This window comes from Manduca sexta, chromosome 24 (genome assembly GCF_014839805.1).
Source record: "Manduca sexta isolate Smith_Timp_Sample1 chromosome 24, JHU_Msex_v1.0, whole genome shotgun sequence".
Lineage (NCBI taxonomy): Eukaryota > Metazoa > Arthropoda > Insecta > Lepidoptera > Sphingidae > Manduca > Manduca sexta.
In genome coordinates, this window is record NC_051138.1 from 11428097 (window position 1) to 11500185 (window position 72089).

The 72089-nt window shown below is 34.7% G+C and overlaps 1 protein-coding gene across 1 annotated transcript; it reads right to left on the bottom strand.

Annotated features, from left to right (window-relative positions):
* Positions 1-28656: 28656 nt before the first annotated feature.
* Positions 28657-55417, bottom strand: LOC115443063. The gene is made up of 7 exons (XM_030168327.2): positions 55220-55417; positions 38212-38423; positions 36454-36589; positions 34394-34527; positions 33920-34153; positions 32611-32782; positions 28657-32058 (listed from the first exon to the last, which is right to left on the bottom strand). The coding sequence occupies exons 1-7, from the start codon at positions 55284-55286 to the stop codon at positions 31913-31915; spliced, it is 1101 nt and encodes a 366-aa protein (XP_030024187.2). The 5' UTR covers positions 55287-55417; the 3' UTR covers positions 28657-31912.
* Positions 55418-72089: the final 16672 nt, after the last annotated feature.

Consider the following 72089-nt stretch of genomic DNA (forward strand, 5'->3'; position numbering starts at 1 on the left):
GCTAGTCCAGTTGGACTGGGAGCTGTTCTGGTTCAGACTGATAGTAATGGACCACGAATAATAGCGTTTGGCAATAAGACACTCAGTGAGTGTGAACGCCGTTATTGCCAAACTGAAAAGGAGGCATTAGCGTTGGTTTGGGCAGTTGAACATTTCAATATGTTCCTTTTTGGAAAAGAGTTTGATTTGATCACTGATCACAAACCACTAGAAACTATATTTGGCCCAAAATCCAAACCTTGTGCACGTATTGAAAGATGGGTTTTGAGACTACAATGCTACAAATTCAATGTTAAATATAGTCCAGGCAAAACAAATATAGCAGACCCTTTATCAAGACTTTGTTCGTTAGTGCCACATCACTATGAAAGTAAAGATTATATTCAAAACGTTATTGAACATGTCCTACCAACGGCTATCTCCTTACAAGAAATTATTGAACATTCACAACAAGACCCTGACATACAAAAAGTCAGAGATGGTCTTTACAATAGCCGTTGGTGTGAAACAATCAAAACGTACAAAATTTTTGAAAATGAATTGAGCTTTTATGATAATATTTTGCTACGAGGAACTAGAATAGTAGTGCCATTAAAACTACGAGAACGGGTATTAAATGCAGCACATGAAGGTCACCCAGGTATCGTAGCAATGAAATCCAGATTGCGCACCAAAGTTTGGTGGCCAAAATGTGACAAAGACGCAGTAAATGTGTGTAAAGCATGCAAAAGCTGTATATTGGTTTCTATGCCTAATCCACCACATCCTTTAAAAAGACGAGAACTACCCACCGAACCTTGGGTTGATATAGCTATTGACTTGATGGGTCCTTTACCTAATGGCACTCATATCCTAGTAGTCATTGACTATTTTTCTCGCTATAAGGAAATCAAAATTTGTAACTCCATAACAAGTGCAGTAATAATAGAAGTATTAAAAGACATATTTTCACGTCTAGGTAATCCAGACTCTTTAACAGCTGACAATGGCAAAAAATTTACAAGCGGAGAATTTAAACGATTTTGCAATGATAGAAATATCAAAATATTTAACACTATACCCTACTGGCCTCAACAAAATGGAGAAGTAGAAAGGCAAAACAGGGATATCCTAAAGCGATTAAAAATTAGTCAAGCTGAGAAAATGGACTGTAAAGAGGCGCTATATGACTATTTAACAATGTACAATAGTACACCTCACACTGTCACAGGAAAGACACCTGCAGAATTGTTTTTTAAGAGACAATTTCGTGACAAATTACCGATGATACAGGATTTGACATACAACTCGGGTGATGCAGAGATGAGAGACAGAGATAAAGAACAAAAAGAAAAAGGCAAGGAATATGCAGACAAAAGAAGACGGGCCGCGAGTTGCGAACTAGAAGTGGGGGATACGGTATATATAAAAAATATGAATAGAGCGAACAAATTAAGCTTAAATTACGACCCCACATCGTACTCGGTAGAGGCAAAGCAAGGTGGAGACATACAACTCAGGAATGATGAAACAGGGCAAAAAGTTAGGCGAAACGTGGTACATTTAAAGAAGGCAAACGGGGAATGGCAAGTGATAAGAGAAAAAGACCAGGAAATAACCAAAGATCAAATAAGTGACATGAGTGAGCAATCTAAGCAATAATTAAATATTTGTATAATCCTGAAAAGAAAATTTAATTAATTAAAATTAAGCATTTGTAACAATTAATTTGTATTAACGTGAAACCATATGAGCAGTTAATAAACACTATTACTAAAACTTTATAATGTGGTTTTATATTGAATATCTTCTTAAAAGAAGAATAAGGGAGGGAGGGATGTCGTCTCGAACTATACACAACGCAAAACCGCGGGTAGATAGAACATTGTCTTGTTGAGTGGCGCGGAGTGAAGACGTTGTGCGTAGCAAACGAGCCGATAAATTATAATATAATACGATATAATAGTGGCCATTACAGGTGCCTAATTAAAATTGCAAAATGAACGCAATATAATTCTATCGTAATCTATGGAAGAAGCCACAAAACATAAATGGAGCAACAAAATAATAATGCAATATGAAATACCGTATGAAATAAAAGTGTACACTGAAATAAATATAATAAATTAAAGAAGTAAGTAGTTTGCTTTAATAAAAGCTTTACTAGCAAAAAAGAAATGAAATATACCAAAACCTAACATTATCACCTGCTCAGACTGCTCAGTATCCAATTATGTTATAAATAGAATTTATTTCAGCCTATAAAGTTACTTCAATAAGGTAGCGTGACTGGAAACTATAAAATATACAGAGTGGCGTAAAAAGGCTAAATTAATCGAGAATCTACGCGAGACCTCATTGAATGTCGAGTGGAGAGCTTAATATAGTTATTTTTGCAGCCTAGGCTGATTTTATTATGTATTTTCATGAGATTTGTGAGTTAAGTCGCTTAAAGTTAAAAAAAAACTACTTCTAACTTGTTCTGTGAATTTTATTTAGTTAATGTTCGTATCAATTTATTCTTGCTAATAACATCATATTTTTTAAGATGTTGGAACGTTATGTAAATAAATTTTGCCCTAATGAAACAAAATTTATCACTTAAATTTCTAAGAAACCAACAATACACAATATATAGAAAGAGTTTTAATTGTTTCATATCCGAAGTGCCATGGAATACGTCAATTCATTGTTCAAACAACGAATATTTTCATTCTAACTGCAAACGGGTGAGTGACAAACCTGTAGATTTATACCAATAGAACAGTACAATCAACGCAGGTGCATACCCCGCAAACAAAATGGCGTAAACAACAATTCAATTACGTTAACACAATTTACGTTTCGTATTGTTATCTCTATGTTGGGACACTTGTTTACTCAAATACCTCCCAGATACGATTATGCTGCTTATCGAAGGCTACAAATTGAATTAGGGACGAGCTGGCTGGGTCGTGCCTCTAGGCCTAATGCTCGGATTACCACCATAAATCAACCCCTCACTTCTAACTTTGAAAGCCGAAATCCTTTCAGTTTAAAGTTATCGGGAATTCATTAACCCTTTATCTGTTTCGGCTAATTGTTTTGATGATTTTGCTTTTTTTAATATTATTTATGAAGGATTTTATGATTTCAGGTCAATGTTTATAAAGCTTTAGGATAAACGATGGAAATAGGTATTTTATATATTTCGGATGGAAGCCACATTTTATTATGACTGATATTATTTTTATTGTTTTAGTGATTGTAACATTCTTATTGATCATTACTATCTTTGTAATATTTTAAGGTCCAATTTAGGTCCTGCCGCCAGTAGTGATGGCAATTAATGCTATTTTAAATTAGTTTCATTAGCATGCTAAATAATCATGCTAATGCTAATTGCTAATATGACGTATGAATTAAATTAAAATTATATTTCGCAAATTTAAATTCACAACGAAGAATTATCCATTCGCGCGCAATTAACGGACTAAGTTTTAGGCTCTTTTTTATTTAATACCAATATCCTTGCTATACATTATATTAAAATTATATGATATTAATTTGTAAATTATAGAATGAGTATTATAAGTACCTTGTAGAATGTGCAAGTTTATTTATAAAATTACTTTTAATTCTCTGTGTTCATGCATAATATACAGTATTGCGTGCAATATTATCCGGCCTAATATTCGGTAATTTCCAAAAATATGTATAAACTATTCAATGATCCACTCCGCGCGATGCAGTTCTAGCGCCTTTTTTCACGCTCACTACTCCGTTCAAAACAGGCCGCGTTAGCATTAACATTTAGCACGGAATGTATCATCATAACTACGGGCGCTAAGGAGAGCGCACACGCTTGCGCTGTTATTGCAAAGAGCGCTAAGGCACAAATTAATTGACACTTTAAGAAATTTAGCAACTCTATTTAATTTGTGAAATGCTAAATGACATTTAGCATGCTAACAATTAATGCTAATGCTAATTAATCCAACACCACGCCAGAGTCGTATTTATGAAATTGCTTCAAAATCGATACTTTTAGAGAAGCTGCTTCGAATTTTTAGTTAAAACTGCTGGAGTGTGAGAAAATATTACTTGAGACAAGCTCGCGAAAGATATTGGTAGGAACGACTGTCGTGTTGGCTAATGACCAACGTCGACGTTTTCTATAATAAAAAAGAAATACAGAGTGAATAAAACTATTGCACAACGTACTAATACGAAATAGTGGTCGTCTAGAGGTCGAAATTCTACCATCGAATTAAATATATTTGTAATACACATTATACAAAATGTTATTCTTCTGATTTCCTTTAATTATGGTTATCCCTGTCTCCTCCGTTGGCTTAATATGCTTATAAAGAAGATGACGATGATTATGGTGCATATATGTAAGATGTACAAAGTTTTTATCTTCACTTACTAATTTATCGCATTGATTGTTTGTAACAAATTACGTTCCAAATAGTAAAATTTTGTCTTCAAGTCAGGAAATGTGAAAATGGAAAAAAAGTAGGTACACTAGTTACGCCTCGGAATAAATTGAAATTATATATCGACAACGTGGGTTTTATTGATTATAGACGTACGAATGTAGGATGCAATTTGAAGTTCAAAGAATATTCCCCTGTGATATCAGTGGTAACACGAGCTGTTGAACGGTTCGCTTATCGCGTTGTCTTTGACTGGAGATACAAAGCATGGGGAATAACTGTCGCCCCAGGGCTGGGTTCTCAAAGCATGCAATATCAAAGGGAGTTGCGTTTCACGCAGAACCTAAAGGTCGAAGTTGTGAAGCATCTGATTTCTTGGTGTGCATAACTAGACCGCTTTGAAACACTTCTTTTAATAGATGCGTGTTTGTAAAGTGTTATCATATTTCCCAGTTGTCAATCATATACGTCTGAATAAATTTTAATGAAATTGCCATACGGCTATTTCTTTCTTAAAATAGCACATACACTATTTTTATTGCAAAAAAATAATGGGAGTGTAATATTATGTAGGAAAAGTCATTTATATGCGTGGAACCATTAAGCAAAAGCTAGTATCATTGTTGAGCAAGTAGAAACCAAAAAGATTAACCGTATTATACTTCCAAAATATTTTTTTTTAAAAATACCAATGCGCTAATTACATACCTCGTGCACTACTTGAATCGTGTCGTGAATTGAAAATTATAAGCAGCCGAGTTGGAACGGACTATCGAGGAGCATGTCCGCACGTTTAAATCTCAAGGGCATACATACACTGACTTTTCTAAAATTATGTATGTATTCTTTGGGAATTATCGCTTACGTTAACGGCGGAGGAAAACATCATGAGGAAACCTGCATACCTGAAAAGTTCTCTATAGGAATTTTGAGGGTATGTAAAATCTACCAATCCGCACGGCCAGCGTGGTGGATAGTCCCAGCAGAGAATTTCCCGCCCTCACACCCACCACTACAACTCTTATAAGCCAGGGTCACCAGTGGCACGCATTTTATATCACCAAGCAGCGAAGCTCGACGAGTCTCAGGGAAGACTAATTTTTCTTTATCCCAACGAAATAAATCGAAAGGAAGATAGGGAGGAGTTGGAAATATTAATTGTCCACTTCCCTCCATAGTGAAGCGGGAGACAAAATAATGAACTAAGGAGGCGTTATAACCTCATTTACAACAAGATAAGCTAGTTATAAGGCACCACGGATAAAATTAAAAGAATGGGTCCTATCACATGAGCTGTTAGATTTGACAACAATAGACATGGCAAAAACGCCGGAAAGCACGGAAATTCCGTCTAGTCTCTACAAGGTCCATGTAGTATACAACCCTAGATGTTATTTGCATACTGTTTAACATGATTAGGATAGGCCCAGCAGTGAGACAATATTCAATAGAGGGCTGATATTATTATTATTATATTAATTTCCTATTGCGTATAGTTTTAATCCGACTATGACACGAACTTCTACCTGAAGAGCATTCACCGGTAACCTTAATGGACGAAACTTGAAATTCTATAATAGGCGGACAAAGTTGTAACACTAAAATTATTGTTCGCGCAGCATCTTCAAGACTTGCACGGCGAAGTTTAGAGAATTATTACTCTATGAGAGTGAAACTTTTATTGAAAAATCAAACTTGTGCAGACGGGGTTATCATTTTTACTCTTAAATATAAGTCTCGAATTGTGACATTCGATTTTTCGGTCATATTGAATGTAATACCAGCTCAAACTTTGTTTCTAGTTGAATTTGTACCATATATATTATCCCTTTTCATGTGGATTTTATGCTCCACTGCCCAATTCATTGTGGTTAGACCACGTGTCACCTATTTTATTACTATTTCACCGCAATAAAATATTATGTGTATCAATTATAAACAACAGCAGTTCTGTGAAGTTTTTCTAACACTATTTGCCTAGGATTAGATATGCCTCATAGGGGATTTAACTAAGCACGCGGACAATCGTAAAAATTACGGTTTTAGTTTGGGGCGTAATAAAATATTTCTGCGCCGAACCCATATTGGAGTTGAATGGCAGCTATAGTATGGCAAAAATACTTAGCACTAGTGTTCACAAAAAATAACCTAACTTCAACATTATGTGCATTATCACGTAGCACATGAAAAACAGTCTCTATAACAACGTTCGGAGCAGATACATCCGGGAGAGATTCGACCGTGATGAATGAAATGACTGTCTTATTTAAAGAAAACCATTGAAGTGAGAAGGAAACAAATCCGTATATTATAAATACTAATGTAATGTCTGTTACACACGCACACGCACACGCACACGCACACGCACACGCACACGCACACGCACTCACTTCTTGTATGATTTTTATTACTTGACAAAACGTTGGTAGCTCATACATTGATTTTGCAAGGACTCGTTGAAGGCTCATACATTGGTTTAGAAGGACTCGTTGATGGCTTATATGTGCATTGATTTTAGGAGGGCTATATTCAAACCGTTATCACCATACTAAATATATTTTTGTTGCCGCGTCGCAACATCTGGGTCACAGCAGAATGCCGGTACAATGCATCGGAAAATGTGCGTCGCTTGATTCTGCAGCGTGTCTTTGAACAATGTAAATCACTCGCATTTCCTATGTCAACGTTCATTCGTGCCAGTTGAGTACTCAGCATATTGGATTATACAGTGCAATAGATACTATACCTTAGCAATAAACATATACAATTTATATTCGAATATCATAAATGTGAAAACTTACGACGACGTTTGGAACTTTATTGGAAGTAAACGCTAATCGGTGCATAGATTTTAATTAATGGTGCATTCAGATAGATCAATTACTGAATTGTTATTATATTGTAGGCTACCTTTTAGGCCAAAAATATGCGTAGTGAGACTTCTAAGCAGTTGAAGCCGAAGACAAAACCTAGTATTAACTTTTGTATAATATTATATACTCTACACTAACGACCGGTAGGGATTTAGTATTGCATCTTAGAACCATAATTCTTACCCATAAAATAAATTGATTAGTTTCTGTACGTACCTATTTATGTATAGATTTTCAGCAAATTAAGACGGCAATATAAAGCAGCAACGAAACTCAACAACTGTTTGATTGCTCTTCTAAAATAACAATGCAGTCTGATCCTAGTTAAGCATTCAAAAGTTTATGAAGTACTAGCTATTGCTCGTGGCTACGCTGTTGTGTTTTATAGAGTATTAACTCACTCCGACCTAAATTTCGTAAAAAACGTTTATAGTTTAGCCAAGAAAGGGTAATGAACAGATAAATACGTTCACTAGATAGTATTGTTCCATAAGTAAATATTCTTAAACCGGTTTTCTGGCCAACAAGTATAATATGTTCTTTATTCTTTTGGAATAGTGGTTATAGAAGTTTAGCAAATTAGTAAGTGGGTCCTCTAATACAAGTTTTCCATGAACCATGAAAATTTAACACCGAACTTTCAGAAAAAAATATTCTGAATGAGATACCGACGAACCTATCGAGCTGGATGTATTGAAATGACTACGCCTGCCAAATAGTCCAAACTATTCAATCTATCTATCTATACTTATAATAAATCTGTAGAGAGGTCAATTCTGTACATGAAATATATTTCCAAAATAACTATCAGGGGGTGATTAGGGATCGATACTGATGCCAAAAAATTAGCAAAATTTTTGTCTGTCTGTCTGTCTGTATAACCGTTATAGAAACAAAAACTACTCGATGGATTTTAACGAAACTGGGTACAATTATTTTTCATACTCCTGAGCTGGTTATAGTATACTTTTCATCACGCTAAAATTAATAGGAGCAGAGCAGTGAAGGGAAGTGTTGGGAGAACGGGAGAAGTTACTCCATTTTTTAAGCTTCCGTCGCGTGTGCATCCTTAATGGTTAAAGCTACGCAGAAATCATGTATGACGGAAATGTTCTCCTTAAAATTATGTAAAAAATATCCCACGACAGCATATGTCTATCTTTTATGGTTGACGCACAATAACACGTGTAACCCCCGATAGCTTAGCAGTTCGAAGCTTTCTCATTATATTTGTCTACTCTTACGTTTATAACACTCTCAGTCACCCCTAATTAAAAATGTTAACATTATTAAATATTCCATAAAAAAGAATCATAGAAATCGGTAAAGAAACACCAAAGTTATACATGAAATACGCTAATAATAAGCCATCACGCGTGAATACTGAATGCTATATGCTTCCTTCAATTTCACCAGGATCCCATCATCAGACCCTGACCGGACAATCGGACCACCTGCATACCACCATACATTAAAAAAACATCCCGACAAATTGAGCACCTCCTCCATTATTGAAGTCCGAAATCCACACGGGCGAAGCTGCGGGCGGAAGCTAGTTTAAAAATAAAACAAGCCGATTTGATTTAAACAACTTCGACTAATTCAGAATAGAAAAGCATTTATTCAAATAAATTAAGTAGACTCTGATTTTTTCCAAACAATGGGATTCCAAACAAAGAGACAAATAAATTGAGACTGCTTGCAATCGCCGTTTGGCTTATTCCGATGAGCTGGGACGGGACTGAGTCGATATGATTCGCAGCGAAGTCTCGGAAGCCATCTAAACAAGATCGTATAATATCCTGGACTTTTTTGTTCTGCAGTCATTTGTTTGCAACCCATATAACGTCTATAGGAAGTAGGCTAAATATATTTCAATTGTTATTTAAATAATTGCTTCGCTTTGTATTGCGTCAACATACATCATTAGAGTAGTTTAATAAGAGTTTTATTTCGGTTCTTACACTTTTCTACTATTAAGAGCTTTGAATGATGTACTTAATTGTCATTATATCTTATCAAGATAACAATAGATACATTCTAACTCTAAATATAAAATCTTACTTTCATGTTTCCATTTTGTAAACACAGTTGTATAAGTCTACCTCACAACTGCTATAATGTTGTTTACGTTAATTTTTAGATGCATCACAGCAAGGCATCCGACTTTTTGTCCTACAAGGAAAACAATACGGAAGTTTTTATTACGTAAAGTGTCTATGTAAACTTCCCTAATTTCACTTTGATGTTCTCCAACGGACCCGAGTAAAGTTGAAATATTGTTACAGTTGTTTAAATGTTATTACCCTGTGTACACGTGTAACAATTTATTTGTCATATTCGCAGTTTTATTCTCTGTACCAATTAGTTAAGCTCTTGTATTATGTTTTTGAAGAGTCTTTTTCATTCTATTTAAATGTTTTATAATAAATCTAAATTCTGTCTCAATTAAACATATTGTTTTAGTATTATATTCTATAATAATAAACTATTCGCTCCTACTTTATGTGTTAAGTGTTAACGTTGTCAGTCCTGTAAATAATAAATTAGAAATGTCAGCAACATCACATTCGATTTTAAACATAAACTCAAATTCTAATTAAACTAGCATTTTTGTTTCACATTTAAATTAAAAATTATAAGCATCAGCGATCAAACACAGGCGTCTACAATCCGTCCCTGGAGATTTTACTAAACATAACCCGCGTTTGCATTCGTGTTTCGGGCGTTGACACACCATCGCCACTCTAGTGATCTTTCAGCTGGTATATTATATCTGAGATTTAGGAACCAGATGTTATTCCTTATTATTATACCAATGCTGTTACTTGAATACAAGTACAGTAGTATACAAGTCGCCGTAAAAGGATATCATAGGCAGTATAATTTGGTATACTTTACGGTGCTGGTAGATCTTCTGCTTATTCTTTAATTATGTTCCTATTGCTTGTTGAAAATGCCATCCAAATACAAATTATCTAATAAAAAAAATATATATAAAGCCTTTGTTATTTAGACACATCATTATACCTTTTAGATCGGAATATTTTATAATGGTATTTGCAGAGATGGCCTCCCACAGTCCACACATAATTACAAACTTTTACTCTTTATAATGTTAGAAGGCCTTGATGGTTAGTTTCGCGGTAACCACCCTGCTTTGAAGTCCCAGATTCGAATGTCTGGTTGGGCAAAGTGGTGTTTTCTGCTCAGTATCAGCCTGGAGTTTGGAATTTGTGGGTGATAAAACATACTAAATCATGATACGGAAAACACATGGCCAAAAGTGGATGCCCTGGTTGCGCCTCTGCCTATCCCTACGGGGATAACAGCGTGATTAGTATTTATTTTTAAATGTTACCGAACATGCGTCACGCATGTAGAAACCCCTTTATTCGTGATATAACAAGACGTCGTAAAATACTACGCAGTCGGAACGAGCGCGCTATCTCCCATTTTCCTTACAAATGAAAAAAAATGAAAAATATTTATGTTTCATTTACTTCGTTTTGTTTTCTACGTTCCAGTTTTTGTTCTATTTATTCCTTTCCTCAGTGCGACATAAATTATTGCAATATTACAAATTGTCTTTGCAATTAAACAAGCAAGGCTTATAGCGTAAAATGTTAACTGGTACTTGTTTAAAGAGTACGTTACCTTGTATTTCATTTTGTATTAACTTTATTTGTTATCGAATGAGAACCTTATTTTACTAAAAAATCTGTTTTACTTACATGTAAGGCCCCCTCGTAACGCCAAGGCCAGCCAAAGTATATACATATATACTTTGGCTCGTATTTTGGAGACGTTAAAGTCATAATATAGAAATTGTGCGTCAACTAGCATTGTAAACAAGACTATTTTTTTTAGCCTTTACACGGTTATGTTATATAGATTATCTATGGTTGTACCTCTATAATTATCAATCTGCTATGTAAAATGTATGATAAACGTTTTTCTTGTAAAATGTGATCTATTTGCATAAATCAAACCCAAAAAAACAGAATTATACTGTTATAATTCGCTAAATCCGAAGCCATCAAAGGCTAAAAGAAAGGTTCCATTAAAAGGCACAGAAGGCTAGTGCAAGCAAAAATGACGATTATTTTATCCACGGTACACCACTTGACGGTTTTTAAATCTGAGCACTAGTAGAACAACCGGAATTTATATAAGAAAATATCGGTGAGGAAGTAAACAGTTTTGAGCATAAAGTTTTTGTAATTGACATGCCAACATAAAATATATTTTACAATCGTGACATCGTTTGTATTTGAACAGTTAATTAGATTTTATTCTGTATGTTTGATTCAGATATTTTTAAAATCTATGAGATCTATTTTGATAAGAACTTCACTGACAGGTAGATAACTTTACGCTTGTTTGCTCCAAATATATTTATTAGAGTTCCACACAAACAAAACTTCAAAATAAAAAAATAATTTTAACAAAAAATTAAACCGCCTTCAAAAACCACTCAAAACCAAAAAATAATTTCACATAACAAGTATATATTGGATACCAATTTTGGAGTCGGTGCCTAATTAAAATTGCTAGTTAGCTATATTTGTTGCATAGTCCATCTATGAGCTAAATTTCTTTCAAATCAATTAAAAGGAGTAGGTTTGCGTGTACTACAACATACACAGTGGAAGGTGTAATACCAAGCACATGTATGGTGTTTCATCTTTTTATTTCCTCTTTTTTCGAGGCAGGGAATGAAATACACCCACATTTGACCAGCTATATGTAACAGGGGAAGAATTTGGGTAGTGTACAGTTCACAAATTTAAATATTTCCTTAATAGCTTCCATTTGCTGTGCTGCGGCGATGTGTTTATCTCCGGTGACGATCTCACTTGCTGACTTTGTACGCTGGCAGCACATTGTTTTCGCATATTCGTTAATGTATTTATTTAGCTTAACTAGCAATTTTAATTAGGCACCGACTCCAAAATTGGTATCCAATATATACTTGTTATGTGAAATTATTTTTTGGTTTTGAGTGGTTTTTGAAGGCGGTTTAATTTTTTGTTAAAATTATTTTAATTTTTTGCTTTTTTGTGTTAGTAAAAAATAGACCGTCTCAATGGCATAGTTGTGTTTCGCTCACGATACGACTATCGCGCTGAGGAGTTACACCTCTGAGTACCACTGAAATGGGGAAAAGGTGTGATGCTATATATATGTATGTAAGAAGTAGATTCAAGCAAACCTAACGCAAAAACACTACTGATATATTTGGCTTACAGTACAACTATCGCGCTGTGGTGTAACACCTCTGTCTACCCCTGACACGGGGAAAAGGTGTGATGCTATATATATTTATGTAAGAAGTAGATTCGAGGAAACCTAACGCAAAAACACAATTGATGTATTTGGCTCACAGTACAACTATCGCGCTGTGGTGTAACACCTCTACCTACCCCTGAAAAGGGGAAAAGGTGTGATACTATATGTATGTATGTATGTAAGAAGTAGAGTCCACTAAACCCAACACAAAACACAACTAATGTGTTTCGCACGCAGTACGACTATCGCGCTCAAATGTTACACGTCTGCCTACCCCTGAAAAGGGGAAAAGGTGTGATGCTATATATAATATGTATGTAAGAAGTAGATTCAAGCAAACCTAACGCAAAAACACAACTGATATATTTCGATCATACTATAACTATTGCGCTGTGGTGTTACATCTCTGCCTACCCCTAAAAAGGGGAAAAGGTGTGATGCTATATATAATATGTATGTAAGAAGTAGATTCAAGCAAACCTAACGCAAAAACACAACTGATATATTTCGATCATACTATAACTATTGCGCTGTGGTGTTACATCTCTGCCTACCCCTAAAAAGGGGAAAAGGTGTGATGCTATATACATATATGTATGTATGTAAGAAGTAGAGTCAATTAAACCCAACCCAAAAACACAACTGATATGTTTCACACATAGTACGACTATCGCGATGAAATGTTACGCCTCTGCCTACACCTGACACGGGGAAAAGATGTTATGCTATATGTATAAGTATGTGAGAAGTACAGTCAACCAAACTCAATGCAAAAACATAACTAAATACGTCACAGGAAAGCTAAATTCGCGATTTCGTTTTCTTGGACGACATAATTATTCTAGTTTTTTTAATTTTCAAACCAAACTACCGAAGCGATCTTGAAAAAAATTTTATGGGACCAATCTGGAGAGAAATTCTTTCGAATAAAAAAAGAATTTTCCAAATCGGTTTATAAATGAGCGAGTTCTGAGGTAACAAACATACAAAAAAAAAAAAATCCACGTCGAATTGATAACCTCCTCCTTTTTTTTGAAGTCGGTTAAAGAATTGATCCGTCTGTTACGGTTACAGATAACAGAATTTCGCTGGAACTGAAGTGATCAGACTTAAATTTATATCCGTGAAAAATTCACGGTTCCGTTTTATTCCGGTATAACTTTCATACTAATGAAACGGCAAGCGAAGCTAGAAGCTAGTATTATAATCACATGATACGAATGCTTCGGTGAGTGCTCTGATGTCCTGGGTTCAAATCCCGGGTCGTGTAGTGATATTTGGGTCATTCTGCTAACTATCAGCTTGAAGTCTGAAATTTGTGCCCAATATGGCGATAGGCTCGCCTCTTAAAAAACTAAATGCCCTGGTTGCACCTCTGCCTACCCCTTCAGGGTCAAAAGTGTGATGCATGTTTGTTTTTTATTATTTATTTGTACAGAATGTTACAATGTTTTTATTTCGAAACGCGTACGGTCAGTGGAAAATCTCGTACCAAGTGCACTCTAGTACGAAGGTATGACGTCACGGCCGCGGCCTGCCAGCGACTGCAGCGTGCTTTTGCATAACAAACCCGGTTGTTTGCGCACTGGATTATTCGTTTCGTGGCCACATTGATTTAACGTGGGACTTATTTGGACTTTAGTATTGTTAGTCAGTCCGGTCTGCCAGCTCGTGTTTACCGTTATAAAACGCCTTTTTTAAAGCCGACTTGAGCACGTGTGACGTTCACGCCTACGAATATAGAACAAAGGAATTAAGTGCTGGCGAAGTGGTAGAAGGATAGGAGGTTTGGATTTATGGAGCTTAAGCCGTTGCTGTTGCTTCTGGTAGGTTGTCTGTGAGGTAGTAGTAGCATTCGTGTTGAAAAGGCCTTTAATTCTGCAACTAAACTAGACGTCACAGCCATATCATAAGTGTTAGGTTATTAACTATGACGTGCTGAACTGTGACCTTGCTGTTTTCTCTTAACGATATCCTCAGCCTCGTTTATATTTGTAAAAAAATATATCAGTATTAAATAGTCCCACTGCTGGCCATAGGATAAAGGCTACTCTTTCCAATACACTGCCATATTGTGGTTAAAAAGTTCCAAAACTTTCTTCAAAATTATAGCGACCATCACACAGAAGATGTAAAACCTGCCATAGCGGGCCACATAAGTGTGTAGCATTCCGGGATCAGCCTGTGTATATCAGGTTCCAACAGGCCGGCATGATCGTGTTGACTGGGGAAGGATAAACATTTCTTGTCAATTGAAACCTTATCTGGACACCACCCCACTTACTATCAGGTGTGGTGGAATGACATGATCATGGCCATATAAAAAAAAATCTACTACTGTACTGGTGTCCATACGAAGTTTGCCACAGCATATGCATTCACGATAGATTAGGGCGTAAATTCACGATGAATGAAATAAAAAACAATCAAATCAGCCTTTTCTGACATTGAACCTAAGTACTCTATTTGGGCAGTCTTCCACTTGTGTGTGAGCATGCTACGTACAACATACTTCAAGTCTGTTATAAATGTTATATTTGATTTAACATAATCAAACTTTCCCAGTATACAAAGCGCAGACTCCCATAAGGGAGCGCATATAGGTAAGAAAAATTCAATTTCAGATTGAAGAACGTTTCAGACAGGGTCGTAACAAATACTCATATAACTTGTAAACAGATTTCAATACACGTGAACCGTTCTAGTTTTGTTTACTATTGGGATATTGCTGTCTAACTGCAAAAGTTATCAGACATGATGTATTTTTAAGCTCTTACTACTGAAAAATCATTTCAAAAATATTTTTTTTTCTATTGCTTTGAATGACGAGACGAGTTCGCCTTTCGCCTGATAGTAAGCGATCCGACCACCCATAAATAGTAGAACACCATCAAACGCCTTGAATTACAAAGTATTGTTTGGTATTCTATTGCGCTCGCCATTTTGAGACATGAAATTATTAGTCTTATTATGTTCAATAGTTACAACAGTGACTACACACTGCTGCTTGGCGGCAGAAATATACATCGCGGTGGTACCTATCCAGGCGACAGGTGAAATCTCACATATAAGAGACTTACCACCAGATGGAATGTGTACTAAAAATTAAATAGGTACCTATGCATGATTTATAGTTAACATCCACGCACACGTTCTCAATTTTCATTCTTAAAGTGATTGTTGCGCATCTAGTGCGCCAACTTTTCGCCATGTGTATCCATCCTGTGATATAAAAGGGGACGAGTCTATAGCCACATTTAACACTAATTCTAGAAAAATATTGAACAGAAAATCCCAATATCACACCATCAGATCTAGAATTGTAATTAGGCACGTTTGTATTAATATAATATCAAGTAAAACTATTAAAGCATGGCATTAAGTCCGCCTTTTTACATTGATGTATATGAAGTGTAAAAATAAATAAATAGAGAAAAAATACTATTAATTTAAATTCTTCCAATTGTAGTCTACCTTAAAGCTCACAAGTGTTTACGTTAATATCGTTAACAGAATTCATATCTCAAAACGCAGGCGTCTGGGCTGTAGCCCCATTTCTCAAATAAGAATTATTTTACACAAGAAGACATTTTGTTTAACTTAACGGCTTTTCCAAGCCGACCCCGGACATGGCTTGGAGGACATTCCTTTGTTTTTATTAAACAGTTTCCATCACTTCGAGCCACCTGTATCTTGGGCACAATTACCTGGATTATTAATCATAGGTATATGAAGTAGAATTGCATAATATTTCGAAGGTTCTCGAAGTAGCAACTCCACTGAATTTAGAATCACACAGCACTATAGAATTTCGCCGTGTTTGTCACCTTAAAACAGATGTTAAGTGTCACAATAGCCAGTAATTAACCCGTCTTGATTATCAAAATAGGAACACTCACGGAACACTGCTTGCACAATGGTGCACGGCGCCAAAAGTGGCCATTGCGATCATTGCCATAAGTGGATCACATTTTCCTACATTTAGCGGATACAAATTTAGAGCCCTGATGTAAATATTTACTTAATAATTTAACTAACAGTTAATTTCCTAAACTGGCAATTGAAGTCCGTATCTAAATTCACTATTAATGTACTCCGCATGTCCATTATAAGTTATAATAATATAATAATAATATCAGCCCTGTATTATATACTGTCCCACTGCTAGGCACGGGCCTCCTCTACTACTAAGAGGGATTAATCATGTCCATGTCCATGAGGGCTTTATTTTTGTTTTGTTATGGGAAGCTAGACACTTACTATATAAGCTAATTCGATTTTTTTTATTATAAACAGTTATCTACATGTATATGAATACGAAATGATATATTAATCTGGATGAGGAAAGCAGAGGACCGAGCAACGTGGCATGCTCTAGGGGAGGCCTATGTTCAGCAGTGGACAGTTATAGGCTGATGAGATGAGATATTAATACGTAAAGTAACACACGGAGGAGTGAAATATTTGGCATAATTAAAGTTCATATAGAGGAGTGCAAAAATATTAATATACAATATGTGTTATAAATATATTAAATTCAAAGCCAAATACCACTGGACGCTGTCTAGTATTTGTTAATACATGAATCATTTGAAGAGTATGCATATGTGTTAAAGATAAAACCGGATACAATTTAGTCCCTCCGTCCATTACATTGTACATTCCAATCCCATAAATCACTAAATTATTTATAAGCAAATATATTATATGAAATAGCCTGACCAGCAACATAAGCACAATATCAGTTTATATCAGAAGCAAAGGCAGCATTCTTGGCGCCGTGCCATGCGCTGACTTTGACATTTAATTTAATATGTAATATTGATGACTTGTTAGAACGTCTCATATAAATTTTATGAGAAAATTTGTTGCATATTACAATAGATTATCGTGGTTATGAATATTGTTACGATTATAATGTGGTGCTTGAATTTTTTCAAGTATATATATACTAGAAGCGGCGATAGCCTAGTTGGGTGTGGAACGGACTGCCGAGACGAATGTCCGCAGGTTCAAATCCCAAGCGCACACACCTCTGACTTTTCTAAAAAATCATGTGTGTATTCTTTGTGAATTTATCGTTCGCTTTAACGGTGAAGGAAAACATCGTGAGGAAACCTGCACATCTGAGAAGTTCTCTATAGGAATTTCGAAGATGTGTGAAGTCTACCAATCCGCACTAGGCCAGCGTGGTGGACTAAGGCCTAATCCCTCTCAGTAGTAGAGGAGGCCCGTGCCCAGCAGTGGGCAAGTATATAATACAGGGCTGATATTATTATTATTATATATATAATGGTACGGTAATCTGACTGGCATTGCTTATCATACGATTATTGTGATCAAAATATAAATCATATCAATAATACCAAAAGAATTGGGTTCGTTTGATCGCTAGAATTATGCCGGTGTGTTATCGGCAACAGAATGGTTGTACTCTAAACACAACTTGCTGGAGATACTATCGCAAATTTGCTCCATACATTGCTAGGAACCATCAAAAAAATAATGGACGTCAGTAACAATGGCCCTGCTATCAACGTATCGGCTATCATCGTTAGAACAGTGGTTCAGTATGATAATATTGTATTGTTTTGTCACTTTCTCCTTCAGGTGAGAAAAGGTTAAACCGCGGAATAATTATGTTAAGACAATCTCGATCTTCTTCTTTATATATTTCTTTAAACTTCAACCATAGTATGTTGAAATCGAGAATATCACATATACAGTCATGCATTTAAGGGGGCGAGCCTATCCCGATATCAGGCACAAATTCCAGACTTCGAGTTGATACTAAGTAGAAAAACCCAACATCACTTTGCCCGACCCTAGGATCGAACCCGGGACCTCGACACTGCAGTCGTACCGTAATACAAATATGCCACCAAGGCACTGAGAATTGTTTTCGAAATAACATTACGTTTGTTTTCATTAGTATCTTGTTACATTGTAGTACTTTGTTCCCAGAGTTTTTGTATTTCAAAATCAAAGAACATGATATTCCAAAGGCTGATTACTATTTACATAAAAAGAAGCAAAGTATTTGAATTAACTTTTTAGTTTTATTAGATTTCGTCTCTCGTCAAGTTTTGAAAATTCTCGCTGAGTCTGGCATAATAACATTTTGTGAAGAGGATCCAAATTATAAAAACGAAGCGCTGGGAAGTCGTTGACTCCTGTGTAAGATTTGAAACAGGGCGTTTTGGTGTAACAGCACAAAGTGCTTTGACTGCGCCGCGCTCGCCCCCAGGGATTACCGAGGGAGGCGGATGGGAAAATTTTCAATGAAAAATAACCCTCCCGTCTAAAACTTTGGCCTTTATTTACACATTTAGAACGCAACGACAATAGTTTGAAGCGATTGTTTGTTGTAACTAGTTGTTTTTTATTGGGAAAAAGTTTTTGTTAAAATATAATATGACAAGCCTTTGTTCTGCTTCGCCTGCGTGAAGGAGTTTTCCGGTATAAAACTCCTGGTATATATTTTCCTGGGATAGAAAATAGCCCATAACTTTCCCAGGGTCTTAAACTATCTCCATACCAAATTTTCAAATTTCATAAAAATCCGTTCAGTATATTTTGAGAAAATCAATAATATACAGACAGACAGAAGAGGGACTTTGTTTTATAATATGTATAGATGTAGTACGAAAAGCAGAAGAATATAAAGACTATAGTAAGAAATGTATTTTTTTATATGATATTCTTGTATAGTCATGATAATAAAACTATGCCACAAAATAAAATATCCTTTCCCATTTTGTAATAGCAAGAAAAGGATTAATAATAATTTATAATATTAATTATAAACTACCAATGCTGTACGTAGTATTAAATCTATTAGATAAATATTTTATGTAATGATCTACTTATTCCTAATTAGAGTCTATAGTGATAGGTGAATAAAAATTTCTATCCTTTCTTAAGGACACGAAAGTGTGTTAGATTTGGCATAATTAAAGTTCCTACAGAGATGTGTTAAAAATAAAATATACATATAAAATGTGTTACAAATATATTAATTCGACGGTCTAATATCAACCGCTGGTTAAACACTAATAATTATTAATTAATATAAAATATAAAGCTATTTAAACATAATATGTTATTTACAAAAGAAGTCACACAAACGGCATTGTGAAAGAATTTAGTTTAGCCATTAGCCACAAAAGAATACTAAAGTAGGTTGTAAGGTTTGAATTCATAAAATGGTTTACATAAAGTAAACACAATTAAGTAAAAGAGAAAATCATTACTCCTTATGACAAGTGGATAATAGCATGTCGAGAATCCATAATAATGAGATGCTTGTCAACAGAACCAAATGATTAATGTTCGTATAACACAGAATTATTTCACTCTCACCTTAATAAACAGGCTGAGATAGATTTATACATTTTTCATATTGTTCGGATGGATTTCTAAACGAGACTCTATGTCATAAATGATCTTACTTACCGTGTACAGATAAGTGTTCTATAGCCGTATATCATACTAATATTATAAATGCAAAAGTTTGTGAGGATGTGTGTATGTTTGTTCCTCTTTCAGGAAAAACTACTGAGCGGATTTGTATGAAACTTTACAGTAATATTGGTTATACATCAGAATAACACATAGGCTACAATTTATAAGAATATTGTGTAATTTGGTCATAATATAGGTATAATAAATACATATCAAGTAAGTCGGAAAAAAATGCTATCTTGGCGGACGCTGCCTAAACCGTTTGAGTTAGACATAGATGATGTACCGTATGATTGTTTGTCTTAAATTGATCTAAATAAAAGTCCGCAACTGTGTTTTATGTGGAAGCCACTATGACTAAAATAGTGATTTTCTCAAAATCTATTGAACGGATTTTTATGAAGTTTCGTATGGTCGTAATTGGCCCTAGGAAGATTATAGGTTACTTTTCATCCCGGGAAAATATATAGCGGGACTTTTATCCTTGAAACCTCCTTTACGCGGGCGAAGTCGCGAGCAAAAGGTAGCATTGTGTAAATTAGCTACAAGATATATGGAGCAGTACGACTAAGGTAGTAATACTGTCCTAGAAAAAATCTGTATGAAGATCCTGAAAAAATTGCAGCGATGCCTTTTCTTCTACTTCCTTACATTCGCACCGGAAACATATTGATGATACCTAACCATCTGGCTAAAACCGAATTCACTGATTTGGATGAAAACTTGAAATCGGATGTAAAAATTATACATCATATCATAAATATCAAAACATTACGATCATAAATGTTAACAATAAAACGAAATACATTTAAACAGCGCAGCGTTTAACTCTTATAAAACGCATTTGTATCGTCAGGGGCATTATTCTCTATCCCGCACGTTATTTTAACAGTCCGCAACAAGCACGTAACACAACGCATCATGTTTAGGACTATAGAAATTTGGTTTACAGAATACCATTCCACGCACATTTCTCGAAGATAACATGACACGGCCGCGTTACGCGTTTACACTATCATACAGAATAAGGGCCCTGGTTTATCTGAGCAAAGTTCGTATCTAGTTCGTATGTTCTTACATTTTTATGAAGTCAGATATCGGGAGTGTTGCGTTTAACAACGTCATTTAGGCCGCTATCACGGAGGGCCCGACTTCGTGGAATAGGGTTGCCAATATCAAAATTATTATATTATTTTATTTTTTTATTTTAAGATATGTTTCAAGATCAGTTTGGGTAAAGTCAAATATGAGTTTAGGTAGACATATCATTGAATATTTTTAAAATATATTATTGGAGACTAATTTCCCATTGCAATGTAAAGGAATAAGAAATATAGGGTAATTTAAATTAGTAGCGAAAGGTGAAGTTTTCCGAAAGAGAACCCGATACAAAATATAGGTATTAATACGCATTAGTGCTGTCGGCAAATCGTTCTAATGATAATTAGAATCTACATAAATGTGAAAGGGAAGCCTGCAGGTTTCGTTTTTTTTTTTGTTTTTTTTTATTTTATTTAAAAAATCCACAGCTCTTAATACTAGAGTAACACAATCTAATACACTTATCTTAAGGCTAATAACGGATTTACATTTTGTTTACACGTTTAAATAACAGGCAGTCAAAAGTGGGATAGTGTCTCTAGAGGAGCATATATGTGTGTGTGTGTGTTATATTATATATTATTATATTATGGATCATTCGCCACTGCTATTTACTATTTCGTTGATATCATAGTTTATCTTTGTGTAATCATTATTAGTAGTTCTCTCGTATATAATATATGTCTTCTATCTAGGTGACGAGCTGATTTAATTTTGTGTAGAGTTTGATTCTACATAACGGGAAGCCACAGGAATTTGGTTATACAGACCTTTTCCATTACAAACCACCCATTGACTGAAATTAAAACAAACGTTTAAACATTCAAGTCACGGAATAAAATTCAACAAAAGCAACAACCTTATCCACAACAAGTACGATTACATCTCTGTCGGCTACACCTCAGTCGAAATAGTGGAGTTCATCTCCTGCCTTTTATTATTCTGTTAGAATAGCTTTGACATTTTCATTTATTCGCGCGGTGCACTGCTGCAACGTGCCAAGTAAATGAAGTAAAGAAGTTACCAAGCGCTTGCGCTAACGTTTTGTTTACGTGTTTAAATAAAATTCTTCAAACAATAATATTGTTATAATTCTTACAGTGAAACTATTTTTAAGCCAGTGTTATGGCATAAGGTCTTATCTTTTAGTACTTTACGTTGGCCCGTTGACTAATAGGATATATTTTTATTATTATACTATGAAAGGTAAGACGATAGCCGTATATATCAGCGAAATGTTTCATTTTCCCACTAATGGCATATTGTGGGTAGTTTAGATAGTTTTGGTATACCGAACGATCCGGATGTCGCCACAAGACACAGGAATGAAGGTCATGCCAGTCATTTTTGATATAAGGGTAAATGCACACGTGTCATCAAATTAAACCAATAAGAAATACCAACTGCAATTTTTATTTTGTATTTCAAATACCTCTGCGCATGTCAAATAATTTATAAATATATATTTGTTAAACAAAACAAATTAGAACACTATTTTTTCTACTATGGGGCTGACACAGTTTCCTAAGAGACTCAGAGCCTCTAAAAACATAAATAAAAAAAATAGTCACTGCGGTGGTACTACCTAACCAGGCGGACTGTCACATATAAAAGACTTACCACCAGTAAAACAACTAATTTGTTGTAATGCTGTTTAAAGAATGACATGAGGGTATTGTCTTAATAGTATTTATATATTAATGCGTGAAGTAAATATTCCTTTTAAGAATATTACGCGAGTTAAAGATTAAGAACAGTTAATGTTTATGTGAGGAAGTGTTGAAAGCTTACATTTTTATAATATTACTAGCTTTTTCCCGCGGCTCCGCCCGCGTTATAAAGTTTTTCAGGCTAAAGTTTTCCGTTATAAAAGTAGTAATTTCTCGGGAGCCTATGTTCTTCCCAGGGTCTCAAACTGTCTCCATACCAAATTTCATCTTAATACGTTGGGTAGTTTTTGAGTTTAACACGTTCAGGCAGACAGATGCAGCGGGGGACTTTGTTTTATTATATACTAGCTTCCGCTCGCAGATTCGCCCGCGTGGATTTCGGACTTCAAAAATGGAGTCGGTCGCGAACGTTCGAGAATGTTCGTTTTACGAAGCTACTCGCTAGGTGATTCGCTAGCCTCTAGGTGCCAAGCAAGCCGCCTGTCTGTGCGTTCGCGACCTTATATATATATACAAAAATAATCCTTATAGCATGATTCAGTATTCACGCATGATGGCTTATTATTAGCGTATTTCATGTATAACTTTGGTGTTTCTATACCGATTTCTATGATTCTTTTTTATGGAATATTTAATGATGTTAACTTTTTTAATTAGGGATGACTGAGAGTGTTATAAACGTAAGAGTAGACAAATATAATGAGAAAGCTTCGAACTGCTAAGCTATCGGGAGTTACACGTGTTATTGTGAGTCAACCATAAAAGATAGACATATGCTGTCGTGGGATATTTTTTTACATAATTTTAAGGAGAACATTTCCGTCATACATGATTTCTGTGTAGCTTTAACCATTAAGGTTGCACACGCGACGGAAGCTTAAAAAATGGAGTAACTTCTCCCGTTTTCCCAACATTTCCCTTCACTGCTCTGCTCCTATTAATTGTAGCGTTATGAAAAGTATACTATAACCAGCACAGGAGTATGACAAATAATTGTACCAATTTTCGTTAAAATCCGTCGAGTAGTTTTTGTTTCTATAACGGTTATACAGACAGACAGACAGACAGACAAAAATTTTACTAATTGCATTTTTGGCATCAGTATCGATCCCTAATCACCCCCTGATAGTTATTTTGGAAATATATTTCATGTATAGAATTGACCTCCCTACAGATTTATTATAAGTATAGATATAGATTAAGAGGAACAATCCCGTCATACATCATTGTTGCATAACTTTAACCGTTTACGCAGCGCACGCAACGGAAGCTCTCAAAACAAATATTTTTTCCCCGTTTTTGCAACATGTTTCATTACTGCTCCGCTCCTATTGGTCATAGCGTGATGATATATAACCTATAGTACTCCGGGATCAAAGGGCTATCCAACTCAAAAATATTTTTTCAGTTCAAACCGGTAGTTCCTTAGATTAGCCATTACTGCTCCGCTCCTATTGGTCATAGCGTGATGATATATAACTTTGAGCACTCAACAAACAAAGGACTATTCAACACAAAAAGAATTTTTCAGTTTGGACCGGTAGTTCCTGAGATTAGCCATTACTGCTCCGCTCCTATTGGGTATAGCGTAATAATATATAGCCTATAGCACTCCACGAACAAAGGGCTATCCAACGCAAAAATATTTTTTCAGTTTGGACCAGTAGTTCCTGAGATTAGCCATTACTGCTCCTCTCCTATTAGGTATAGCGTGATGATATATAGCCTATAGCACTCCAAGAACAAAGGGCTATCCAACGCAAAAAGAATTTTTCAGTTTGGACCGGTAGTTCATGAGATTAGCCATTACTGCTCCGCTCCTATTGGGTATAGCGTGATGATATATAGCCTATAGCACTCCACGAACAAAGAGCTATCCAACGCAAAAAGAATTTTTCAGTTTGGACCGGTAGTTCATGAGATTAGCCATTACTGCTCCGCTCCTATTGGGTATAGCGTGATGATATATAGCCTATAGTACTCCACAAATAAAGGGTTATCCAACGCAAAAAGAATTTTTCAGTTTGGACTGGTAGTTCCTGAGATTAGCGCGTTCAAACAAACAAACAAACAAACTCTTCAGCTTTATATAATAGTATAGAGTATATATATAGATGTATTATAAATAATATGTTTCATTGTTTATATTTATACTACCATTGTTAAATATTATTCTATTAATATAACGTCTGTTGACGTAAAACTCAAAATTAAAATTAATGTTATAATTGTAATGAATTACAGTCGAATATTGATTACCTATGACGACTAGTCTTAATATATAAAGATACAAATCAACCTCCATAGCTTAACTTTACAACCACCTGTGTTTGATTTTTAAATGACTTGATACAAAAAGTTACTGTGGAATGTACCGGCTTGATTTATTCCAACTTAATAGTTAAGTTGTTCAAAAGTTTGGAGAGTTTAGAAAAACTTTAATATACGAGTATATTAGTCGCTCAAAGCTTTTAAAGAAATGTAATACTTTTCTACATTACACGAAAGCTTCAGACAGCTGCGAAAACTAAATTAACATAAAATAAATGTTTGTTTTTAACTTCAGTACTTTAAGGACTTTTACTGCGATGTTGACGAAAATTCTAGGTGGAAACGAATGATGAGAGTGCGTCCATAGAAATTGGACTCTCTGTCATCGCGCCAATTAAATTCACCGCTACTGCGACTTCGTATAGCGCATTTAAATTTAATTATAAATATGCTTGAAGCTCGTGCCTCACTTCGTTTATAATCTGCTAGCGATGGGCCTTTGAAATTAGTTTAAGACGCATCGCTTTATTTGCATATGAGTAATTACGGAATATTTTCACTTTAATTTTATTCATAACTTAAACTGTATTTTTTTCCATTTCTGAACTTTTTGCTGCAAGCTTGTTACTATTGCAGTTGTAATAACTATGAGAAGCCTTGATTTAATAGCCAATATAAGCGCTCAATATGAATGAATGAAGTCCTTTTAGTCGAATTTTGGCCACGGCGGCTAGTCTTAGCGAAGAACAAACAGGTTCGGAGGTACAACATACCTTACAGAGCACAAATGTATGCGCAATACATAGGTGCACTCTGTGTTCCTTCTTTTTCATAGTCCGGTGGGATGGCAATCCGATATGATCGGAACGAGATCAAGCGCAGAAACAACGGGTTTACGTGGTTTTCGAGACATCGGTATCACACCGCCAACTTCCTGACTCTGTCTTCGACTGAGAACCATCCAATACTGACCTTTCCGTATAAATATATCATTCATATTATAATACTAAGTCCCCGCGTCTGTCTGTTTGAGCGCGATAAAGTCAAAAACTACCGAACGGATTTTCATACGGTTTTCACAAATGGATGCAGTAATTTAAGAACATTTATATGATTCATGAATGTTTTGCATGACGGAGGAAATATTAGGTATATATGCTCTGCTACCAGAGTGCCAAGGCTGGTCGCTAGTATAAATTATCTCGAAATCAAGCAAAGGTGTTCGATAAGATAATTACAATGATCGTTGTTATTAAAATTGAGCTGATGAAAGCTGTTCACCTTGTAATGGATCTATGGATGTACTCAGCCGAGTGTATTGTGTCCAAAACAATACACGTTAATTTGCCACAAATCCGGTTGAATGTGTAATGTAATTTCCATAGATTTACTGATTGCAGCCGTGCATTTTACGGCATGTTTTAACTGACTTCGTGGGGTCAATGTTTCGTTATTTTATATGTTAATATATAACAGTGACAATTGTGTTACTAATGGTTTATCCGAATAACTATAATATTAAAGAGATATAGATTGTACATTAGAAATATTTCAACTGTTTTTACTTGAAATATATTTTCTCTTTACTAAAAACTAGATGAAATCATTCGGTTTTTATACATAAGGCGACGTGTATCCAATGTACGAAAATAAAACTACATTATTTAACAAAAGACTCTATTAACATAATAACATCTTCGAAATCTAGTAAAATATATGGATCGTTGAGCAACCCCAATAGGGATATCACCGTGTACAAATTTCCACACGAGATGACTTCATGGCATATTCATAACAAAACAATCTGTTCGCAGTCATATCTGATTGATGTTTGAATTAAACAAATCAGTGAAGCATGTAATCGAATTTAGAATAGGTGTTAACAATACCTTTGCTTATATACAAGTTATATTAAGTGTTTGGATGTTGAAATGACTTAGTCTTTATTAAAATTTATTACATTATATACGCCTTACCATGCCTGCCTGAATACACATTTCAGTTTACATACCTTTGTTACTTACTCTTAAACTCCTCCAGAAAAACCAGCTGTCAACGTTTATGATTCGCCAGATGGTAAAAATATCAACACTCATAAACCTGTGAGTCCAACTATATTGTACAACATCTATGTTAAACAAAACATTCGATATTTCATGTAAGCAAGCAACTGCGTCCCAAGATCCTCGTAAAATCGTCCAAATAGCTCAACCGAACGCCCTAAGTTTACAAAATCTATAAATCTTCCTAAAGAATATCTCGTTCGAAGATAAATTTGAAATATATTATGTACATACTAAATGTTTTATTTTATTACATTCCTGTTCTTTATATTTGGAAAAGATTTACCCATTAGACTAATAGTGGGGCACTTAAGCTATGTTATCATTTACCTCCACATTCTATTTACTTATCGGCATAAGATTTTGAAGCGTTAACTTGGGTTAGGTTATGCTATGATACTAGTATTAGTAACAATTCTGAAGAAATGAAACGTTTATTATCATCTAACGAATGTGCCGATAGAATAACCTAATATGAAATAAAATTCATATTAAGCTCGATATTGCGGTTTGAGGTGAACACCTAGAAAGGAGTATAATTAAATGAGATGCGCCGAAGAGTGGCTTTATTAGCCAAACACCAGAACAGAGTGCAGATAATAATGAAGATAAGGCTAAAAAACTTGACGAACAAAGTAAATAATCACAAGTTGAAATTTTACTGAAACCTATTCCCCATCACGGGGTAGCTCCGAGATAGAATTTTTATTTTCGAGTAATATGATTTAGCGCGAATGAGGAGGCTGTTATTTCGAGCTCCCACATCGAATTATGAACGATAACAAGTGAGTGCGAAGCGTTTGAATTATTCATATATCGATCAATGCGATGGGAGATGTCGAAATATATCCTGCGAAGGGACAATTACTGTCGGTACTTGAATAACCAGCGTCAATTTAACTATAATTCGTGAATATCCAATCTCACAAAATAAAAAAAAAGGCTGAGTAATTATTTTATGACAGAATATGAATATAGTGTCTATTTTCACAATTATGTTTCCTTACACAAAATATACCCACAACCTTATACGGGCCTAATAAATTTTAGGCTGTGTTGATGAACATAAAAACATTACCTATAGCTTGAAAATGTATTTTTCTTTTTAAATATTGAAAATTGTGACACAAATAAAACAAATATTTGGCTTATTAATTAAGCTTTTTATTTTTCATTCACATTGTAGAACCATGTACATATTTGACTTTACATTTAGTATGGCCAGAAGACTAACAAAAAATATTAAATGCCGACAATCGTTTCCACCTTTCCAAAATAATCAAAATTAAATGAAAACATTTCATATTAAATATCAACTCATTTTACAAAGCTAGTAGTATTAATGTGTTCGATTATGTAACTCGTTGTTACTATTTTCATGACGTAAATATTTCATAATCGCTAACAGTCATAGACTCACAAGTAGAAAGTTCCTTTTTTATATAACTTATGGTCATGTTAATTTATAATGAGTACCTGGCACATTTTTGAGGTTAGAAATATGAAATATTCACACGTAATATTTCATCTTTGCCGTTCATCATCAGCCTTCAGCAGCCAACTGCTGGATAAAGGTGCCCTCCAATATTCGTCTTTTCCCCCAGGCTTTAGCTTATCGAGCCCAGTTTCTGCCAGCGACCTTAAGACAGCGACAGCAAATCGTCAATTTACCCAGTTGCCTAAGGTAAGTTATAGTAGTATCGTTGTAAGGTATGTTCAGAGGAAAATCAGAGGATACGGTCATTGACAACGACAGAGTTTGTGCCAAGGGGATTGTTTATTATGAATTTGGTTTAATTTAGATTAATTTTAAAACTTATACGCTGTGAGGCTGATGCCAGGTCATTCAGCCTCTGATACAGGTCTTCCAGAGATTCCGCTATTAAGGCTATATTGTCCGCGAAACGTAAGTTTAAGGTTTAATCGCCATCTATGTTAATGCCCATACTTCTTCAGTTCAACGTCATTAACAAATCCACCAGCGCGGTTATGAACTGTTTTGGACTTGTGACATCCACTTATTTCAAGCTTCTGTGTATCTGTGCGTGGTGTTTAGCGGAGAATATAGCACCTTAGACCATATCCATGCAGTGAAAAAGTTCATACAAAAATTCAAAGAGTATAATCGTTCTCTGTGTCTGGGATTGTTTGCATAAGGCATTTGACTCCGTCGAAATCTGAGATATTCTGGAATCATTACAGCTTTACCAAGTGCAATATCTCTCCATCGAAGTCTGTCATGAGTTTCTACTGAGATGTAAACACTCATAACAGACGAATCTGTCACTATTTGTGTCCAAGTACAGAACCAGCAGTACTAGCTGTAATAACAATCCTACTTTTCTAAAACACCATTTCCAATAATTATAATCAGTAACTACTTATAACAAAAATATCATAACATCATCATCATTGGCCAGTTACATAATATATTTAGATAATTTAAACAGCGTCCCCTATTGGAAGTTGTTTTGGGACATTTTCTTTGATGGCTGTAAAGACACGAGAAGGGGAAATCCGGCCACACGAAACTGTTAACTGAGCCCTAAACTGTGGTATATGGATATTAAACATGATATTATCATCTTTGCTATTAACTGGATGAGCTAAGAAAGCCTAGCTGAGGAGCCGTCTGGCGGAACACTGTCTTTGATAGCCTAACTACACACCATAACGCCTTGTTAATAGACCAGGCCCAGAAACGCGCAGAACGACACGAACGCGCAGAAAACCCCTTATCATCCAGGGTGGACTCTAATAAGATAACAAGTAAGAATATAAATGGTTATGTCATAAGAACAAACAAATGTTTATCATCATAAATCTATTCTGAGTACCAATTATCATAAGTACAGCTTGTTGGCCCAACCAAGTCAAATTTCAACACAAAAGTGTAACTTGCGGTTGACGAAGTTATTTCATTATGCTGTTTACCCTGTCCTTGTATATATTGTTTATTCTATTATTTGGAATGCATTTTCTGTCTCAAATTTATTTTAGTGCTGGTAAATGTTATATTGTGGGTGATATCTGCCCTTTGTGAAATTGTTCTTCAAGGGGTAGTAAAATTAGATTAGGATGAAAGTTGTGTCGCTGTTTGGTTTTTAAGATTTGTTTAAAATAAATGATATTATTTCTCTGTATTGTGATATATACGACAAAAAGGTTACTCGTTACAAGTAGAGATGTAAATTTATATACGGTTTCATTAAAATGAAATCAAACAAAATATTCATGAGATAACGATCCTTAAGATATAAGTTAATGTTTAAAAATATAACTAGTTTCACATGTTTATCTCATAATAAATGATTTACATATTAATATAGCGTAAGTAAAACTAAAACTATATTAAAAATAATCAGAAACGATTGTCAGTTATATTTCATATTTCATCTATTATTTCTACAATACGTTATTTTTATAATTTCTTCTATACAATAGCACATAAATAATTAATCTATTTTAAAATATATTTCGCTTCAATATACACATTTTCTTAACTTATCACATCATTTAGCCTAACAAACAAACAGCTACAATAGTCAGTGTAAAGAGCTGCAGGAAGACTTTCACACCAAATGAATGAATTCGACTTACTTGACACACTCTGCACAAATCACGATCCAAGAATATTTTAACTGATAACTGATAAAGTAAATTTGAAACTCTGAAAAAGCGATATGTAACTTCGCCATTATGCAAGTGAATCGAATTCTTCTTGGTAATTACGATTAAATACCATAATCTGCTTTCACAGCGTTAACACTAATTTATCATAGAAAATATTCTGCTGAAATATCATAGACAATAATTCACAAAATACATTCTCACTTTGAAATCACCTACCAACATGAAATATTCTGTGAACGTAATAAAGTAACTAATATAGTACCGAGCAAGAATATTTGAGACTACATTATAGTTTCAATATTTTACTATTTTGAATATTCCATGATGATTTTAAATCTATATAGACAACATTTAAAGCGATAGCAAGAAAAGACATGAATTTATATTAAATTTTCGGTACATATTTGAAATGTTAATATTGTACATAATTTATAGATCATAAAGCAAAGGGCGGTTTCTCATTAACCAAAACATGTTCAATAACATAATGCTCTTACCATATCCATTAACATTGTTTATGAAATGAATGTTTAATACACATCTATTTGAATTTAACCGCTATACAAGTTGTATTGTTAGAACCAGAAGAGATTACACAATAATTATACTTGCATGTCGGATAGCTATGCAGTGGCAATAGTTTGATAGTGGGAAATGGATGTATCGTGTATAGAAATAGATAATTGGAAATAAATACAAACAATACCCTGTAGGTGCAATCAGATTAGACAAGATATTATAATTGACTTAGATTCAGAAGCTCAGGAAGATAAGTGGTAACGCGTGTCCGACAATCTGTAACATCTTATAAATTATATAATTTCTGTAACAATATAAACTTATTTCCACAATTGAACATTATTGTATGAACACAGTAAAAATATATTCTAATATTATTTTATATTTCTATAAGCAAAAGGTTTTACGTTAAACAGGAATATAACTATAAGTATATCTAAATGGATATCCGTAAAATTTCTAGCAAAACAAATTCAGTTAGGGACAACCATTTTACCTTGAAAGTGAGACGAAAGCGTTGATATAGGATAAAACAATATTGTATAAACAAAAGACATGTAAGCAATATATTAATTAACTATACATATAAATCCGAGGCGTGGCGTCCGTTGGCTAGTATGCTTTGTTTAAAGTAATTGTAGTTGGAGCTCGTGGAGCAAGATTCCGTAGCCGAGAAGCCAAAGTGGGTGGTAATTTTGGATGGAAACGGCTGTCGCGTTAGCTTGGCTCGTTTCTGAACGTGGCCTTTTCAGATTCAACTCGTTCATTGCCACTGCGGGTAAAGTATTAGGAACTTGGTTATTTTCACTTTTAAACTTCAGAAGTTAGCGAATCGAGATTCTCAAACGCATTAATGCAAATAAATGGTATTCATATTGCCCGTTGTTTGGCAAACTTTTAGAATTGAATCACCAAAGGCAATTAGGTTTTGTTGTTGAGAATTTGAAATCGTTTTAACATCTGATATATACCGTTTGCATGTTTTTCTATTTTGATCTGGAATTCTTTCTAGAAATTAGGTTTGTGCCCGACAACAATATAGTTTTTTTTTACTCTTAAAAAAACAATAAAATATGACAGATGTACTTAATGAAATTGCTTGAATACTATTAATTCCTCATTAATAATTAAAGTATGATTATAAATGTTATTGAGTTTATAGGAATAAATTGTTTTTCTAAATTTACCTTGACACTTTATTAATTACATAGACAAGAATTTAATAAGAATGTGTAAAAACAGTACCAACAAAATCTACCAGAATATTGTGGCAAAACCAAATTTAGCCGTGTGTAGAATGTAAACAATAATTCTAATCACTCACCAGCCACGGTCTGTTTCTTGATATCAGCATATTTTTCACCAGGACCCACTTCGTCAGGTATAGTCGCCGTGCATGTTAACTGAAGCCTGCCGTGCGCTGGAGCTCGGAGTTCTGCTATAGACACCCACAAGGATATTGGAGTTACTGGCGGGGGCCGAGGCTTTTCTTGCATCTGTCGTGAAGTGCAAATTGTTACGTAAAATGAAGTAAAAATCTCAAAGCCTTTGTTTACCTGAACTTTTTATTTTGTTACATTTTTTCTAGTTCCCAAAACGCAAGAGAAATTACTATTTACGATTAAAACAACACTAGTCACATCATTGTATAACATTTAAAATATCACTATTATAAACATGATATAATGGTTTGGTAATAAAGAACATAAACAAATGAAACTATAATCATTAAATCAGCATCAAATTTAGTCACATAGCAGACCGTCAAATTCCAATAAAAAAAAACAAACATTAAATGCACAAAATGTTCACATTTACAAACAAACGAGCTCCTGTTGATTTCATTATGGATCATGTTCCCAAATAGAGTAAATAAAGACACGGCTCGCACAGAACCGATGGGATTAATTCACTGTCGAAGCAGGTCGACTTTTGAATAAAATTGTCTTTTTTATTGACGAGATCGTGTATTTTGTTTTCCGCATGCTCGAGCATTTATCCACTTCAATCTATTGTTATGGTTCATTGAATTTGGAATTCATGTTCTTAAAAGTGTTTTGCATTCAATATTTGTTTAGTTATCTTTTATACGAACATTTCAAAGACCGATGTGTTTTGTTCCGTAAAATTTAGGTTTATGTGTTGAATTTATAATATAGATAGATTAGTAATTGATAACAATTCTATCATTCAACTCAAAGACAATGATTCCACGTGTCAATGTCGTATTGATAGCTTCAGTTTACTCTACATGTAGGTAAATACAATGAGCAACGAGGTATATATTATATAATACAATGCATTATACAATGTTATACATCTTATAATGGTGCCATTATTAGCGAAAGTTGTGTGCGTCACAAGAAATAATTTAGTAATAACTGTACTATAGTTTGAGCTGTTACTTCAAAAATATAACAACCATATCGTAATTCTTTGGAACAAGTTAAATCAACCTTGGGTCGACCGGTGCTCTTTACATATTCAGAAAGTTTATGCTATAGTAATATTTTGAACCTGATTTGGATTTAAATCTTAAACTATCTGTTTCTTTTCTAAATTATGTATAGTAAAATCTTTAATTCATCATATAACAATATACTTTATAATAAAATATCTGGAAAGAATATCACCTTCGCCATTTCTTCCGTTTGGGACTCCTTCAATGTACACTTATGATGTTTGGTTAAGTTGACTGGTGGAGAGTAAGTGGTCTCGCTGATCAATGCCCAATATTTGGCAGTGTAGTTGAACTCGGGGGCAATGTATCGGTGCTGGTGTTTCCTATGACGGTAACCTCCTCCACCTTTGGTCCTTGTGGAGCTGGAGACGCGATAGGAGAAGTATTTTACTGAGTCCTCGGGAACCTGAGAGAAATTAATACAGTAAAGATCGAGGAATCTCTGGGACTGCTTTATCAATATCTGTCGCCGGTCAGCATTGAACTATAAATAAAATTACACTAAATACCTAATGTAATACAGTACAGTGCTAAACAACAGTTTATTTGTTTTAGGTATTATTGTTCCTGTATTTGTAAAACTTGCTATCAAAAGAGCGACGTTATTGTTTTATTATTGTGTTGTGCATAAACCTTAAAACATTACCTTTTCATTGTCAATGTACCAAGTGAGCCGAGGAGCAGGAGCGGCCGGCGCACTTGTGCAGTTGGCTCGCAGCAGGCCGCCAACCACTACGTCTGGCTTGCCAAATGTTATGATCGGGGGGTGTTTCTGTGCGTCTGCGAGAACATAATTTATTGTACAAGTGTTTGTTATTTGAGGTAAATGAACATATCGAGTCTTACTAACATTCATCCACTGTAAAATTATTGAACAAGATTATGGTATAACTTACTTTTGCTCGCGACTCCGTGTATATAAAAAAGTTTTTCAACGACAGGGAAATGTCTCTGTATATATTTTTTAGGGATAAACAGCCTTTCCAGACTATAGTCTATCATTCTATCTCATTAAAATTTGTTCAGGCGTTCTGGTGCGATTGAGTAACAAACATCTATCCAAACTTACGCATTTATGATAGTAATAAGATAATTTAAATAAGTTTGAGCGTGCAAAATACTATATCTTTATGAATTCATTTACATAAAATATAAGTACACGCCGTTATCCGCAAAGGGATAGGTGGTATAGTTTTTTTTTTACAATTTCATTAGGTTGCTCCGTGTCCGAATTGAACCATTGTTTGGATTTAACCAAGTATGGGTAAAAGTAACATATTAATGATGCTATTATATTATAGATTATGGGAATATAAGGTTATTTTTTAACCACCGTCCTAAGTTTAGTTATAATAACAAAACATTTAAATTGAGCCACAAAACGTCCATATCTATTTATTTATGATAATAGTAGGTCTCTCATATGTGAGAGTCGGCCCGGGTAGGTATCATCGCAATGTCTATTTCTGCCACCAAGCAGCAGTGTGTAGTCACTGTTGTGTTCCGCTTTAAAGGACATTGTAGCCGCTGTAACTATTGAACATAATAAGCCTTAATATCTCATGTCTCAGGATGGCAAGCGCAGTGGAATACAAAACAATACTTTATAATTTAAAGTATTGGATGATATTTAACTTTTTATGTGCGCTCGTATCACTTACCATCAGGTGAACGGCAAGCTCGTCTCGTCATCCAAAGGAATGAATAAAAAGTATATATTTTTAAGGAACAAACACAGATACCCATATAGAATTGTCGACAAATGACTAAGTTGTTTATAAAAAAATACAAATGCGCCACTCACAACGTTGTCCAGAGATTATATATTATTAGTTTTAGAAATTAGCAATTCAGCTTACTATTTAAGTTTTATAAACATCATCAAAATCTTTAAAAACACTTCGAATCTCTAAAATAACGTACATTTTCTCTAAAACCTTATGAAATAACTCCTACATTCGTAACAGAGCCATTTTGATGCCACAAAATGCCAAGCCTTATCTCTCTCAGTGCTTGTTACTAAATGGCTATCATTTCTGAAACGGTGGAAAATTGAACGATTTATATTCATGACTACTGCGGGTTTGTAGACGCCAAGATTCGGTTTAGTTTTTTTTTTTTTTGTGTTAATCGAGCTATTATATTAGGAATGCGAATTTAATTATTTAAATTCTGCTACCGGATTACTTTAATTGGGATATGTCACAATGATTTATTCATGCGGATCAGATTAAGAACGTAAATTATTATGTTTGCCTAAAATGAATTCAAAGTTTATAAATGAGTATCATTTGCACGCGGTTGCAGTCGTGTGAGAATCGTTTTCAGCAATAAAAGTAGTTTTATAGAAATAGACTGCGTTACTTAAAAATGATGTAGTTTTCATTGTTAAAACAACTTTTAGATTCGAATCCGTCTTTTTCACTACTATTTTATATATTTTAGGTATCTAACTTAAGGTTATAACAGCTTCCCGAAGTTCCCGGTCTTAACGAAAATATAAAAAATGACTAAACAATAATAAAATTCTATCGATAACCCGACCAACAAATCAAGGAACGTGACAACATCTCCAATTCTGAATTCACCTTTGCACGCAGTCCATAATCAGAAATTATGAGTTATCTTGTGAAATCTGACTTATTCATTGTAATATATCATTTTGTATTCAACTCGCGGAAATTTTGCTGTACGTAAATTACTTACAGACGACAGTCAGCCTATGAGGAAGGGAGGCTGCGGTGAAGATGGGAGTCTCCAGGGACACCTCACACCAATACAGTCCGGACGCTGATGGCTCCAGATTTTCTATGGTTATAGAGTTTTCCGTCGCTAGGGACATCTGATAGGAAATAAGTTAAGTGAATTAGTTGGTTTGTAGTTAGCATTATAGATACTGAATAAATATTTTAATGGTGTAAAGAATTGTGGTCACAGTAATTGTTAAGTGCAATGTAGTGCAGAATTTGAAAGTTACTGTTTATGGACTGTCGGTGGTACAACAAGCGAGCGACTTGCCTGTATCATTAGTGTCACTCAACTTAAAATCTAAAAGTAAGTATATAGTTGGCGAAGTGTATATAATCGGTATACTTAATTTAGATGATGAGATCACAACTTTAAGATCTTTTTGAAACAGCCAAATACGAAAATCAAATAAAAACTAAAATACTTAAGTTTCCAAATCTCATTATGAAGAATAAAACCAGTTTTAAATAAAAAATGTGAATTTAACCAAAGGAAAATTAAGAAAGTTTTTGACATGTTAAATTAATATAACTCGGTGGAATTTATAACACGCGATGCAAAAAGATTTGTTTGTAAAAATCTGATTTCTCAGTAAGAAAGGTCGTCTCGGTTGGTAATAGTCGGTTAATCTTAACATATCTTCTGATTTTCGCCAAAATAACTAGTCATGCCAATTCCGCTTTCAATATTTTCAGACTAGAAAGACCGACTTATAGCAGAACTGATTCTTTTAATGACGAATGCGACAACTGTAGTGGCATTTACGATTCCTTTTCCTTGAAGTTCGCAAATTGTGCCAAAAGAAGAAAAAACTTAAGAACTCTTTACACGAGGAAATTTCGGCAAAGAGTCTCATCAAGACAAGTTAGGCGCTTCAGTTTTCCCCTATTGATCCTCAACTATGTGTTGTTATTGAAATTCGTAAGAAATAATATCTTGCTATAAAGTTGTGTCTCCGAAAATCTGCATAAATCTAGAAGTTTCTTTGCAGGATGCTAGTTACAAAATCGCTTACTATTTAATGTTCGTTTTTACGTCAGTACTAAAAAAATTATGATATATTTTCTTGTGTTGGAAATGTATTTTCTTTTAACATGCATACACAATTACAGACATTGGGTAAGAGTAACGTATGAGAATAATTCGGTAATAGCCAATTACCATTGCTGTAGTAATATTATCAGTGAAAAACTCAGATAATTATGTCATTAAATACATTATATTTATGTATAACCATCCCACAGTTTTGATAGAACATATTTTAATTTTAATTCACATGAATAATATTTCTAAAACCAATTTCAAGAGAAAGGATGTTCACGGTTTTGCTTCATATAATATTAATACGTTTTAGGAGGAAATAACGAAAAAATATTTCTTCGTTGAGGTAACATGTTAAGTAGTTGTATGGGTTTACTGTTGTTTAGGAAGATAACATTCCCCTTGCTCGATTTCTAACGGATTAGATTAATAATTACTGCAACTCACGAAAACAATTCTTTAATGAACGTTGTGGCTGTTTTATAGTACAGTACGAACAGTATGTACATCTAAAGAAAAACTATGAAGGCTGATATGATAGATAATTTGGCAGTTTATAGATAATATTTTAAAATTACGAAGTTTTTCGTAACATATCTTATCGATACTTATAATTAATGCTTTCCAACGTAAAACAGTAATTCGTAATCATTGAAACATTTTTTCCGTACTTACATTAATCCTCCCTCCTGGAATAGTATAGTTCGTGAACGGGGGTACTCTCTCCCTCACATACTGCAGTAGTTTGGCCTCGGATCTCAGGAACTCGACTTTGTACAGGAGCTGCGGCGGCACCTGGTGCAGGCACCGGAGGGTGGCCGACCCTCCGCGCGCCACCCAGCTCGGCGCTGCGAGTCTCACGTCGACGTCTGTCGCTTGAGCGCTTCCTACATCGCGGGTAATGAGAGAAAATTAAAATTTTAAAGCTTGTATTATTTTTATCTACCTTACTTATGTTAAGAATTATAATTTGCCGTCTGGCTTATTAGTTATAAGATTTTGCATTAACTCAAAATTTTATAGAGTGCACTGAAATAAAACTCATTTGCGGAGTAGTCGAAAGTTTTATTCAATAATTTTGTGGATCATTTAATTAAAATATCCAAATTTCGTTTTGTATTTAAGGGACCAATAAAATGATACATAATAAACCTCGAAGATTTAAATAATGGTATAAAACTAGATAGGTAGAATCATCAAAGCAGATTATTCTATCACCACATTAGATTACAATTTATACTATCAAGATATTTACAAAATATTTTCTATATATTCAGGATTACATTTTCTGTAAACGTACTTTTTTACTTCGCTAGATAATATTAATGTGGTCAGCCGACATCAGAGATTGGCTCGGCTCCAAAAAGTTTCCCGCAAGAACCCTTGAAACGAGCTGATGATGTAGCAAATATTCACAAATTATTTTGCTTGTATGTTAAATCTTATGTGTTAGAGGACAAAGAACAAAATAAGTAACACTAACACTTAAGTTTATTATGGTCAAGTATTTCGTGTGCAAGGGATGTAATATTACTTCGTATAACAATGGGAGTACCCCTAAGAAGCTGCGAGAACAAAGGTCCACATCTGAACTGAAGAAGTCTGAGGTTGGTACTGCTGGAAGTTTTGAGGTTGGGATGGGAATTGAAAGTTGGACTGAGGTTGGTAGTCCTAGAAACTAGTTTGAGACTCAAACTAGTACCACACTCAAACTTTGAGTTTGGTACTTGGCCCTTTGCGGCTGAGATCTAGCCTGGAAACTACCAGTACTATAGTGTACTATAGTGTTAAAGTTTCAAGTAAATTTTATTCCACAATTACTATATTAAACAGCTAATGTAGATAGTACTCATTTTATTATCATTTATTTGTGATAGTAGATTATAGTCTGATTTTTGTATTAAGTCATCTTATAAATTTATATAGCGAATAAGCATTTACACAAAATTATGAAATAGGACCCAATTGTAATGAAATAAATAATTAGAATTGGCGTATTAACAACCGTTTTCAATAAGCGGTCCAAATCTCAATATTTCAATCTGATTCCGAGAATGAACCAATCATAATAACTCGTTTGTAACCATGACCACAAAGCTTTGTTCTGATTGGTCCAATTTTAGGAAGGACCGAAAAAAGCTATCGTTAATGACGAATAAAACAGATTTTTTGAAGATTGTTTGATTGCCTCTAAACCATCTAATAAGTATTTCAGTAATTATTTATCTATTGGTTTGAACGCGATCATCTGTTGTAATACTTTTCACATTTTCGAAATTCTTTGATTAATTAATAGTAAAACTACATTATCCCAGAGTGCAATACTTTTTATCCTGAAGTTAACCTTTTACTAAAACTACGCAAAATATTTATTTAAGCATGAATCCATAACATTCATACGGTTATAAAAGCATAAACATAAAAAGTTCGCAATTCAGTGTGGAAGATATCGAACACTCCTTGGATTCCACAAAACAATAAAAGAATTAAAAGGAGAAATGTCGCATTTAAATATTCCTAAACAAAGTTTGCCTCGTCTAAATGGAAACGTTAAAACAAAGGAAATCAAAAGTCCGATAATCCCGAGGTAAGTGGATTGCTATTTGCCTGATTCCAGTCCTTTGGGGCTTTCTTTATTCTTTGTAGATTTAGGTGGCGTTTGTGTGAGGCGCCGCGTATACTCTGAACCCACACCTAATGCTGCGAACTGATGGCTCAAACGTGTCTGAGAATGTTTGCATGCTCCAGATATCTTCCCGTAAAGCATTGAATCGATTTTTCTACCAGAATATGCTACGGGCTTACAAAGAACTTCAATTTGTGTTTTATCTTTGAAATTTAACGAAGTGAAGTTTTATTTATTCGTAATACTATCAGTGCAATTGCCTCTTTGCTTATTGATTTATCTACTTGCTTGGGATAGGATATATTTTATATCCGCCTGGATAGCGACCACCGTACACAACGTGATAAAACCCGCCATAGTAGTTCACTTGAGTTTGTTGCATTCCGACATCAGCCTGTGTATATCCGGTTTCAACAGGCCGGCATAATTGTGATGACTGCCGAGGGGTAATCATCTTTCGTCAGTCGACGTTCTATTAGACCCCACACCACTCACCATTAGATGCAGTGGAGTCACGTAGCCGTGTACTTATATAATAAAATCTATTATTTAACAGTTTACTTTTCTTTGCGAGGTATAAAAAAAATTGCGTTGCAAGGATTTTGCCATGTATTGTGAACGTAGCAATGAGTGTTAAATATATCATTAATAATAATGCTTTACATATCAAATATATGTATAACTTTGTAAATATAGCTATGTAGCTATTATAATCAGATGTAATTGAATCCTTAGAGCAATGCAAAACATGATAAAATACTCTGATCTAAAGTATTTAGTTTAATTGAAAGTTTTTAATACTTCGCTCTTTCAGGCGGCCGCCGCGCTTCGGCACTGTAACCGGTCTAGCTCCTAAACGACTTCTCAGCCCATTATGACACATCGCAGGGATTATCTATGCAATAGTAGCTATTTTTATAAAAAAAAAATAAAAATATATAAATATGCCAACTTTGTGAAATTCAAGTTTGAAACTTTAAAATATAATTTTTTCAAAGAAAAAAAATATTTTTTCAATTTCCAAAAATACGATAAAAAAATACGATTAAATTAAGTATTTATTTCATTGATTTATTTATTTTATTGTAACATTTAAAAACTTGATAATTGGAATCGAAGTGGCGTATACCAGCCGGCCAGTCAAAACTTTAAAGTCCTTAACTCGCTAACCAGACTTTATACTTTAAAAATATTTTGTATCTGGATCGAGGACATATACAGGTATAACATAATCAAATATTACGAAAATCTGAGACATCGAATTTTTTTTCGTGCCCGCTTCACGTGGAATGCCCCTATAGTTAAATTACATAGGAGCCGTCTTCAAAATTGATGTATAAACCTGTATAGTTCCTAAGACTTTGCAAAAAAGTATGTTCCAGTTCCTTCGCATAATTTTAGCCTGAAAGGTTAATCACCCAGTGTTTCTATATGGGAGAAAATGTTCGCAGCTAATAAGACTTTCCTTAAACACCCTCAGACTTGCACCATACCTTTTCGTATAAGCGCACTCGAGCGATTCTTCTCCTAATGAGAAGAAATTATAACCATTGTTCTGTATTTTGGAGACAAACACAAATGTTGTACTCGGTAAGTGTCGCTTAACCTTTGCAACGTAAAACCGAAACAAATTAAAACCTCACATGCTATGTTTAAAGTTGAAAATCCAGCGCCAAATTGCAGCAACATTTTGAACTTACATTAATTTTCACTAAGACGGTCGGTACGTAGGTAAACGTCTTCGGGGATATGAGGATGTAAGGGGTGGGGTAAGGATGGGGGGTTTACATCCGGCTACATACATCCGGCGTTCGCATCACCGGAGTCGGACAATGAACGTGTCTCCTCGCCGGAAGGACGGTCGGGTGACGTGTCGCGCGACGTTAAATTAAATAAGGGAAGCTGGCAAACGTGTCGGAGATAAACTGCACATTTAATGCATAAAACCTAACGGCTTTTGATGTCACAGTATTTTACCTAAAGTTTGCATTTTTTGTCTTACAGAAAAACGACTTTTTAGTGTATAACGTGAGTAAAAATGGTAAAAATTTATATTTATACCTTTTTATAGTACTCAAGTATTGCTCACGGCGACAGCGCGAAAACCTCTAGCGTGTACTTTGTCTAATTTCACACTGAAATCTTGATCATTGTATCTGGCAAATTATATCCTACTTCTTTCACCAGTTTTTGCGTTTACCTTTAACAAACATCAAACATCTTCACATTTATAAGATTAGTAAGATTATGTATTTTACTAACGTTAATATATTAATTCTAATACCTATACATACGAAGATACATCGCTCGTAAAGTATTATTATAGGTGACTTGGCGAACCATCAATAACAAGATTATTATAGGTAACACAATCGGTTGGTCTCAGCGGCCTGCGCTGTGTAACTCAGATAATCTGCCCAATGTCTAGAGACGTGTTACCTAAAGCTTGATTAATAATAAGATAGCTGTTACATGTGCCTTTAATTCATGTAGGTCCCACTGCAGTCCATTAACAGGCCTCAAGTTAATTACAAAGATTTAACAGGGTGGCGCTGATATAGCTTTAATTATTAATTATTATTTTTATGATTACTGGTTTCAAAGCCTGTCGATCTGTAATATTAATGCCGTGATGTCAGCATCACAGGTATATCGAAATAGTTTCTAGCTAATTGTAACGATACGAAAATACAAATTGGGTCAATATTTGTTTGCGTGGGTTTCAAGTAGCTCGATGAAATTCTATTATTAAATTGAATTATTTTAGGAAATTCATTTGAATAATCAATTCCATTGAATATACGCCTTTATTGTCTTTTAGTTCGAATAGGAAACGACGCCCAATACTTATGTTTTATTGTGTTTTATAAACTACCTGCTTTATAAAACAATTTCTCCGTCTCAAGTGGGAAATAAAGTACATCTCTACTACTTCCAGTTTCCTATTTTATTGTGCTGTTATCATACAACAAGAAGGTTTAGAATAATATATAGCGGCTATGTGTCTACGATAACGGCTAGAAGAAATCTAGTTCTAACTCTTCTTACAAGCGCTGCTAACGCTATGAATAAATGCTTGCTTCATCCTAACTATTAATTTAGAATGAGACATATTTCTATGTCATTTCTATTATTGTAGCAAACAGTGACGTAGCTAGGTAACCCAGGCCCCCGGTGCGAAATACAAGGGTCTCCCAACCTAGTTTGGCCCCGGTCGGGAGCAAATAAACTAGGTCCCCGCTCAAACTATTTGGTAGGTGAGATGCGTTGTTATTTTCACAGGTTGACATAAAATTTTTACCCGGTATCACATAAGCTTGCCTTCTACGTATCATGAGACGGAATACACACAGCCGAAAACGGTTACATTAGTTGCGGCTCTGCCTTTCCCTTCAGAGATAAAAAGGCAAGAGTTCGTGTCCACTTAAGAATAATCCAAACAAAAGTCTTGTATCCAGAAAATACGTTAACGACATTACGAAGTAATCTAATTTAAAGACAATAAAGAACAAATTTAGTAAAGTAAAAACAAAACTTTCGCCATAAATAACAATGGTGTGCGTGGGATTAATAAAATCCAGCTTTATGGTACCATGTATTTTATGATTTTATTAATTACTCCCTGAACTGGAACCAAGTTAAAATAATGCTAAGTTCGGCATTGTAACATATTCATGTTATTACAGATGCTATTATTCTCATCGGAGCGTTAACAACGAGCTTATCAACGAAATATTAGTGATTATTTGCCTATTTGCGTAGTTTAGATAATAACCTATTTCCAGCTTCTGTGAATACCTATATGAATTTAAATCGTTTGAAGTTAGTCAGTCAACAAAATTTATTAGACATGGTTGTAAACAGTACCGTCAATGTTTGTTTTTTAATTCAATGATCACTTCAATTGCATTGGTACCTCGTGCGCAATAACACTTGCTACCTGGTCCAAATCAAGACATTATAGTAAATTTAAAGTAAGAAAAGATATTTTCATTTTATTCACAACCATCGTCATGTCCCATGGAATATTTTTAAACCATTTCCAACAACTTGACCCGAATACCATCCAATTTGTTTGAAAGCAAAGCCGTGTAGTCAATCGTAGTTGATTCGAATAATTCATTATTCACCACTATCAAACAGTAAACTTTTTTTGAACATAATTGAAGTATACTTATTTTAGTTTAACGAAAAATAAAACAACGTAGACTGAACCGGATTGAAAGGAGTGACGACACAAGGCGACGGGAGAATTTCTTATTCTTAGCAAGTTTCAAAAATCGAATCGTTTTTTTTTTTTTTATCTTAGAACGGAAAAGAGGTTACAGTAAACTTAATCTTTATTTATGTAACTATAGGTTTGTGCAGAACCCTCCATGCCCTCCATGAGTCCGACTCGCACTTTACCGTTTTTTCTTTTGAGGTAAGGTGTTATTGATTTGTGTGTCATCTTGTTTTTACCTTGTTATATCATAGCAAGCAATTTGACATCCAAATGTAGTATTATTCTTAAAGAATCAGAGAAGTCAGTAAATAAGGACCACCTAAATTGTAAACAAAGTCTTAGTATTTTTTATTCTTTATTATGAATTCATGGAGAGTTTTTATATTGAAATCCTTATTATGATAATATTTACATTATGCTCAGCAAAACAAAAAATAATATTTTGTATTCCAAGTGCGAAATTATTTACATTCTTTCACACCGTGTGTTTATTACATAGATAATCTTGTTATATTCGACATTTACAGATAAAAATTATTTATTAAGGGCTGTCGACATAGATTACAATAAAATATTAACAATAATGTTTTTGGGGAATTTGCGAAAATCTAATAATTTTCATTAACATTTTCAACTCTAGCAACAATCGTTTCGAGGCAGCCACTACAACTTCCACGTTTGCTAGTAACGTGACGTATAGGCAGACTACTTCATACGTCAGATCACGTCAGATTCTGCGTCAGATCTTGAGTTGGTCCACTACAAACAAACATAAAAATATTATCTTTTCTCTTTATAATATTAGATTCGACAGCCTAATTATATATCTTACTACCATTACACATAAACTGTACACCGAAGCGCTCTGAAATGTACCCTAAGATAAACGCCTGTGGTCGCCGTGATTTCGTCCTATAACCGTTCATTATAATCTTACCGCATAATGGACCTTCGGTAGCCCTATTACATACGTACGAGTGGTCACATGTTATCTTGATGTTTGGACAATTCAATACGCTCATATTGTTCGGAGATAAATAGATATCTAACCTATTACTTATTTAAGCCGAAGTTAAATGCGCCTAAGAGGGCCACCACGGAGTTTTAGTTGGTAGGTCGTACGTAGGGCGCATATAGTGTTAGGGACTCGGGACGGCGGTCGCGCGAAGGCCAACATGCAATCCGGACGGCTAAACGCCGGGCCTTAAGGCACTTTTAGATGATAAAATTTCCAAATAGCAAATTGCAATTAAATATGATAAACTTTTAATAGTTTCTAGGCAAGGGCTTTCCCTATTTATGTCACCAAACAACAGAGTATACTGTATCAGATGTTACTAGATTGAAACTAAATTAATGGAATTTCATACAGTACTTGGCAAATTTAAAATTCAGAGATCAGGTTTAACAGTTTAATGAAAATTTGCTTTTCTTATTATACATTAAAACTGACCATATCGTTTATGCTATTAATATTATTTGTGAGGATGTATGTATGTATGTTTGTTCCTCTTTCAAGACAAAACTCCTGAACGGATTTGGATAAAACTTTACAGTAATATTGGTTATACATCAGAATAACACATGGGCTACAATTTACTACTTATTGAGTAAGTCGGAAAAGAATGCTACCTAACCGTTGGAGTTAGACAAACATGATATACCTTAGGATTGTTTCTCTTAAAATTCAAAAGAAAAGTCTGCTACAGCATATATCAACCTTTTATGTGGAAGCCATTGCGACCAACGTGAGCCATTTCTGTCTGCCTATATGTTATCGATTTTCTCAAAATCTACTGAACGGATTTTTATGAAGTTTCCTATGGAAATAATTGATCCTGGAAAGGTTATAGGTACTTTCTAAATTCTATCCTAGAAAAATATACAGCGGGCCTTTATCCCGGAAAACTCCTTCACGCGAGTGAAGCCGCGAGCAAACGCAAAGTCAAATAAATGAAAAAAAATAGCGTTTAAAGTTGGATATAATAAACTAAAGCTTCCTGCAAACAAAACCTGACGTCAACTGACTACAGTAAAAAAACTAAAAAGAGATAACCTCCACATTAAGTAGGGCATAGTAAACGCAACAAAGGCAATAGAGACAGCTGATAAGCGTAAAACAGACATTAAAAAGTTTAAAAGAAATATTAGCGTGCGGCCGACCCGATCGTAGGAGTAAACGGTAGTGTAATATATTTTTTTCCGTTCAAAGCGTCCGATTGGGGTCGACCGATATGCTTCGCGGTCCGGTGGATACGCTGCATCTGACACGAAACTATTATATTGCCTATGTTTTGTCGGTTCGCGTACCACAAGCCGGACAACGACAGCAATCCAGCTCGATTATGGTTTCGAATTTTTAATATTATACATGATGTTTTTTATAAATTTTAATAAGCAGTAGCGATATTCAAGAGAATTGTAAAAGTTCCTTGACAGATTAAATAAAAGATTAAATTGTTAAACAAAATTACTTTTATGGTTTATTATCATAATACTTATTGAAACAATTTTAATTTAATATTACAGCTAAATATATTATTAATCTTATAAAAGATACACACTCACTTATTTACGACTGATTTTTAAACAATCTTATATTTTCCAAAAATAATCAGATTATATTCGCTTAATCAAATGTCACATTTAAGCCTTCATATAAATTCAAGTTAAGAGTTGACCTGCTCTTAGTAATTTACTTTCGGCTTAGCTCTTAAAGCGCCAATTAGAGTTAATTAAAAGGAGATTGTCGTATTCGCGCGGGGACTTGTCTTGTTATGTACCCGAGATCTCAGATGTTTGCTTAATAGAACATTTCTGAATACAATTTCTGGGCGCGTTCACAAATGTGCTGATTTTATTAAAAGATTTTAGAGAACGTGTTGTGTACGAATTATCATTTTCTGCGAAATATATATGTTATATTGAACAGGAGTATTCATTAATATTATGTTAGATGTGTGTCCGTTACCTGAATAATATGTTGTTATATAAACATACATTGGCATAATCTCTATTAAGATATTTTACATCGTCGGACACAATAAACCTAATTCTATTTATAACATCAATAAATTACTTCATTAATTGTATATTTATGTAAATGTAAAAAAAAATAAGATTGCAGTGAGCCAATTACACTAGATAGTCTTAACTGTCATCGCCTCTCTGTAATCTGTGAAGTGTTGAGACCGTAGATTATTAAATTCATAGAGCAGTGGTGCAGATGGAAATTTAATATTAATAATAAATGCATATAGTGGCACTTGTTGAAAAAGTAAAGCAAATACATGATGTTTTATAGTAGCGCTAGGTTTTTATAATATCATGGGACCGCAGTACACACGGAGAATAGGGGGTATACTATTTGCGCCTCTGTCTATCCCTGCAGAAATAAAAGTGTGTGTGTGTGTGTGCGTGGGTATGCATGTGTGTACGTATGTCGAGGTTTCTCTTTTTTATTCTTTTTTTTGTTTTTGCGGAGAAAGTGCTTTATGACTACCACCCAGCCTAACAAGCCAACTAACAAATAAAGAATAAAAACATAAAATTAAAAAATGAACATGACATGATTAATGAAAAATAAATGTAATTTCAAGTGTCAATTATATCCTATCGGCCTATCGGTTATATTAAAAAAAAAAGTTTAGTAAGCATACGACGGTGTTTCAATACAATATAATACTATGATGGGTATCTTTATATTATGTTCGCAACATTTACGTGAATAAAATATGTAACTAACCCTTCTATTTTCCTGTTCATAAAAGAATTCTGCGCGTGCACGCGTTTTCATTATTTCAATTTGTATTCATAACAGAATATAGAACAACGTTTTACCCATTTCCCTTGAAACATTTAATATATTGTGATTAACTGTACCGCTTAGTTTATTAATATTAACAATATTTTATCACAATTATATTAAGCTAATTAATATAAGCGGCGATAGCCTAGTACAGCGGCGATAGCCTAGTTGGGTGTGGAACGGACTGCCGAGACGAATGTCCGCAGGTTCAAATCCCAAGGGCACACACCTCTGACTTTTCTAAAAAAATGTGTGTGTATTCTTTGTGAATTTATCGTTCGCTTTAACGGTGAAGGAAAACATCGTGAGGAAACCTGCACATCCGAGAAGTTCTCTATAGGAATTTCGAAGGTGTGTGAAGTCTACCAATCCGCACTAGGCCAGCGTGGTGGACTAAGGCCTAATCCCTCTCAGTAGTAGAGGAGGCCCGTGCTCAGCAGTGGGCAAGTATATAATACAGGGCTGATATTATTATTATTCTTTGTGAATTTATCGTTCGCTTTAACGGTGAAGGAAAACATCGTGAGGAAACCTGCACATCTGAGAAGTTCTCTATAGGAATTTCGAAGGTGTGTGAAGTCTACCAATCCGCACAAGGCCAGCGTGGTGGACTGAGGTCTAATCCCTCTCAGTAGTAGAGGAGGCCCGTGCTCAGCAGTGGGCAAGTATATAATACAGGGCTGATATTATTATTATTATTGTATTAAGCTAAAGACAGACTTGATAAAGGTCGTAGGAACACGTTAGATGCAGGCTGCTCTCGACGGGTCCGTCTGGAAATCTTTGGGGGTGGCCTATGTTCAGCAGTGGACTTTATATGGCTGATGACGATGATGATGAAAGTCAGTCTTTTGAAATTAAACATTTTATTTGCTTCAATAAATTCCTTAACACTATTTCGATCCAGTCAAATTGTTACTCTACCAATAGTTCAGAAAGGGGCTTCTATCAGAGCAGCACGGGCAAGAAACTTTAGTATCGCGCTTTTGAAAATCAGCGTAAAGGTATAAAGTAGGTATAATACATCTCTTTTGTTTAGACTAGTTCATTTTTTACTAGTAAAATAATAAAGTAACAATTTTTAAATGAGTGCACAACCCTCTCAGGTATCATAAAATAATTTGATGATTTTTTTTTACAATTTTTATCCAGACACAAGATAGTTAGTATATACTATATTTGATGGTATAATGCACTAGAAATATATATAATATATGTATATTCAATATAATATCAACTAAGAAGAGGTATTGCGTCGCTTTAACAATTTTTGAGGTATTAATAAATATAATGTACACATACAGGCTTTTATCTCCACGCCATGAGTGGAACACATGCGCCACGCCATCTTATGATGTGGTAGCGAGGCTATCGCGATTCCGCCCGTCTGTGTCATACCGCACATTCAATATCTTATTCCGCATGCCAGTAAGACGCGGAATAAGAAATTTAAGAAGGTGGTAGACCTACACCAATCTCACTGACCAAAGAGTTCAGTTACAAAACTATTATTTCAAATAAATTTTCTATAAGATATTAGCACCCTAGCCCACGCGGACCATCTATTTTTCTCTCCCGGTTCGGCTCTATCATTTATTAAATCTTGGATCTCCGCGGTCATCTAACTGTCGCCGTGTAGAGTTAGTGTGAAAATATTCGTGTAAAATAAACACTAACTTATTCTTAAATTAAAGTTAGTATGATATGTGTTTCTTATCGCTACAACAGATTACACAATTGGAAACCTTATATATTATCTATCTATACTTATAATAAATCTGTAGAGAGGTCAATTCTGTACATGAAATATATTTCCAAAATAATAACTATCAGGGGGTGATTAGGGATCGATACTGATGCCAAAAATTCAATTGGTAAAATTTTTGTCTGTCTGTCTGTCCGTCTGTTTGTCTGTCTGTCTGTCTGTCTGTATAACCGTTATAGAAACAAAAACTACTCGACGGATTTTAACGAAACTTGGTACAATTATTTGTCATACTCCTGTGTAGGTTATAGTATACTTTTCATCACGCTACAATTAATAGGAGCAAAGCAGTGAAGGGAAATGTTGGGAAAACGGGAGAAGTTACTCCATTTTTAAGCTTCCGTCGCGCGTGCAACCTTAATGGTTAAAGCTACACAGAAATCATGTATGACGGAAATGTTCTCCTTAAAATTATGTAAAAAATATCCCACGACAGCATATGTCTATCTTTTATGGTTGACTCACAATAACACGTGTAACTCCCGATAGCTTAGCAGTTCGAAGCTTTCTCATTATATTTGTCTACTCTTACGTTTATAACACTCTGTCATCCCTAATTAAAAAAGTTAACATTATTAAATATTCCATAAAAATAATCATAGAAATCGGTATAGAAACACCAAAGTTATACATGAGATACGCTAATAATAAGCCATCATACGTGAATACTGAATCATGCTATAAGGATTATTTTTGTACTAGCTTCCGCCCGCAGCTTCGCCCGCGTGGATTTCGGACTTCAAAAATGGAGGAGGTGCTCAATTTGTCGGGATGTTTTTTTAATGTATGGTGGTATGCAGGTGGTCCGATTGTCCGGTCAGGGTTTGATGATGGGATCCTGGTGAAATCGAAGGAAGCATATAGCATGATTCAGTATTCACGCGTGATGGCTTATCATTAGCGTATTTCATGTATAACTTTGGTGTTTCTATAACGATTTCTATGATTCTTTTTTATGAAATATTTTATAATGTTAACTTTTTTAATTAGGGATGACTGAGAGCAGCCCCGGATCTTGAATTTTTTGAAGGCGGGGCAAAATCTGGATAATGCCGCCCCTAACCACCTATATTTTTACTTTTGTCATCATCATCATCATTGCGCGCTCCGCGGGAAATAATTTATGTGTGTTATATACTGGTCTAGCTTTTGCCCGCGGCTCCGCCCGCGTTATGAAGTTTTTCAGGCTAAAGTTTTCCGTTATAAAAGTCACGCTATATATTTTCCCGAAAGCCTGTGTTCTTCCCAGGGTCTCAAACCGTCTCCATACCAAATTTTATCCTAATACGTTGGGTAGTTTTTGAGTTTAACACGTTCGGGCAGACAAATTCAGCGGGGGACTTTGTTTTATAATAAATTTTTGTATAACTTTTTAAGAGGAACAATCCCGTCATACATCATTGTTGCATAACTTTAACCGTTTACGCAGCGCACGCAACAGAAGCTCTCAAAAATAATATATTTTCCCCGTTTTTGCAACATGTTGAAACTGTTACTGCTCTGCTCCTATTGGTCATAGCGTGATGATATATAGCCTATAGCACTCCAGGAACAAAGGACTATCCAACACAAAAAAAAAAATCAGTTCGAACCGGCAGTTCCTGAGATTAGCCATTACTGCTCCGCTCCTATTGGGTATAGCGTGATGATATATAACCAATAGCACTTCACGAATAAAGGGCTATCCAGCACAAAAATATTTTTTCAGTTCGAACCGGTAGTTCCTGAAATTATCCATTACTGCTCCGCTCCTATTGGGTATAGCGTGATGATATATAACCTATAGCACGCCACGAACAAAGGGCTATCCAACACAAAAATATTTTTTTAGTTCGAACCGGTAGTTCCTGAAATTATCCTTTACTGCTCCGCTCCTATTGGGTATAGCGTGATGACATATAACCTATAGCACGCCACGAACAAAGGGCTATCCAACACAAAAATATTTTTTCAGTTCGAACCGGTAGTTCCTGAAATTATCCTTTACTGCTCCGCTCCTATTGGGTATAGCGTGATGACATATAACCTGTAGCACTCCACGAACAAAGGGCTATCCAACACAAAAATAATTTTTAGTTTGAACCAGTAGTTCCTGAGATTAGAGCGTTCAAACAAACAAACAAACAAACTCTTCAGCTTTATATAATAGTATAGAGTATAGATGTCGCAGTAGTCAAAGTTGCGTTAATGATGAGATGTGTATTCTTCTGCCAAGTTTGAATTTCCCGCCCTCTAAATTCGCCGCGCGGGGCACGGGCCCTGGCTTGCCCCCCCCCCTAGATCCGGGGCTGACTGAGAGTGTTATAAACGTAAGAGTAGACAAATATAATGAGAAAGCTTCGAACTGCTATGCAATCGGGAGCTACACGTGTTATTGTGAGTCAACCATAAAAGATAGACATATGCTGTCGTGGGATATTTTTTATATAATTTTAAGGCGAACATTTCCGTCATACATGATTTTTGTGTAGCTTTAACCATTAAGGTTGCACACGCGACGGAAGCTTGAGAAATGGAGTAACTTCTCCCGTTTTCCCAACATTTCCCTTCACTGCTTTGCTCCTATTAATTGTAGCGTGATGAAAAGTATACTATAACCAGCACAGGAGTATGACAAATAATTGTACCAAGTTTCGTTAAAATCCGTCGAGTAGTTTTTGTTTCTATAACGGTTATACAGACAGACAGACAGACAGACAGACAGACAAAAATTTTACTAATTGCATTTTTGGCATCAGTATCGATCCCTAATCACCCCCTGATAGTTATTTTGGAAATATATTTCATGTACAGAATTGACCTCTCTACAGTTTTATTATAAGTATAGATAGAAGATAGATATATATAAGGTCGCGAACGCACAGGCAGGCGGCTTGCTTGGCACCTAGAGGCTAGCGAATCACCTAGCGAGTAGCTTCGTAAAACGAACATTCTCGAACGTTCGCGACCGGCTCCATTTTTGAAGTCCGATATCCACGCGGGCGAAGCTGCGGGCGGAAGCTATAAAACATAATCTTCAGTTCTGTTCGTATGAACGCGAAACTAAAAAACAGATTCGGTGAAAGTTGACATGGAAATAGTTTGAGGCCTTGGAAAGGATATAGTTTTTAACCCAAAAAACTCTATCAAGAAGGCGAAGTCGCCTACAAAAGCTACTGATATAATAATGCCAGAAGTGTATTATTATACTCTAACACTCAGCACCGACTTTCTCTACCACTGAAATATTTTGATTTACGGATATCCGTATGAAAATATTGTTCTACATCTTGTCAAAAATATTTTCATCAAAAAAGAGTGTGTATTCTCGAATCATGTCTATAGTCCAATAATACTAGATGCTAAATGTATCTCTAAAGGCTACTTCGGATAAGGCTAGTATTTTTGTCGAATAACAAATAATTTAAAGGCGTTTGCGATCTTCGCGACAATATTTTCGGTGTTCAGATATATTTAGTTAAATTACTTAGTATTCGACGAAAATAAAAGCGACGATCTAAAAAAAGTGTTGAGGTCACTTTTCTGCATTCTGCATTCTGTATTATCTTGATCGATGTGAATACTTGAGTCAACTTGATTTATATTTAGCATGGAATACAGTAAACCACAGCGTAATTCGTCGTGTAAACATGCTATAATAATACCAGCCCTGTATTATATACTTGCCCACTGCTGAGCACGAGCCGCCTCTACTACTGAGAGGGATTAGGCTTTAGTCCACCACGCTGGCCTAGTGCGGATTGGTAGACTTCACACACCTTCGAAATTCCTACAGAGGAACTTCTCAGATGTGCAGGTTTCCTCACGATGTTTTCCTTCACCGTTAAAGCGAACGATAAATTCACAAAGAATACACACATGATTTTTGAGAAAAGTCAGAGGTGTGTGCCCTTGGGATTTGAACCTGCGGACATTCGTCTTGGCTGTCCGTTCCACACCCAACTAGGCTATCGCCGCTTATGCTATAAAGTAACAATAATGTTCTTTTTTCATACGGGCACTATGAAGTGACTTCACTACACCTGATGGTATATGGAGTCGACAAACGAGAGATGATTGTCCCGCGCAAGTCGACACTATTATGCCCGATGCCGACCTCTTGGGACCATATTAAATACACATTACACAGGCTAATCACGGAACGTAACACACTTGCCTGGGCAACTATGACTGGATATGGTTCTATGTACGGTAGTCGCTATCCGGGCAGAGAAAAAATATATTCTTCTATCAGTCCTTTACTACTTTTATTCTAGGCAATCCATCCAGGTTATAAACGAAATTTGGTACAATAATATGTACCTATAAATAAATCGTATATGCTCTTTAAATAAATTATATATTTTCTATAAAGTTTAGAGAATATACGTACTAACAGCATATCTGTCTCATTCTAACTCCAGGCTCATTGAAACAATATGATAACACTTTAACTGCACGATGACAGTGACTCGGAGTAGCTCCTGTTTATTCTTCATTGACTATAGTTTAATATTACTAACATATTCAAAGTTTGGGAGCAAGGGTAACATTGTAAGTGCATCATGAACACTGTTACGAAATTTACTTTGAATTAATAATACTTTTTTATGAAAATATCTTATCGCAAAAATATTCGTCGTTTCTTCGTTTCGGATCCAAGTTTCGACGTTCATTATCCGAAGTAGACCTCAGGCCTAAAGCCTATTGCAAAGATCGCTGGTAAGGATACAATAATGGTATGATGTTTTTTTTATATTTTAGAAATATTCACCACTGTAATTGTTTTTGTACATTATCTGGAAATAAATTATTTATTATTATTATTACTTTAAATTAAATTATTTAGTCTAGTCATATTTTCGAGAAAGGTTGTTTTTAAATCATAGATACTTGTTGCTGTGAAAATTCAATAAATACAATTAAGTTTTAAAGGCTGGTTCCTCGATAAAAGTTATGCAATTGATAAGTACAACACACATAAACAATTGGAGTGATTTGGATAAAATAAGTCTAACGATCTGGAAATCAGCCTGGCATACTGCAACACTGTGAGCACATTTTGTGTAGAAAAGACTGTCAACAGCTAAATTAAAAAAAAAATATTTTTATAATGGTAAAATTTTGGTAGATATCGATGTAGTTTTGACTTTTCGAATGAATAATTCCTTAGTTTGCCCCATAACAAGAAGGCTGCAAAGTCTTCGAAACGTTCAACATTCAACAACGTCTAACATTCACGTAAACGTGAGAAACAAGAATAATGATAAAACAACTCACCTTGTCCTAAAGCGCAGAACAGCAGTGGTATCCACAACCGCCATGACATCATCCAGTAATGCACCATCGCCCAAATTTTTACACCATCACTTATATATGTCTATTGTTCACTAATTAGCACATGATTATCACAATAATTTAATTAACATTTTTAATTTGCACCGACTTAATGTCATTTATTATGTTATCACCGTAACCACTTTAAGTGTTAATGAAAGTAAACCTTCATAATTAAAAGAGTAACTTTATGCCACCTTTATTAAAAATACCCTCTGTCATTTATAAATTTACTTAGGTTCGGCGAGGAAATGAAACAATATGACTTGGAAATATTTATTAGACCGTCTCTCAAATGTCGTGGATGTTTTTTGTTATCTTTAGTCGCCGCGCAGATGCTGTCGACTTGTTGCGCTCCGCGCAGATGCTGTGAACTTGTTGCACGACACACAACATAAAATTTTGCGATTTAGTTGAAGCAACCGTCGTCTAATCAACTGTTGATTACGGTAGCAATATGGTGGTAATAAGTTTTATATTCCACATGTATGAATAGAAATATACTCGCAGGCCGGTCAATACTATCGTTTTGCGATCTGCGCGGTGCCTAACTTAGATTAATGGTGTGGAAATTATCGAAAACTTTAAACGTGATCGAGTGACCTGCACTGGAATTTAGATTAAGGAAGGGTTGAGTGTAACAATAGCTGATAAAAAAAAAAAAAAACAAGATAAAAAATTATATAAAATTTTGTTGAACTAAGTCAAATTATAAACAGCATGGTTCATTGAATTCATTAATTGAAACAGTGTGCTATTTATATTAAAATACGCGCTGGTCATCCATTATTTTTCTTATAACATGGTCAAAGGAGATAGTATCTTCAAATCAATTAATCTACATCCCCATTGGCATAGTCTATAAAAAAAAAAAAAAAAAATATACAATATATACATAATAAAACAGCAGAACTAGGTGTGTCTGTATGTTGAAAGAAAAGCAATAAGAAAGGTAGTGTCTAAAGAAGAGTAATGGAATACAAATCAGCGATTTTTAGAATTATTTTTTGTCCGTTTGTAAGCGCACATCTCAAAACTACTAAACGGATTTTCATTTAGTTTTCACAGTTGGCAGGATAAAATTAGGAGCAGAAGATAGGCTTTCAAGAGACAAAGAGAGAGGTTCTTAATTTGACAAACATTAGTATACACACGAAGCATGCATGTCGATCAATATACTATGTAAGACGATTCAGTCAAGTTTGGCCAATGTTTCATTAAAATCGGAAAATATTTTTTTTATGTATATATGACCTTTATAATACTACAGAAAGAGATTTATGTAAATCCACGTATACGAAGTTGCGAGCACAACCAGTAGACAACCAACCAACATGAACACACAAACATATGAAACAGAAAATCCCCTCTCGCAAAATCTTACTTTCATCCTTAGCAAATATACGAAAGATATTGTGCTGACCGGCCAGCTCACAGGTGAATGAAATTGTCAGCTCTCAGAAACGCTTAGTCTACGGGACAACGTGTTTGCATCGAATGTCTGAGATATTTGACTAATACGGGTCGCCCTACATCAGTCCGGACATGATAATAAAGGGCCCGAACCTGTCCTGCTTACAGTACTTTTTATTCAATGAACCTCCGATATATCTTTAAGGAAATGTTACGTTTCGAACCCTTTTCCTTGGTAAATAAATAACTGTCGGATTGTGCCGTTTGCTTTTAATAACGTGTAATTTTTGTGGGGTTTTTTGTGGATAAGAAGGGATTTCTCGCTTATGATAATAGAATGTTTATATTTTAATACTATATTATCCTATTGCTGGGAACTTAACTCTTCTACTATTGAGTGACTGCGGTTGGTAAAAGAACGAAATTATAGTATGATATATGTTCTACCAGCTGCAATAGAGCCCCAGACGAGTAACGTTTGAAATAATGCATAAACATGATAAATCGTATTATTTAAAATATACATGAAGTCTTGTACTCAATTGAAGACGAATATCTGCGGGTTCAAGGTTCAAACGCGCGATTCTGACTTCTCTGAACTAACTGGGAGTGTGTGAAGTATACCCATCCAGCAGGCCAGCGTGATGGCTTAAGGCCTAATCCCTCTCAGACATCGAGGAGGTTCCTGCCCAGTGCCCAGCAGTAAGACAGTATATTATACAGGGGCTACTTCACAATGTCTAAACATTGTATCTTAGGTAATCCTATTAAGCTAATATAAAGAGTATTTACTTTATTGCCATTTAAACCATTTATTTCTCTACACACACATAAATACAACAAAAAAGTATAAAAGAAAAAAAACCCACACACACTCAGTTAACAATTCCAGGCACACAGCTGATTGCTTGCATGATGTGTGGTAGAAGGGATACCAGCTCTATATACGCTGCAAAACAGCACTGATTTTCAGCTGAACCCCACTGTTATTATAGCACAACAAATCTTTTTGAGTGTACGGTCAGCTACAGCATACAAATACATTTATCTATGAAAATATTTTACATACTGACTTTTGTAGTATATGATTGTTTTAAGAATATTTTTAAGTATGTCAAATTTCTATAGTCCTAAACATGACGCGTTGTGTCACGTGCTTGTTAAGCACTGTTAAAATAACGTGCGGGATAGAGAATAAGGCCCCTGATATGAATAGCATTTTATTTTGCCGCTTTAAAATACTTGTCAGCATTACCTCCATTGTACCTAGCTATATATATGAGAAATATTTCCGGCTCATAAAATTAATTATAAAATACAGACTACTTATATGTTAAGCATAGCGGCGATAGCCTAGTTGGGTGTAGAACGGACTGCCGAGACGAATGTCCGCAGGTTCAAATCCCAAGGGCACACACCTCTGACTTTTCTAAAAAATCATGTGTGTATTCTTTGTGAATTTATCGTTCGCTTTAACGGTGAAGGAAAACATCGTGAGGAAACCTGCACATCTGAGAAGTTCTCTATAGGAATTTCGAAGGTGTGTGTAGTCTACCAATCCGCACTAGGCCAGCGTGGTGGACTAAGGCCTAACCCCTCTCAGTAGTAGAGGAGGCCCGTGCTCAGCAGTGGGCAAGTATATAATACAGGGCTGATATTATTATTATTATTATATGTTTATTGTTTTTTTTTTACTGATGGCAGGTCTTTCATATGTGAGAGTCCGCCTGGGTAGGTACCACCGCAATATCTTTTTTTGCCGCCAGGCAGCAGCACATATTCACTATTGTCTGCCGTTTCAAAGACATTGTTGCCAGTAATCAGTCCAGTCACTACTAGACATAATAAGACCACTCGTGTCTCCGGATGGCGAGCGCAGTAGAATACCAAAGAATACTTTGTAATTAAATGTGTTGGATGTTATTTCTACTGTTTATGGACGGTCGTATCGCTTACCATCAGGCGAACGGCAAGCTCATGTGGTCATTCAAAGCAATAAAAAAAAAAACTTTTGTTTGTTCTTGTAACTTTTTTGTAGTTAATTGATTACGAGATCATGCCGCTCGTCTGATGGACACGGTGGATACGACTGTAGCAACACCATACAGAATTTTGCATTACGTAATACTGAGTGGCACTCCGCTGTGTTCGTAATCATGGGATAAGATGATAAGTTTCGTAATGGCTAGTAATCACGATGAATCTTAGTCATATTAAATTAGATGTTATTAATATTATTAAATTGGTAATTTTGGAATTTAAGAAATTCATTTATGAGAAAAAGAAAATTATAGCTACCTAGCTTATTGCTATCGCCAACTTTCCTTTTACATTTACAATCAAATTTATTAATGCAAAAATTGGTATACATGTTTTATGAATGTATTAACATTATTTTATAATTTTATATTTATTAAAATATTACCAGCGTCTGCGCCGCACCTAATTTCTCTACTAGATTTTTTTAAATATACATTTTCTGCGAGTTCATCCATCAAGCTGTGCTGAAGCCGACATAAAATTTTGCTGTAACTTGGCCTGATCTGGCGGAACATATTGCTTTCGCACATATATCGTGCAGGGGTGAAATTTTAGCCCTAGCCGTTTGAATTCTGCGCTGCATTTTTATAGATTGCCAGTTTGGCGGGCTCGATCCATCTGATACAGTACTTATTCAAAGTCTGGTATACGCAGTAACATTTTTTTTCTGTCAGAGAGACTGAAATAAATCCGAAACAATCGATAATAACCTCTGTTATATTTTACTTGTTTGTCGCGTAATAAATAATAAATCAAAGCATAAAAATTCATTACCTTTCCGCACCACAATATTACCGGCTGAGAGAAGCAAGACGGTTCATTTTTTAACACCTTTATATCCACATTTTATTCTATGCAAATACGTCTTCTGTTGAAGGCATTACTGTGTAAAACATTCCACGTAATGTATGCGGTACTTATATCGTAAAGAGTAAAGTTATTTACAGAAGCGACGCTGTTGAGTTTTTAGTGTGTGAATAAATTTGCACGTAATTTTATGTGTTTATGATTAATATACGAAAACGCCTGATATGGGCTAAGTTGTTTGATAGTATATTCCCATTTATATACAAAATATAGCTGAAGCTAATGCGAATAATCAACTTGCGTGAGCCGCCGAAATGCAAAAATATTGCCGATATCCGTTAATAGCGGATATTTATTTATTAGGTTTATAGAAGCCTTAAAACTCCAATTCCAAACATTTTAATATCATAACTTACAGCTATAATGTAAACCCAAGTAAGTATATTAACACAAGGCAGGTCAGATTTTCTTTATTTCCAATATGAAATTGTAAAAACTGACCGCCAGAATGCTCGAGTAAATCTAATTTTAAAATAATAATTAAGGATCATACATTCACTGCTTCAATAAATACCAGTTTAATTAACATAAAACATAGTCTATAAAAGTACATAGATGTCGCTTCTGTGCCTTATTTGTTCCTAACGTTATAGACACAGAGAATTTATAGTAAGGTACCTTAAGCGCTCCGTCCCAGCTGTTACTCAAACTAATTAACTTCTGCTAAGCTAAATGCTTGAGACTGAAAGTAATTATTTCTCCAAATAAGATTGTCTTATTTTTATATTGGCTATTATTATATTTTAAATGGCTCATAAATGTATTGAAATCAATTGTTAAGATTAAATCTGTATAACATCGCATCAGCATTAACTGTTATGGTGTTATGATATATGTATAAATAAGTAAATAAAATATAGATATTGTATAAGTATTGTTAATTCAGAGTATATGTTGTGGGAAAACTCTCTGCAATTCGTAGATAAACTTATAATTATCCCAAGGTCATATGTACGACGAAACTAAAGAGATAACGCTCCAATAATTGCGTAAACTAAACACTCTTGATTTGCAACATAGCGGACTGCTTTAACTTTTCACGTAGTCTATTGAATCATGTTACTTGATAATTAAAAATGGGTTGTATGAAAACAGTAAATTTTAAAGTTAACACCAAATAAAGTAAATCTTAAGAAATCGGGATAAATTATTTTTTATAAATTAGTATTAATTGAATTTAGTTAAAAATATACAGACTTTGATATTATTTATTTATTTAAGGACCTCAAACGAAGGATACACGGCATGTAATAATTACAATGTCGTAGCATTTGTACAATTAACAATGTGACGTGCCTCTTCAATAATGTAAATATATATATTAGTACAGTGGCAAAAATAATAATATTTGTTATTAGTATTATTTAGATATATAGAAACTTAAAACAGACAAAAAAGGATAAAACTTAATAAGACACTTCTTACAAAACATAACATCTTATGTTATAACATGTGGTGGTAAATGTGATTAATTATAATTATTTTGAGTACGTTATACTTGCAGGACTTGTTTCCTGCACTTAGGAATGACCGTGATGTCAAGGTCATGCGTTTTTGCAAGAGCATTATACTGCCTACAGAGCCTTGGCACAGCAGCGAAGTAACAAGATAGTTTTAGATGAGGGGATACTTAAAAGATTATAATATACGCTTTCTCGTGGAATTCGATATTGCGTAAATGAATGTAACAACACTACAATAATTAAAAATAACACTACAATACGTTACTCGAACCATAGATGTAAATATAAAACTGTAAGATACGAACAAAATAAATATCATTAAAAATTTACTTTAATTTTACACACCATAATGCCACTACTGCTATATTAAGTGAATTTGTCGCACCGGCAACATACAGACAGACTTTCAGACAGATGTACACTTAGGCATGCCATATTCGCACTGAATTGTAAAATAATCAAAAAATCTGGATGTGAACGGCGTGTTCTGGTAAAAATATTATTCTTGGTACAATGTTAGCACCGGTAAAGACGAGTATGTACTTTCATGTATTAATGCAATGTAAAAATTACCCTGTATTATATAAAAGCAAGAAAATTATACAACATTTAATGGGTAAACACATTGCTCAATGTCCTAGACCACTATTTGAGACCTTCAATGTTGTGTTACGAAAGAACTACGACAAAAACTATATACAAATTGCATCTAGAAGGAAGTTGGATTCCACGAATCAGCCACTACAGCAGACGGAGAAAATAAAGAATAGAAAATAAATATTCATAATCCAACCACCTTGGAAATCGTGAACAATTAAACAACAGGTGCGCTAAACTTTAGTCGTTTCATTTCAACTTTCTCATAACAATGGCAGTTTTCTTTATAGTTTATTTACCTTTGGAATTCCGCACGCTTTAAGTTATAAGAAATTTTCAAACAATATGTAGATAAAAGGTATTTATGTTAACAATACATACATAATTCAAGCCATTATAATAGGAACGTTTTTTTTTTCTTTCATAAAAAAATTACCGTATCCAATGCAAAGAACAGATAGAATTAACAAATAATTTGATCGAGCCTGTAAAGGTGATAGAAGGGGTAACTGTTAAAAAATAGAAAGAGATGCGTATAGACTGGGGTTACGTCACCTATCACGAAGGTGCGGGCGTGAGAAAGAAATAGTGCGATAATCCTTCAACGCTCCTCATTGCAATATGAATTTCCATTTAATTATAATCCAACCAATTTGGATAAATTGATACGTATAAAATGACTTACAAAATCATACATAGTTAGCTAGATTATATACCCTAATAATATTTTCATTCTATTTCATAGCAGTTTTTTGTAACTTCCAACACAAAAATTCTCATCTTTCCATAGATAGTTGGCAAGAAAGTGGCAGTCCTTATTATCGCGGAAAAATTGAAACATTCTCACAGGCACGCCTCAGGTTAGATCTTGACCTTTGCGAAATAGAGAAAGTATGTAGGAACATTAGCGAAGAAAATAAAAAAATAAAATATTTTCAACTTTTATTTTAGCAAGTTATATTAATGCCTCTTGAGCAGTGGGAAAATAACTATAGAATTAGTTCACGAATCAGCGTGCGGAATAGTCATTTCATAAAATAAATATTTTAAAAGCTGTTCACTTTTCTTATTTTAAAATGAGGTAGAATTCGTCAAAATCTAATCAGCTATTCGAATATATTTCCACAAAGATCTTCAAATAAAAATCTTTCGAATACAAAATGTTAATTAGCAAGTATATATAATGTTATACAAAATTCAGAAAGCTGGCTCATCATTAGAAATTCCCTTTTTCTCTTTGTTACAAAAGTTACGCAGTCACCAAAAGAATCGCGAACAAAGCGAAGATATTTTTTCTTTTCAAAGAAAAATACTAGAAAGTGAAATCTATAAACAACGTTCACAGTGCAAAATAACAATGAAATGTGAAAAGGTAGAACAAGAAACATAATATTGTTTATAAGTAATAAATTTAAGTCTTTACAATACACATAGGACTATCAGATATATTGTGTTTCGTGGTTTGTGTCAATTATATTAAAAAATATCTAATTCAGTTAAATATGTTTATAAAGTTTTAGTTTAGTTATTTTGTTTACCCAAACTCTAAAGTATTATAATATACAGAGTCATTTTGGCGTTTTGGTCCTAAGTAAAACCACAGCAATAATATTTTCTTCAAAATAACATTTTAAAACAAGTTACTAGAACAGTTGATGTAGAATAAAGAAGTGTACATTTCGAACAGAATTAATAGCGATAAAAAGTAATTTTAATTTACGTGCCTTAATGCGTTTATTACTGGTCTAAGAGAATTCTTGGCAGCCCCAACATCACACTTTCAGTCAGAAATACACTAACGCATGCGCCATATTCGCACTATTAGAAATTCAGATAAGTAAAACTGGGATTTTTGGGGAAAATATTCGATATTCCCGGATGTTTGATATAATTTCAGCAGAAGTAAAGACGGATATGAGGTTTTATTTATCAACGCAATATAATAATGACCCTGAATATAAGAATGCAACAAATTAATAGAATAATTATATTCGGAATTCGATCAAATACACTTTCCTAAATAATGTTTTGGATCATTTCCGCTCGACGTATTTAAAATAAATGTTCCGCTATTATAAAAACACAAATTGAAGCGAGCTTTGAAAAAGACTTGAAGTGTTTCAATAAATATTTCCTTTGAGAAATCATTCTTCATCCTGTGATTACGGTCCAGCGCGAAATAAAATGAACTTCGGGATTATTATCTTCTCATTGCACCAGTTTCATTCACCGTGGATGCGGTTAGCTTTGTAAAACTGGTCGAGAATAATAATGAAATTTTTAAGGCAACGACCAGCCTTTTTATATTTTAAATGATAAGCTTTCTCCTCGCGTTAACTTTTGGAAAGGTGTTTGGAGGTCAAATTTGGATTTAAAGTTAATATAAGTATGGTCTCGTTTTAAGTGTAGCCTCGTGTTGATAACTTAGAACCAGATTGCTTGATGCTCATCAGCAAGGTGCCCAACAAATTGCGACTTTTTGGATTTGCAAAAAACATCATAATATAAATTGTATGACGCGCATCTTAATGGCATATTTAACGACATAAGTTGGTAACTAGTGACGTAGTTAGTAAATACGTTAGACAATTATATATTTGTTTTTATTTTAGAACAACTTCAACCGTGGTTAGTCTTTATAATGCATTGCTTTAGTTTCAAATTTCATTCCAATCTTTATTTTAACAACGAATATTGAGAAATTGAGGTGCACCATATGAATACGTAATATACCCAGCTTTATTTTCAAATGACTATTAAATCATTAGTTTATATTTATTTATTTATTTTTATTTATCAAATTTACCAAAAATACAATTTTCCTTATGAACTAAGACAAATAACTCTTAGGTGGTAACATACTAATAATATTAAATTGAGATCATAGGACAAAAACAATACCTCGGTCCCTACACTAGGCACAGCCTGTATCGTAGGCGACCGATTTACATACCGCGTTACACATTATAATAAAATAAAGTAAAGTGCGAAACATCAATGCAAGGTTTTATAAATTTGGGTCTGAGTTTGTGGGTGTATAATACGTGTAGTTGAATGAGGGTACACGTATTGAAGTGTCTGTGTGTCATGTGTGTGTGTGTGTGTGTGTGTGTGTGTGTGTGTGTGTGTGCGTGTGTGTGTGTGCGGGTGTGTTATAGTGAGCTACTGGGCTACTTTAAGTAGTGCTTCAATGTCGTTATATTCGAGGGAACATAACCACTTCTGGACCTTAAATTTTATTTCTCTGACTGAACAATGTTTAATTATACAATTTGCGTTACCGTTTACTTTATTATAAATATGGGGATGAAGAAAGGCACTGAATCTTCTTGCAAAAGATGTGTTTACTTGTGATGTGGGTAGTTTATATATACGATCGAGTAACATGTTTTTATGTTTAGGCGAATCTAAGATGGTACGATGCGTATTTAGCATAACTCTCAGGATAAATAGACTACGGACTGAAAGAACTTGAGTTTCTTTATAAAGACTAGTAGTTGGATACAATATAGGCTTTTCAAAGGTCACTTTGAGCACCGATCTTTGTGCTCTCTCTAGTAACATCATATATGACGCCGCTGTACCACCCCAAACTATAATACAATACGATATTACAGATTGACAGATTGCATAATAAACAGTTTTAAGTAGTTCAGTGGAAGCTGAAGTGCGTAAGTTTTAAAAATGTATATGAGTTTTCGAACTCTATTTGCTGACGTGATCAGGTGCTCTTTAAAATTTAGTTTTTCGTCAATAAGTACACCAAGGTACTTAATACTGTGAGATTTGCTGATAGTTTTGCAGGTGCAGTGTAAATAATTAGGACAGGTATGAATTCGAATATTCATGTTGGACGGTGGGGCCGAAACTTTAGTTTTGTGAAAACATATATAGGTTGTTTTTGATAAATTGAGTGTCAATAAATTGTTTTGTAGCCAAATGGCAATGTTTTTCATTCCTCTTTCGGCTACATCAAAAACTTCCGACCAAGTATTTGCATGAAAAATAACTGCCGTATCGTCTGCGTAACATATGATATCAGAATTACTTATATTGGTTTTAATGTCATTTATGTATAAAATAAACAATATAGGACCTAATATGCTTCCCTGTGGAACGCCGAATTCTAAGCTACATGGATTGCTTTTATCTTGATTAATTTTAATACATTGTTTCCGATTAATTAAATAGCTACGAAACCAATTCAGGCAAATACCTCTAATACCTAGGAGTTCCAATTTTCGTAACAAAATAGGAATACAAACCGTATCAAAAGCTTTGCTTAAGTCAAGGAAAACGCCTATACAAGCTTGTTTTTTGTCTAATTGTTCTACAATAATTTTAGTCGTTAAGTCAACTGCGTTTTCCGTTGATTTGTTTACACGAAAACCAAATTGCCTTTCTGATAGTATATTGTGTTCGTCAAGAAATTTTATCAGGCGTTTATGCATAAATTCTCTAAAATTTTAGAAAAAGGCCCTAAAAGTGATATTGGACGATAATTACTAGGTTCAGATTTGTCCCCTGATTTATGGATAGGAGTAACTGCTGCCATTTTCCAGGCGGATGGAAAAATACCCTGTGATAAACTAAGGTTACAAATAAATGTTAAGGGCATAATTATGTGGTTTTGAATGGAGTATAACAAACGGTTTGACATACTATCCAGGCCTGGGGCACTGGATGGTTTCAAACTAACTATCAAGGATTTAATCTCTTCTTCGTCAGTGGGATCAAGAAATAAAGATTGTAAGGGTGTATTGTCTATTGCTACTTTGCGGGCAAGTGAGTCCTGGGTTTCGTTAGAAGTTGACAGTATATTATTTGCTAATTGTTTTCCAACACTGGAAAAATAATTGTTACAGTAATCTAAAGATTTTATTACAGAATCTTTTGTTTGTGTAAGCTCTAATGGTACTTGTTTAGTGATCTTTGTATGTGTAATATTTTTAATGGTATCCCAGAGCTGTTTTGGACAATGTTTACTCTCTTCTAGTTTATTAGTATCATAATTTTGTTTTAATTTACGAATAATGTTACCGTAGAAATTTCTGTAGCGGGTGTAAATAAGCTTAATGGTCTCATCCTTTGGGTTCTTGCGAACCCTAGAATGTAGGAGGTCTTTGTGTTTGGAACACCTAATTAGACCAGGAGTCATCCAAGGTTCGATGGTAAATTTTGAGCGACTTACTAGTTTTTTTACTGTGTTTTTACTCAGTATATCAGCAATAATAAATTCAAACTCAGCAACAGCTTCGTCGATTGTACTTTTATTGATGACCACGTTCCATTTAACCTGGTTTAATTCAGTATTAACCGAATCGTAATCAATTTTGGATATCAATCTTCGTTTACTGGAATATTTATTTATTTTAGTAACTACCCCTGCTATAACAATGTCATGATCTGTTATATCTGTATTACACACAACTGATTGCGTTTCGAACTTTGACGTAACATGAATATGATCTAGACATGCGTTACCACGTGTGGACATATTAACTATTGGTTTAAGGTTCAGTTCAGCCAGTAGACATAGATAGTTTGCACTTGTATTTATATCCGAGTCATTTTCTAAATAGGTGTTTATATTCGTATCACCAGCCACAATTACACATTTAGCGTCTTTAATCATTTGGACAGTGCAAGACAGGGCAATTTAGAAAGGGCAAGGTGTCAACGAAGGATGGGGAGCGATATATTCCTAGTACGGTTATATCGTTTCGTATAGAAATTTGAAGGCAATTTGCTTCTTCGATCAAAGGTTCAGTGACCTGTGCCGACCACTGGTTGTTAACATATGCGACAACCCCACCAGCTCTATTTATGTATTTTGTTGTCCTGTAGTTATTGTATCCTTTTAGCTGTGGAATAATGGAACTATCATTTATCCAACACTCCGTCAAAATAATAATATCAAATGACATGCGGAGTCTCACAAGTGTGGTTAGAAACGCATTAAAATTATGTTGTAAACTTCTGATATTTAAAGTCAAAATCTTAGTATTATATTTATGCGAAAACATTGCGCTACAAGATTCAGGTTTACTTACTATATGGCACGGCATTACAGACGAATCGAGTTCTCCTAGTATATCGTAATTAGCCATTATTTATTATTTTATTTGTATAAAAGTACATATATTCCGAAAAAAGTAAGTATGCTTGCCAAAAGTAAACCGAGAAGGCACAACGCAAAATTTTAAATTGATCGGTCTCTTTATTATAAGGATCGATTTCATGGATTTCGTTAACCTCAGTAGCTTTTTTATTCATTGTGTATGTTTTTATTTGGTGTGTATTGGTATGTATGTTTTGTGTATTCAGTGTGTAAGTGTATAGTGTAAAAATATGAAAATATAAAATAAAATTAAACTTGTTATAAAATAGGCAAAAAATAAAACAAAAATATAAAAAGAACAATCTAAAACAAGGTTGTGGTATATAACATACTGACAGTTTACTCCCTGGGCATGCGGATATAATTTAGAAGTTTTTGGCTGGCTTTGGAGAACTCTATCGATGTCTTCCTTTGATTTGATGTGATAAACATCCGAGTCTTTGCCATCGTGTTTCTTGACGAAAATGGATCCGCCCTTTGTCCAGCAGTATTTGAATCCAGCTTCTTTACAACGAGTTCTACATTCACGAAATAAAATCCTGTTGGCTCGAGTTAATCTTTCATTGAAATAAATGTTGGTGGTTATGCCTTCTATGTTAAGGTCATCCGTAGTTAGCCGTCGTGACTTAGCTGACTTGTAGAATAAGTCTTCTTGCATGTCGGCGAGAAAATCGGACTACCAGCGGTCGTGGAGTTTTCATTGTCGCATTTTTGACGTGGACCTACGCGGTTTACATAATCAATGTCGGAATCCGATAGATGCGAACCCACTTTGGCGGCTATAATTTTCATTAAGTGTTGGGGGTTCTCATGTGCTGCTTCTGTGATACCGAGTATTTCAATTTCATTAGACATCATTGATTGGGTGATAGAGTTAATTTGGTTCTGTAGTATACAATTTTCATTCATTAGGTCTACAATATTGTTAGATTTTTCTTCAGCTGCTGTCAGTCTGCATTCCTGAGAGGAGAGCGTAGATGATAATTCCTCAATCCTGCTTTCACAGCGTCTCAAGGCAGTAATGGCTACATCAAATTCTGTTTTCAAGGATGCTATTTCAAGACGCAACAAACGTATTTCATCCGTCAGTTTATATAGAGGCGAATCGATGTCTTTGTGCGATGTAGTATCGGACTTACTGATGGGGTTTTCAATATCAGAGCTATTTCTTTTCGACTGACATACACAATCAGGACACTTCCATGTTTTTCCCTTATGTTACTGCTCACATTTGGGATGTTGACACAGAGAAGATGATATCTTTTGTTACAATTTAACTTTGTGCAACAGACGAATTTTCTGTCGGTGATTATATTTGTACATGTCGCGCAGCAGTTACCTTGTTTAGGACTCATATTAAGTAAACGCTTTCTATAAATCACAATCAATTGTATTAAAAATGCTCTGTTCAATCTGGCAACGTGGCACGGGGTTAGCTTAATGTGCAGAACTTAGGCGAAAGAAATGTAGTGTACAGAGCGGCAACGCGGCATGGATTGAGCGTGGAATTTGGCAACGCACCCGACGCTTAGATAGCACGAGTTGTCGTAGGTCAGTAAATTAATTATTTTGAATTGTTATATTCTCGTATTATCACTTTTTTAAAAACACTATTTTTCACCCTGTTTTTATATTTCACTTCTGCAATGTTTATAAGTTGTAATGTAATAAAAATATAGTACTCTTATTAACTTTATCCACTATTTCAACAATAAAATTACGGAGCGTATGCAAATAGATGTGCTTGCATTGACGGTTCGCGCACTATATGATATATATATAGATGTTCAGTCAACCTCTTTCCTTATTTAGCTAATGAATGGCCATGGTTTACCTATGCTTCAAGTTGAAATATTATGATTTAACAATATTTAGATAAGTATCTATAATCATGCAGGTGTTGTGAACTAAGAATATATTACACAATGCCTAAAATGGCGAGATTTTTGTCATTCTACGCATGTTAATGAATGAGATTGGTATAAAACATTAAGTTTTATTTACGGACTCAGCAGTGACCCCTGTACACATGATGGTATGTGGGGTCCAATAGAATGTGGACTGACGAGAAATGTTTACTCCTCGACAGTCGACAGAGTTATGCTGACCTGTTGGAACTGGATATATACAGGCTGATCACGGAACGTCACACACTTATGTGGGCCACTATGGCGGGTTGAACGCCTTGTGTACGAAGGTTGCCATCCGCGTGGATATAAAATATATCCCACGACCAGCTAGTTTGAACTGAGCACTCAAAATCCAGCTAAAAGATACACAAAATATCAGAAACGTGAAAAAATTAGGTTACCGCTTAAGTTCGCCAGCATAATACGATTACAGCCAAAATTGATAGCCTCGTAACCTAAATGAATATCTTTCCACCCGGCCTCCCACGAGATAACATACTTTAAATAAACTATGAAAGTTAAAAGCTACGTAAATATTTACGAAATATTTCACGATAATTTCATATAATTATGCACGATAACTTAGTGTAGTGTACTGTTTTTCTATTTTATTTTTCTCCTGACGTTTCGAAGACTTTGCAGCCGGGTCGGACTGATATATAAAAAACCGCATATAACCGATTAAAATCCGAAAATTTGTTTTATTTAAATCTGACATTTGCGTAAACATAATAAACCATTAAACCTCTAAATATTTCGTTTCTTAAAGATGAGGAACTATGATCTATGAATATTTTGACATATTTGGTGTAATAACCGGCAAATAACTTGAGCACACTTACGTACAAAAAATCCACACGACGCGGTACGCTAAGAACTCACGAAGCGGTATTTATCCGCGCCCGCCGCAGTTGTGAGCCCGCAATTCCTATAGAACGTAAATATATATGTCAAAAATAAATGCACATTTCACAACGCGTTTTACGCCCGCGGCGGGCGCGGTCAGTACGCCGCACCCGCAGCGTCGGCGGATAGTGCCCGCGCGCTCTGCGATCAGTAGGTGTGCGACTGCAGTACCTAGTCGGAAATCCGTCGCCATTTTGCTCTAATGACTTGTTTTTACACGTGGCATCGTTAGTGTTTATGGTGTGTCCATGTTATTCCGGAACTCAACTGACCGTTAACCGCCCGTTTTGCAACCGTCTGTCTTGCGATAATCGCCCACCAAGTTTGCGTGTGATAATTGCAACCGCGACGGTTGTTAATCGCACAGATTTGCAGTCGTCCTGAGTTTTGAAATAAAACAGATGTTTCTCGTCCACGGCGAGCGCGGCTAAAAACCGCTTCGTGAGTTCTTAGCAGTAGTCTGCTGTTTTTTTTATTTAATAAATTGATGACGAGACGCGCTCGTTTTCAGTGGTAACTGTTTGGCTAATGTAAAAATTATTATGTTTAATTCAAATGTTATTAATGTGTGCTGTTTGTTTTCCTAAATAAAATAAAATAAAATAAAATAAAAATAAAATAATCTAAATTTACAAAGAATACGTTGAATATACTAGGTTTTACTAATTGAACTTACTAATTCACTTGATATTACATCACCTCAATATGAACCAGACCTCATTATGTCATCGATTGTCATTATTTTATCATAGTTGTTTCCCGGCTATTATGTTCTGACCATTGAACAGATTTTAAATCAGGCATAGACCACACAGTATTCCTATTATTCTATTTGGTATAAGTATTAAAACTAGTCACTAGCATAAACGAATCTTATGATTAAATTTTAAAATTACTTTTGCAACACGTCTAATACATATGAAAAATAACATACAACTTGTTCCAAGTGTTTTTAAAATATCCGTAGCGCTGGCGGCCGCGGCTCGGCCCTTTTATTGCCTGTCTGGCCGCGTAATTTAAAATGTACGGCATATATATATATATATATATATATATATATATATATATATATTTGTAAAGACGAGCTGACGTTCCCACAATAATTTTGAATCTGCATCAAACAGGCAGAACTTTTGATTTTCTTTCATAATTGTCAGCGTTGGCGTAGAGTTAGTGCACATACGAGTTCGCCACATGAAGCTTTGTTTGATTTTCGTTGTAGCATGATGAAATGTAACTATGGATCTTTAATTTGGTAATATATTAGATTCTGTATTATTTCTTTATGCATGTACATACATAAATACATGTACATATACGTACATACACAATCTCACGCTTATTCCATACACATAGACAGACCATTAAGTTCCATATACTACGATCTTGACATACCTACGTCGCTTCTTCCACATTCATAGTTTTCCGCATAGATTTTCGCAGGCTAAGGGTGCTCCTGATACGCCCTTTTCGGCACAGAATCCGATCTGTTTACG

Bases quoted from the DNA above. Each gene is read 5' to 3' on its own strand.
- LOC115443063 (XM_030168327.2), bottom strand. From the start codon at position 55,286: ATGGTGCATTACTGGATGATGTCATGGCGGTTGTGGATACCACTGCTG. The intron at 36,590-38,211 runs GTAAGTACGGAA...ATTTCCTATCAG, and splicing joins TTCCAGGAGGGAGGATTAAT to ATGTCCCTAGCGACGGAAAA. The intron at 32,783-33,919 runs GTGATATTCTTT...ACTTCACGACAG, and splicing joins AAACGGAAGAAATGGCGAAG to ATGCAAGAAAAGCCTCGGCC.